The sequence below is a fragment of the Impatiens glandulifera genome, chromosome 1 (assembly GCF_907164915.1).
Source record: "Impatiens glandulifera chromosome 1, dImpGla2.1, whole genome shotgun sequence".
Lineage (NCBI taxonomy): Eukaryota > Viridiplantae > Streptophyta > Magnoliopsida > Ericales > Balsaminaceae > Impatiens > Impatiens glandulifera.
The window spans coordinates 78,838,597-78,910,685 of NC_061862.1; the positions used below are offsets into that span (position 1 = coordinate 78,838,597).

The 72,089-nt window shown below is 32.9% G+C and overlaps 6 protein-coding genes across 9 annotated transcripts in view; 3 read left to right on the plus strand and 3 right to left on the minus strand.

Moving 5' to 3' along the window:
• Positions 1–10,839: 10,839 nt before the first annotated feature.
• On the plus strand, positions 10,840–15,382 carry LOC124919031. Its single transcript, XM_047459146.1, has 5 exons — positions 10,840–11,887; positions 11,969–12,687; positions 12,763–12,852; positions 14,374–15,033; positions 15,109–15,382. Exons 1-5 carry the CDS (start codon positions 11,779–11,781, stop codon positions 15,247–15,249), a joined length of 1,719 nt encoding a protein of 572 aa, XP_047315102.1. The 5' UTR covers positions 10,840–11,778; the 3' UTR covers positions 15,250–15,382.
• A 9,295-nt stretch (positions 15,383–24,677) lies between these two features.
• On the plus strand, positions 24,678–36,719 carry LOC124933549 (WRKY transcription factor 72A-like). The gene is made up of 9 exons (XM_047473966.1): positions 24,678–24,947; positions 25,722–25,970; positions 26,512–26,593; positions 27,127–27,213; positions 34,971–35,071; positions 35,151–35,291; positions 35,356–35,691; positions 35,776–35,889; positions 35,975–36,719. Exons 1-9 carry the CDS (start codon positions 24,678–24,680, stop codon positions 36,650–36,652), a joined length of 2,058 nt encoding a protein of 685 aa, XP_047329922.1. The 3' UTR covers positions 36,653–36,719.
• An 18,157-nt stretch (positions 36,720–54,876) lies between these two features.
• Positions 54,877–58,064, plus strand: LOC124919032 (pinin). Of its 2 annotated transcripts, none has more exons than XM_047459148.1 (10): positions 54,877–55,036; positions 55,124–55,234; positions 55,330–55,395; positions 55,469–55,612; positions 55,694–55,807; positions 55,898–55,969; positions 56,299–56,382; positions 56,656–56,756; positions 57,047–57,128; positions 57,541–58,064. In XM_047459148.1, exons 1-10 carry the CDS (start codon positions 54,965–54,967, stop codon positions 57,946–57,948), a joined length of 1,254 nt encoding a protein of 417 aa, XP_047315104.1. In that variant the 5' UTR covers positions 54,877–54,964; the 3' UTR covers positions 57,949–58,064. The 2 variants fall into 2 exon arrangements, with proteins under 2 accessions (XP_047315104.1, XP_047315103.1); XM_047459147.1 differs by having other exon boundaries at positions 54,878–55,036; positions 57,047–57,131.
• Positions 58,065–64,489: 6,425 nt separating this feature from the next.
• On the minus strand, positions 64,490–67,578 carry LOC124921753 (pentatricopeptide repeat-containing protein At2g06000-like). 3 transcript variants are annotated; one of them, XM_047462453.1, is made up of 3 exons: positions 65,660–67,578; positions 64,936–65,044; positions 64,490–64,846 (listed from the first exon to the last, which is right to left on the minus strand). In XM_047462453.1, exon 1 carries the CDS (start codon positions 67,377–67,379, stop codon positions 65,748–65,750), a length of 1,632 nt encoding a protein of 543 aa, XP_047318409.1. In that variant the 5' UTR covers positions 67,380–67,578; the 3' UTR covers positions 64,490–64,846; positions 64,936–65,044; positions 65,660–65,747. The 3 variants fall into 3 exon arrangements, with proteins under 3 accessions (XP_047318409.1, XP_047318408.1, XP_047318407.1); XM_047462452.1 differs by having other exon boundaries at positions 64,490–64,869; XM_047462451.1 differs by having other exon boundaries at positions 64,490–65,044.
• A 2,900-nt stretch (positions 67,579–70,478) lies between these two features.
• On the minus strand, positions 70,479–71,301 carry LOC124933558 (tetraspanin-8-like). The gene is made up of 2 exons (XM_047473977.1): positions 70,828–71,301; positions 70,479–70,763 (listed from the first exon to the last, which is right to left on the minus strand). Exons 1-2 carry the CDS (start codon positions 71,299–71,301, stop codon positions 70,479–70,481), a joined length of 759 nt encoding a protein of 252 aa, XP_047329933.1.
• Positions 71,302–72,027: 726 nt separating this feature from the next.
• LOC124933568 (secreted RxLR effector protein 161-like) overlaps positions 72,028–72,089 on the minus strand; it is an 809-nt gene continuing 747 nt past the window's right edge. Inside the window, exon 2 of the mRNA XM_047473989.1 lies at positions 72,028–72,087. Coding sequence (XP_047329945.1) covers positions 72,028–72,087 — 60 coding nt within the window. The remainder of the gene's footprint in view (positions 72,088–72,089) is intronic.

A 72,089-nucleotide genomic window follows, 5' to 3' on the forward strand; every position in this document is an offset into this window, starting at 1 on the left:
ATCTCCAATTTTAAAACAAAGAACACCTATAATAAGGTTGAGAAATTCATCTAAATGGCAAGGAGATTATGTGATGGAAGTAGATCTTTCTGATGAAGATGAAGAAAATGTGAATCTAGCTCTCTAAAATCCTATTAATTTTGAAGAAGCAGTAACAAACTCAAATTGGATAGATGCAATGAAAATATAAATACAAGTTATAAAGAGGAATTTAACTTTGAATTTAGTTGAACTTCTTAAAAGAGCCAAACTTATTGGGGTGAAATGGGTATTCAAAAGGAAATTGAATGAGAAATGAGAGATTGAGAAACACGAGGCTAGACTTGTAGTGAAAGGGTATGCACAAAAGTATGGAGTAGACTACAATAAAGTGTTTGCACATGTGGCTAAATGGGACACTATCATGTTAGTTATAGTTGTTGTTGCACAAAAGAGTTGGACTGTTTTCTAACTAGATGTAAAAAATATTTTTTTACGTAGAAAGTTAGATGAAGAAGACTTTGTTGAACAACCAATGTTTATAAGTTGAATAAGGCTTTGTACGGTCTCAAACAAGATCAAAGGGCATGGTATAGTCGCATAGACACATACTTTGTCAAAGAAGCCTTTCAAAAATGTATATCAGAACCTACATTGTTTATCAAGGTTGTATCAAGATATAGGATGATCATTGTGATCTTATATGTTGATGACCTTGGTGTGACTTGGAACAATGAATGCTTGATTGAGGATTACAAGAAGTCTATGAAGCTAGAGTTTGAGATGACATACCATGGGAAAATGAAGTATTTTTTTAAAGTAGAAGTTCAATAAGGAAAAAAGGGAATTTTTATTAGTCAAAAAAATACGCCACTAAAATACTTGATAAGTTTGGGATGATGGACTGCAATGCTGTAAAGAATCCAATAGTTCCAAATATTAAACTTATCAAGGATGAAGAGGGAACTCCTGTGAATGCTACAAATTACAAGAGAATTGTAGGAAGTCTTAGATACTTGACTGTAACCAGACCTGATCTAATGTATGCAGTTAGCTTGATTAGTCGATACATGAAAAGACCTACAAAAATTCATTTAAATGCAACTACGAAGGTGATCAGATACATAAAGGGTACATTGGATCTTGGAATTATGTAGATAGAGGAAATGAAGGAAATTTGGTTGGCTTTACAAATAGTGATTATGCTGAAGATCTTGATAATAGAAGAAGCACTTCTGGATATGTTTTTATACTAGGAAAAGGGATTGTGGCTTGGGCATCTAAGAAGAAACCTATTGTAACACTATCTACTACATAAGCTGAGTTTGTAGTTGCAGCATTGTGTGCTTGCCAGACAGTGTGGATGAAAAGACTTCTTGACGGCCCTGGGTATGGCAACCCATTTATACCTCATCTTATATTATTAAATATATTTTTTTTTACTAATTTAGGGACTTCAAAAATTAGATTTGGATTGGCCCAAATTATCGGGACCGGCCCTACTTACAATGTACTTAGAATGAGTGAATTATTTTATTATGTGATAACTCATCTATACATCTACCATAAAACTTTCTACAAAAAATGCGGTGTTACATGGTAGGAGTAAGCACATTCATATTAGATACCATTTTATCTGCGAGCTGTCTAATGAAAGGGACATATTGTGCAACTCATGAATAGACTACAAATATAATGACAGTAAGCACATTCATATTAGATACTATTTTATCCGCGAGTCTAATGAAAGGGAGGTTGAGTTCACATATTGTGCAACTCATGAACAAACTACAAATATAATGACAATATAATGACGAAGTACTGAAGTTGGAGTCATTTGAAAAACTCAAGGCAAAACTTGGAATTTGCAGGATATAGAGTATAAACTGAAGTGAGGATATTCAATTTAGGAGAGAGTTTGTTGAAGAAGTCAAGTTTAGTATTAACAAAATAAAGAGATTATTTCTTAACCTAGCCAATTAGTTAGCAATTTATTTTTATTTTCTTAAAGTGCCTTATTTTTAGGCGTTTTATTAGTTTGACTTAGTTTTATCCTGCTTTTATGCTTTTAGTTGTTAAACTTAGTTTTAGGGTTCAAAGCTTATTTAAGTCAAAAACTCTTATCAATAAAATTGTACTTTTTGTTTTATTTCTGAACACTACACTCCATCTCTCCACCCACATGTTTTCCCATGCAAATAAAGATACTTAATATTGTTCTGTAATGGAAAATGAGTTTAATGATCTAATTTAAAATAAGACATGATTTCTTGTTTCTCGATCATCGCAAAATATCATGGATTGCAAATGAGTTTTCAAAATCAAACAAAAATTTGATGGTTTCATTGAACGTCACAAAACTCTTTTAGTTGTAAAGGACTTCATCAACAAACAAACAAAAAACATTGACTATCTTGAAACATTTAGCCCATTTGTGAAACATACTACCATCTGAATCATGATCTCACTTGTCGTCACTGATCAATGACATATTCATTAACTCTGTGTTAGTAATGCCTTATTACATGAAAACTCGTGTAAATGTTTTTATGTCTCAACATTGATTTCACCCATCCTAATTATCATAACCATGTGTGCATATTTCACAAAACACTTTATGGACTCAAGCAAATTCATTGTGAATGACATTGTTTTGCCGTTTCAGTCATCAACCCGTTATTTTTGTGTATTTCCGTCTGACCGATCCAACCGGTTGAACCAATGGTTGAACGAGAATTTTTTCTTTTTAAAAAAAAATAAATTTAAATATATTAGTACATAAATTTCGAACCATGTCCCACATTCTCTCTCTTATTAGTCGTGAAAAGCTCTGTCAATGAAAGAAATACCATAAACTTACCTCTACCAACAAATGTTCATCTTGAAGAACCCTAATCCTACAGTACCTTCTCATTCAATTGTAAATTGATCTGCTTGCTTCTCATAAACCAACACAGGATCAACTAGCACAAAAAATAATTGACCAAGCCGATCAACCGTCGTGAAGATATCCAAACACACAACAAATTATATGATCAATCACACATTTTACTTAAGGTTGTTTATTAACTCTCTCTATATATATACTTACACTTACAATCCCTAAACCCAAACGCATCACAAATTCACACTTATTCTCTTCTAAACTCAAATGCATCACATATTCACACTTATTTTCTTCTAAACTTATCGATGAGTTCCAGCTGAAGACAACCGTAGATCTAAAGGAAGAGACGGATCTAGATCTGAGGAGTTAAGGTGAGTTAACTGTTAAGGAAGAGATATGAATCATATGATAGTCCCATATTCGTCTATTTCTTCTTTCGAACTAGAGGAAAGAAATAGATCTGATAACTTCCGTATCAGGAAAAAAAGAAAATAATAATAGTTTATAATATAACCTTTCAAGCATGAAATAACCGGTTTGATTTTCCGATTGAATTGTCCGTCGGACTGGATTTTGACCGGTTTAAAAGGTAATCGTTTTGAAGACAAATTCTGGACCGATCAATAAACCGTTTTGCGGCTGTACCAGTTGGACCGCCGATCGGACCGCGTATTTTAAAGCTATGGTGAATGATATACTACCTTAAAATCCGCATTTTTTCCCATTGGTTTTCAAGAATCAAAAAACGATTCATCTTTAATCATGTACCATTTTCCACAAATTACATCATTATTTATTCTCTATGTGGATGGTATTATATTTTACTAGCAATTCCTACTCTCGCATCTCTCAACTTAACCACATTTCCCCTCTCAAAGATTTAGGTTCATTGCACTATTATCTTTGGATTGAAATTCATCGATCTACCTTTGATATTTTTCACTCTCAATCAAAATATATCCATGAAATTTATCTGAGTCAATGTTAGTGACTTAAAACTCTTAATACACCAATCTCTTATGGGTCATCTTTATCTCACCATGATGGCGACACTCTTCCTGAACAGTTTCTGTACCGCATCATTGTTGATGCTCTTCAATATTTGACGTGTTGGTTTCTTTGCCTAAAATATTATTTTTGGGTGATTGTCCCACATAGGAAGTGAGCAAGAAAAATGTATTGACCTAGCCCTATAAATAAAGGGCTTGGGTGTTAGTTTTCTCTTGAACTATTTTGAGTATCTGTAATCCGTGTTAACGATTATAGTGGAATATTTTTCAGTGGCTCTGCCCGTGGATTAGTCACACTTTTACTAGATACCACGTTAAATCGGGTGTCGCTTTCATTCTGTCTTTTACTATTATTATTATTATCATTGTTCTCGCATCCGTTATAACAAATTGGTATCAGAGCAGGGTTGTTCAGATCTGCTCAGGCAAGAACGATGATTGGAGGTAAAAATTTGAAAGCCGACAAGTTTATTGGGAGGAATAGTTTTAGTCTGTGGCAAATCAAGGTCCGGGCATTATTGAAACAACACGACCTATGGGCTCCCTTGATGAAGCCTGCACCTGTCCCACCACCTGCTGATATGGAGTCTTTGGAAGAAAAGACACACTCAATATTGCTCTTGGCTTTGGCAGACGATATCATTATTGAGGTGGCTCAGGAGGAAACCGCTGTTGGTTTGTGGTCTAAGCTGGAGACTTTATACATGAAGAAGAGCTTAACCAACAAGTTGCTTTTGAAGCAACGTCTATTCAATCTGCGTATGTAGGAAAGTACACCTCTTAGAGACCATCTAGATCAATTAAATGCAATATTATTAGATCTGCGTAATATTGATATTAAGATGGATGATGAGGATGCTGTCTTGATTCCAGGGGCGGAGTCAGGATTTGAAACCTATCCAGGCTAATTTTTTATTAAAAAAATCTGTCCGGGCTAATTTTGTTGCCAATACCTTTTAGCGACGGGAAATAATCAATAATGACGGTAGTGTACAGTCGTTATTGATTAAATACATATAGTCTGTTTGGGGCTACCCGGGCTACAGCCCGGGCGGGCTTGTATTTGGTTCCGCCCCTGCTTGATTTTGTTGGTTTCTTTACCAATATCATATGAAAACTTTAGGGAGTCTTTCATTAGTGGTAAAGATTCATTGGCTCTAGAAAAAGTTAAATCTGCCCTTCACAGTAGAGAATTGCGACATAGCTACAGTGACACTGTTTCGGATAATCAGACTGTTGGGCTAGTTGCAAACAACCATCAGGGATATGGTAAACCGGGGAAAAAGAAGTTCCCAAGAAACCAGTCAGTAGGGGTTCGAAACCAACAGATGTGTGCAATTACTGTAAGGAAAAGGGACATTGGAAGAATGAATGTCCAAAGAAGAGACAAAGCCAACATGAGAAGGCACTAGGTACTGTTGCAGTTGCTGAAGATGGTACAAACTCCGAAGAGGATATTGCCTTAGTTACTGATGGTCACACACATTACACTAATGTGTGGGTTCTGGATTCTGGAGCATCTTACCATATTTGTCCTAGGAGGGAATGGTTTTCAACCTATGAGCAGGTGGATGGTGAAAATATTTTTATGGCCAATAGCTCTACCTGCAAGGTGGTTGGGATGTGCTCGATCAATATTAGGACTCATGATGGAAAATTCCGTACACTAAACGAAGTTAGACATGTTCCACACATGACGAAGAATTTGATATCTCTAAGTATTTTGGACAAGAAGGGGTTTAGTTTCAAAGGTGAAAGTGGAGCCTTACATATTTACAAGGGTTCAGGTGTGATTCTGAAAGGTGTAAAGCAGGGCACTTTGTATTTTCTACAAGGTACTACGATATCTGATTCTACTATTGTTGCTTCCTCTGAGATTGACCAAGGAGACATGACGAAGTTGTGGCACATGAGGCTTGGGCATATGAGTGAGAGGAGATGCAAATTCTAGCTAAAGATGATCTTCTGTGTGGGCATAAGATAAAGGATCTTGGGTTTTGTGAACATTGTGTTTTTGAGAAACTACAACGCAGCAAGGTCCCCAAAGCGATTCATAGAACAAAAGGCACACTTGATTACATCCACTCTAATTGTTGGGGGCCGTCACGTGTAGAGTCTTTGGGGGGTCACAAGTATTTTTTGTCGTTGATTGATGATTATTCAAGGATGACCTGAATATTCATAATGAAGCATAAGAGTGATGCTTTCAAGAACTTCAAGTAGTGGAAGGCATTAGTGGAGAATCAAACTAGGAAGAAGGTCAAGAGGTTACGAACTGATAATGGTTTAGAATTCTGTTGGTCTGATTTTAATGAGTTTTACAAGACTAAGGGGATTGCCAGACATCATACGGTTAGGAATACACCTCAGCAGAATGGAGTAGTAGAACGTATGAATCAGACACTACTAGAGAGAGCTCAATGTATGCTCTCAAATGCTAGGTTAACAAGAATGTTTTGGGCTGAAGCAGTTAACACAACTATCTAATTAATCGTGGACCTCACACAGGTATAAATCTGAAAACTCCTTATGAACTGTGGTCTGGGAAGCTTGCTGATTACTCTATTTTGAGAACTTTTGGTTGCACGGTCTACTATCATGTCAATGAGGAGAAGTTGAAGCCAAGAGCAAATAAGGGAGTATTTGTAGGCTATGGGAATGGTGTGAAAGGATATAGGATCTGGTCCCCTTCTGAGAGGAGGGTTATTCTGAGTAGGAATGTTTTCTTTGATGAAAATTCCATGCTTAACCCAACTGTGAAATTCACCATTCTGGTAGATTGTAGTGTCGAGAAACAGGTGGAGCAGGAAAAGACTAAGGCTAGTTGTGAACTAGAGGAGAGTTTTTCTCAACCACTTTCAGCGGCATATTTTTTAGTTGCTCCATCATCATCTGTAGAACATCAAAATCTACCTCTTAATCGCCCTAGAAGAGCTAATTTTGGTGTACCTCCTATAATGTATGGTTATGAGTACATGGTTGCCTATGCTTTACAGGTTGCAGAGGAAGTGGATCCTCATGAGCCATCCACCTACAAGGAAGCTGTTACGGGCATTGAGTCTGTCCAATGGCTTGTTGCCATGGGAGATGAGATTGTGTCACTTCAAAAGAATCAGACTTGGGAATTAGCTAGAAGACCATCGAGGAGAAAGGTTGTCACTTGTAAATGGTTGTTCAAGAAGAAGGAAGGGTTGTCACAAGATGAAGGGGTCAAGTATAAAGCTAGGTTAGTTGTTAGAGGGTTCAGTCAAAAAGAGGGAGTGAACTATAATGAGATATTCTCAACAGTAGTCAGACATACTTCCATCAGGGTGCTACTTGCTATAGTTGCACATCAGGACCTGGAACTCGAACATCTAGACGTGAAGACAACTTTCTTACATGGAGAGTTGGAAGAAGAGATATACATGACTCAACCAGATGGTTTTCAAGAACCTGGAAAAGAGGAATATGTTTGCAAGTTTAAGAAGTCCTTATATGGACTAAAACAGTCTCCGAGACAGTGGTATAAGCGGTTCGATAGCTACATGTTTAAGATTGGCTATTCAAGGAGTCCGTATGACAATTGTGTCTACTACAACAAGCTCAAAGATGGTTCCTTAATCTATTTGGTATTGTATGTAGATGATATGTTGCTAGCTGCTAAGAAGAAGTCTGACATTCAAAAGTTGAAGGGACTACTCAATATAGAATTCGAAATGAAGGATTTAGGTGCTGCTAAGAAAATTCTTGGAATGGGAGATAGAAGTCATAAGAAGCTATTCTTGTCACAGAAGGGATATATTCAGAAAGTTCTATCGAGGTTTGGAATGGTTACTGCTAAGCCCATTAATACTCATAGTGCTTCAAATGCACATTTGTCTGTAGTATTTGCACCTAAATCATCTCAGGAAAAGGAATACATGTCACATGTTCCTTATGCTAGTGCAATGGGAAGCTTGATGTATGTTATGGTCTGCACTAGACCGAATCTTGCACATACTGTTAGTGTTGTTAGTAGGTTCATGGGAGACCCTGGTAAGGAACACTAGCAAGTAGTGAAGATGATTTTACGCTATCTTAGGGGTACATCTGATATTGGTCTCAGTTATGGTGGTGATAGTCAGTGTCTAGTATCTAGTTACTCAGTTTCTGACTATGCTGGAGATGTAGACAATAGAAGATCAATGACTGGTTATGTATTCACGCTTGGCGGTTCTATTGTGAGTTGGAAGGCTACTCTGCAGCCGACAGTAACTTCGTCTACTACAAAGGCAGAATATATGGCTTTGACAGAAGCTGCTAAGGAGGGAATCTGGTTGAAATGATTGGTTAGTGACTTGGGTCTACACCACGATCATGCTTTAGTGTACTGCGACAGTTTGAGTACAATATGCTTAACCAAGGATCAAGTTCACCATGAAAGAACAAAACACATTGATGTGAGGTACCATTTTTTGAGAAGTGAGAAGAGGATCAAGGTAAACAAAGTGGGGACTGCAGACAATCCAGCTGATATGTTTACCAAGCCGGTTCCGCAGAGCAAGTTTCAACACTGTTTGAATTTGCTCAATGTTAGAAGCTGTTGATTGCCCTTGAAAGGGCAAGGCCTGAGGCAGAGCAGGTCACATCTGGGCATTCAGTGTAGTGCATCTATTTTTGTTTATCTGGGCATTCAGCATAATGCATCTGGCATATCTGGTATTTAAAGTACATCTGGTGCATTTGGCTATCTGGGAAAATATTCAAGTCAATGTGAAGATTTGTTGGTTTATTTGCCTAGAATATTCTTTTTGGGTGATTGTCCCACATAGGAAGTGAGCAAGAAAAATGTATTGACCTGGCCCTATAAATAAAGGGCTTGGGTGTTAGTTTTCTTTTGAACTATTTTGAGTATCTGTAATCCGTGTTAACGATTATAGTGAAATATTTTTCAGTGGCTCTGCCCGTGGATTAGTCAGCACTTTTGCTGGATACCACGTTAAATCGAGTGTCGCTTTCATTCTGTCTTTTACTATTATTATTATTATCATTGTTCTCGCATCCGTTATAACATGACGTATGCTTGACCTAAACTAACATGTGTTGTCAATCGTGCCTACTTTTTCTAACTCTAACTAGGTTGGTTGTCCAAACAACTGTTGCTCCACAATTAATTACTGCATTTTTTTTTGTGACAATCTTATCGAATTCAAAAAAACAACAGGTTGTCGCTCGGTCTAGTACCAAGCTTTAGCTAATGACATTGTTGAACTCATTTAACTTTAATCTTTGTTACGTGAATTTTGTATATTTTCCACCTCAACCTTATACTCCATGGTGTGACAGCATTAGTGATGTGTTTCTCTCAACTAATCCAATTTTTCATACTCGTATGAAACATATAAAAAATGATTTTTTACTTCGTTTGTGAATGTTTTACTCATAAATCTTTCTTCATTTGATACACACCTACCGATGATCAAAATGCCGATATCCTTACTAAAAGACTTGCATCAATCGACATGTTTTTATTAAGTAATAAACTCAGTGTGTGCCTCCCTGTTTCGTTTGAGGGAAGATATTAAAGACTCTAAATTTAAACGTAAAGATCAACCCACTTGAGTTCCTTATTTTCATCTTATAGCCTTTAAGTTTCTAACATTTTAGTTACCCTTATCTTGGTATAAGTTCGTACTCTTCTAATTATAATAACATAAAAAAAAATCATAATATTCAACAACTTCTTTACTACTTATCTTTTATATATATATATATATATAATTAAAAAAATAAAATTCTAATAATTGGTTATATCTATCCTAAACATTGACCATTTTATTGTACAACTAATATTAACATCTCTTTTAAGTTTAGATGGCAATAATATTATATAAGAGAACAAATGTTTTGAAGTTCAATTTCACTAAAAATATTTTTACCGAAAATATTTTAAGTTACCTCAAATTGAGGTATGTATGACGACGACAAAATGTTGGGCTAACTTTATAAAAAATTAAAAAAAGACTAAATCTATTATTATGCATAAATAGTTACATTTTTGTCGTTTGTCACACGTTAAAATCACTCTAACAAATTTCTATATTTGGTATTTTTTTTTGACATTGTTGGTTCACAAACCCTGAGATTTGTTTGTAAAATAAGAATATTCTTCATTGGTCGTGATAATACCTCTGAACCCTAAACTTATTTGATTGATATTATTTCGCTTAGGATATTCTGTAAAAAAATTAGGATTTATAATTTTTTGTTAGGTCGTTACTTAGATTTAAAGGATACCTCTATTCATATACGCACCGTCACATTCTTCTCTTGGATACGAATAAGTCAATATCCTTTAACTTCTTCACTTAGATTTAAAGGATACCTCTATTCATATACGCACTGTCACATTCTTCTCTGGGATACGAATAAGTCAATATCCTTCAACTTCTTCACTTAGATTTAAAAGATACATCTATTCATATACGCACTATCACATTCTTCTCTTGGATACGAATAAGTCAATATCCTTCAACTTCTTCACTTTGGTTAGACATTCCATTATGCAAAGTTAAAATACAGTAAAAAAGAAAAAGATTTCCCTTCATCTCTCCGTTGCAAAGCATTCCAATCTCGTACAACTGAACTTATTGCGATCGTTATAATTTATACTTAGAATATTCTCGAGAAAATTAGGTTAACGATTTTTGTAAGAATTTTTCCATATAATTATTATCATCTCTTGTTTTGTCGTATACATATATTCTTCAATTTATTCACATTGGTAATGATCAATTTCATATTACAAAACTTAAATATCTTTTGAAGAAATCAAATAAATCTGATTAAAATATATAAAAAGATTATAAATGAATAATTCTCATGAAAAAGATAAATAAATTATTTAAAAATGAAATAAAATTAATTTAGGATTATTGTTAGACATTAGGTTATGAAAAGAAATAGAGTAAAAAACTTGCATCTTAAACAAGTAAAATTCATTCATTCTCTCTCTCTCTCTTCACGTTCGTTTTCTCACACACAAAATCCTCTTCTCTCCCCACGGCGCAATCAAGGCAGACTGCGTTTTTCCGGTGCTTCTCTTTCATCTATACTCTCTCTTTCTCTTTTCATCACTCTCTTCATAAAAACCCACCAAATATATAACCTTGAATCATCATCTATCATCATCTTTCGATTACGTAACAACGATTGATAGACAGACAGACATACAAACACTTGCTCTAGGAAACTTCGCCTATCGATACTGCTGTTCGCCATTGACGAACCTTGGCGGCGCTCCCCATACTTAGGGTTTGCCCATTTTCGGACAATTCAGGGTTACCCGGTTCTTTTACCCTCTATATCTCTCCAGATTGTTCCCTTTATGCACTAATTTCTCCACTGTCAAAAACTCTTAACTTGCTCCTTCTGGGTTCTCCTCTCTGGTTAGAAATTTCGTTTCTTTGTTTAATGGTCTCTTATTCTAGGGCTTTCCGCTGTTTTCTCCTTTCTTCTATCATCAGTTTGTAGCCTTCTTCTATTCCTTGCCTCTTCCTTATATAATAAGAAGGAGAATTCGGTACTGGCATGTTCAAACTGTTTATGAGGTAAGGGAATTCATTCTTTGTCATTCACCTATTATGCTAAACCTTATTGTAAGGGACCTGCAAGATTGGATGAGTTTTTGTTATTTCTAGTGTCCTGGAGTGTCTGTCTGGTAGTCAGTCATTGCTTATGGTTTGGAGTGCAAGTGCAGAGGCACATCAATAGAAATTGATTGTTTTCTGATGGCCTAGGAAGATTAACAGATTAACATTTGGAAGAACCCTAACTTTTGTTTGAGAAACAAGTAAATGATTGGCCAGTGATTCAATAGAGAGTCTTTTTGTGTATATCTTTTTTCTTTTTCACTTCATTATATAATGTTTAGTAGTAATTATGGAAAGAATTGAACCTACATTGATTCCCCAATGGCTGAAAGGCACTGGAAATGTAACTGGTGGAGCTACTGCTTTACATCAAACATTGTCATCCTCATTAATCTCTGGTAAAATCTTGTTCTTTTTTGATTTTCTGTCTTTTATATTGTTTTCATATGACTGACTTAATTGTGTTTTCATTATAATAGATGATCACACTACACCTAAACATGCAAGAAATAGGCAGGCAAATGTAAATGGACATGATATAGGCAGATCATATAACTCTGATAGAACTACATCTTCCTACTTTCGTCGTAGTTCCAGCAGTAACGGATCAGGTCGTCGTGCTCAAAGTAGTTTTGGGTGGGAAAGAGAAAAGTACGATTCCAAGGACAAGGACAAGTCAATTTTGGGTGATTTCAGGCGATTTGACTATTCTGATCCTTTTGATAACATACTACCAAACAGGGCTGAGAAGGATTTGAGACGTTCACAGTCGCTGATAACTGGGAAAGGAGGCGAATCATCGCCAAGAAAAGTGTCTACTGAATTCAACAATAATAAGAGTAACCATGGTAATAGTAATGGCCTGGTTTCTGTGAGCAGTTTGATTAACACAGTGCAAAAAACTGCATTTGAGCGAGACTTTCCATCACTAGGAGCTGATGAAAAGCAATTAGCTTCTGAGGTTAGAAGAGTTTCATCACCTGTATTGGCTACTGCCATCCAAACCTTGCCAACAATATTAGGTGGAGATGGTTGGACATCAGCACTAGCAGAGGTTCCTGTTATAGTTGGTAGTGGATCTGTTCAACAACCTATTACCTCAACTGCTGCTACTTCCATAACTTCAAGCACAATTGGTGTGCTTAACATGGCTGAGACTGTGGCTCACGGCCCTACTCGTGCCAATAATATACCACAGGTGTACAAGCTGTTCATCTTTCATTCAGAAACATGTTGCAATATCTATGGCTTATCATATTTTATTCTTTTGCAGTTACCTGTTGGAAATCAGAGAATGGAAGAGTTGGTTCTTAAGCAATCTAGGCAATTAATTCCTGTTATACCAGCTATGCCAAAAAATTCGGTAATTGCCATCTCTATTTTTATAACTGTTAGAAGCTATTATGCTAAAGATCTAGGTTAGTGCCATGATTAACTGTGCTTCTCTCTTTTGGTAAAAGAAGAAAATTTAGATTAGTCCTGAACCAAATTGTGAACAATATAGGTAAACTTGCTAATTTGCATATATATTTTTATACTATCAGTATAGTACTTGCTTAGGTAGCTTAGAAAGTATATGAATATTTGTATTTATCATTCTCAAGATACAGAATGGTTTCATGTTATTTTCATTGATTGGTTATTCCTACTTTCAAATTTAATTTTATAGCCTCAATATTACTTGTTAATTATGTTTCATCTATTATTATTTGAATGAGAACTTATGAAGTTCAAATCTAATTGTGTATCCTTTATTTCATTAAAGAAAACTGGAACCTTGTTTGATGTGAGTTATTTTTCCTAATAATCCAACAAGTAATCTGCCATCACATCATTCAAATTATCAATCAAAATACCCTCCATTTTTTATTCTTATATATCTATACCTTAATGTTTTTTTACTGAAATAACCCCAAACAACTTACTACATCATATCCACTTAGTTGTGAGACTATGTTAGCAGTAGAACATAAATCATATTTTTAGTTGAAATTGTTTATACATTGATGAATTATCAATAGATTGTATTGAAGCCTTTAACATTGCTTTTATTTGGTGGTGACAATTGCTTTACGCTTAACAAGTGTTCAGTTATGCAACTTGCTTTAAATGAAAAAAATGCTAAATCATTTTCTTAAGTATGAGCATTAGAGATTTAGAAGGAGAATATGGTCGACCATTAACCATTCTAATAGAGTAATTATTCAGAAGAATTATTTCCTTTTAATTTGCAGTTTGCACTAAATGTAACTGATCATTTTGCAAAAGACAACTTATAATATAGGTAGCATGTTGGTGCTGAAAAATGAGCAGTTGTGGACTCTTACACTCATACATGAAAAAACAGTAGCGTTCACTTTTAGAGATGATCACATTCCATGACTATTTTTTAACAAAGGAAGTTTAAGTTTTTGGTATTTTTGGACCTGAAAACATAGATTTTATAGGCATTAAGCATTAGAAGCAACTTCTGTATTTATTCTGCTATGATTTACCGATAATTGTCATGCATACATGTCTTGACTGATGCTAATCATATCTATAACTGCTGTTTAGACTAGCTGCATGTGTAGATGAACTCTAGAACTAGTATTGTACAATAAGACTTGCCTGTTGAATTGGACGGAACTTTATTTGGTATAAAATTTTGTCAACATTTTTTATCTGGGTAGTAATGTGAAGATGGTATTCAAGAGAAATCGTATTTTCTGTTTTACTTTTGGAATTTTGTGTCAAATTTCGGCGTACATATATTTGTAGGTTTTATTTTTTTATCATTATCTAGTTAAGTATGAGATTTATTTTATTTTTCTCACAAATTCTTGAATTTATTACAAATTTTGAAAAACAAACTTTGATTGGATCATACTCACTTCTGCTTTAGGTACTGAATGCTCCAGAGAAATCCAAATCCAAGACTTCACAACCTCAACAAAATCCATCTTCATTTGCTAACCTTTCCCCACGAGCCAATGCTGTAAAACCCGATCTTCATCGAACATCTATGGGCGGAAAGCAGCTCCATGTTCTCAAACCATCTCGAGAAAGAAACAATGGTTCTCCTCTTGCCACAAAGGACAATTCAACCCCCATCGACAGCAAAATTGCAGGAGTTAATGTTGTTCTCTCTTCTTCATCTGTTGCTCCTCCAGTCAATAGCAGGCCGGTCCCACCAATTTTGGAAAAGAGGCAAACTCAAGCTCAAGCTCGAAGCAGAAACGACTTCTTCAATCTCGTGAGGAAGAATTCTATGCCCAATCCATCTTCGATTGAAATTGGAACCAGTCCTACTGAAGCAGTAGTAGCCGATTCTCCTGTTGTTAAACAATCCGGGGAAATCGATTCTCCTCCATCGGATATGTCAGTTACAAAGCAATTGACGGACAAGGTTGATGATGATATGAACAATTATGGAAAGACCCTTTACTCTGAAGAAGAAGAGGCTGCGTTTCTGAGGTCTCTCGGTTGGGAAGAGAAGAATAATGGAGAAGATGAAGGACTTACTGAGGAAGAGATCAGTGCTTTCTATAAGCACGTTGATGAGGTAATAATTAAGCAAAAAACAAATCTGAAGAAAATGTAGTTAAGCAATTTTGATTGAATGGTTTTTGTTTTTCAGTATATTAAACAGAAGCCAACGTCGAAAACTTCGCAAAAGATACAGCCGAAGTTGTTTGGACCTCGGAATTCAAGTATCAGCAGCGACGATGGGACGACTTGCTCTGGATCGAGTTCTTCGGATTCGAAAGCTGATTCCTAATTTAATGATGGTGGGTTTTGTCATTCATAATGGTTTACTTTCATTTGGTTTTGAAGAATTGGGAGATAAAGAGGAAGCAGTAAAAAGATTTAAAAAGAAAATGAAAATATTTTACTAGTTAACTTTTTTTTTTTTAATCTGGCTGCGGTCTGAACTAAAATCGGAATAAGTACAGATGCTCATAGAAAGGAGAAAAAGAGGATGAAGAAAAATGGGATTTTGATTTAAGACCAATTTATCTATGGATTATATATATTATGCTCTTATGTTTTTTTTTAAGTAGCTTACCAAAAAGGAAAGTTAAATTAACAAAAAATTTAAATTTATACCTTTTATGTTTTTGTTAGTCTTCATGAATGAATGGTTAGGTATTGCAAAATTTGGTTCGAAATCATCGGTTTCGAAACGACAAATGATTGACCTAAAAACCGAATTTTCTTTATAATTTACAAGTACATAAATGTTTTATAAATTATTATTTTTTTATATAAATTTAGAATTTTGATTTATTGAATAATATTTTTAATCCATTTAAATTTGTTTTATGTGATTAATACAACTTTTTTTTTACCATTAAAAAAATTTAAGGTCTTGTGATTCAATATTTTGGAAACTTAGAAAAATGAGTGGTCCAATAACTTTTATTTAATTGAGACTCTAACTATTAATTTATAGTTGGGTCTTACCACTATTTATTTTATTTCCCTTCATAATATAAGAAATATTCCAAAAATTATTATACATTTAATAGGTTGTCACAAAATTAAGTAATTTTTGGCCCAAACATGGCAGTCCGGACAAGAATAGGATAATAAATACTAACTTTAGTATGTCTTCATTAATGAAAGTTCTATTCTCACTAAAACCGTTTCAAAAACCAAAACCGATGGTCATATAATTATTGTCATTCTAGTTCATTATAATTTTTATTTTAAAAAAAATTGGTTAAAATTCATATGTGAATCAATAATATTATGGATTTGTTTGAAAAAACCAAATAATATGTGAGAGTGGGAATATGTCAAATTGAAGGAGATTAAAGTCTAAATTAAGGACACCATTGTCGGGTCAACTCATTGATTAATTAACTTAGTAATTATTATTATAACAAAAACTAAGAATAATTCAATAATTTTATCATCACAATCATATCAATCAATTCTAAAATTCTACCCTTATGTCAACTATAATTTATCTTCACGTTATTAGTTAAATAGATTCTTTCAGTTTTATATTTAAATATCATAGTCAATTTTATTTTTAAATATATTTTTGTGTCTTTTAAAGAATTTTTTGTTGAGATATATGATATATTGTATTTTCATTAAATAACTAATATTTTTTAAGCAAAAAAAATATTTTGGTATAAAATAAACCAAAATATATAAGATATGAATGATATGTTGATATATAGATGAATTTTGATCAATTTATTTGATATCAACATATTTTATTTGTCTTTTAGATAATTTTAAAAAAAAAAGTTGGGTTGAAGGTCGACGACAAGCAAGGGTTCTGGCAGAGTCGAGCCCATTGGGTCAGGTCGGTCAGCAGGCTAGTCAACGATCAAGCCAAAAGCCCAGAAGCCAGACTAGGCCCGTGGCCTGGTTTTCGACCGACAAAAGCCTTGGCGTGTTCTTCAACTGATTTTCAAAAAAATATCCAACAGCCGCGTGGAAACTTCAACGATTTCTTAAAACGTGTTTTTCTCCCTCGTATAACTTCGAATTTAGCTCTGCAAAGTGTGGTAATACCGTACAGGTGTGTAGAATTCAAATTCTCCAACAATTTCAATTAAATATGAACATCAAATCCACTCACAAAGTCGAAAGCAATTGTGGTCACCTAAATTTTTTTTCCGACAATTCGAGCTTTATGCTTCAAATTTTCTACTCAAACTTTTATGGTAGTTTATAAATATTATTATCTAGATACCCTAAGAATAAAAAACAACCCAAACCCCTTGGAACCCCGAAAATCGATTTTAAAAGCAAGAGCATCGATTTGGTCTTTTGATACTCTAAATTAAGTTTTTCTTTGTAAAATTCATAGTGCTAGCTTCTAAGAATTTTACACTTAAAAATATAAAAAACAATATGATACAATTTGGTAAATTTCATAGTTAGATTCAAACCCACAAAGGGTTGGGTTTTCAGACCTAATTCGCCTCTCTCAGGTCCGATCTTGAATTTAAATTATGACGGCAAGTGAGCCAAGTTGTTCGTGAGCTGCTTCATCAAAGTCCGACTTGAGTTTAACTTTGACCAAATTTAAGTCGAGCGCGAGCCGACTCGTTTAATATATGAGTCGAGCTTTTTCGAGCCTGATAATAAATAATATTATTTTTTTAAAACTTAAAATTTAAAATAAATATTTTTCTATATAAATATTTCAAAATTTAATTTTATTCAAAATTTTGAGTCGAGCTTGAGCTCAAATTTATAAACTTGTTCGAACTCGAGATCGAGTCGAGCTCAAACTGTCTTAAGCTCGACTTGGCTCAACTCTAATCTAAATTCATAAACAAGTAAATCATAATTACCAAAATCAAACAACACTGTTAAAAACTAGTAGTAATTATCTAACAAGAATATCATACACAATGATGAATTTTAATATGACATAATATATAAATAATGAGTATTTAAGGACCAGTCAATCAAAAGCATGTCAAATTGTCAAATTAAGGAATATAATCGATATAGGCTTGTTTGGATTGTAATCACACTCTTGTTTTTCTTAAACAATCTCGGTTTGACTAAAATTTTGATTTAAAGATGGAATTCATGATATAATGATGGCAAAGTGTAAAAGAGAGAATGAGCTACCAAATCAATTTTGACAACAATTTAATCATTTTCTTTTATTTCATCCTATCACTAATCCTTGGACTTTATTATCATTAGGGTTACATTGAAAAATTCTCTCAGATTCAAAATCTCTTTATTCATTTATTAATTATATTATCTAATCTAATTTTATTTTTTAATCCAAATAATTTATTTATTTTTCAATATTCAAACATAAATATAGAGTTATTTAATTATCTTGTTTATAGTGAAATTTGTCGATTGCCCCAGTAGTTTTTACCTTCTAGGTTGAGAGGGTTTTCCACGTAAATTTGGTATTTTTTTGTTGTGTTCTTGATCTCTTATTTTTAGATTTGGATAATCTGTGTATTTACTCATCTCACATTGATTAATTACAGTATAAATTATTATTCGTTTCAAAATTCCCAACAAGTGGTATTAGAGCTATTAGGTTTATTTTTGAAGAGTGCTTTTGTAGGTTGAGATGGAAGGCAATATCACAATGATCAGGTTGACAAATAATAACTAGAAGATTTGGAAATCCAAAATGGAGAGACGTAAGATGATCGGGTTCAGCTGGTCCGCAGGGTTTGGTGGCGCAACCCCCTTCACCCCAACATGGTTCATTCCATATTCCTGATTTGATTCCTACTTAGTGGCATAATCTCATTCGCCTAGCTAGTAACGATGGTTCTTGCACTGATCGTTTGAGTGGTAAGTATTATTTATCTTGGATTATTGATTCAGGGGTTACCTTACATGCCACTAGGGTCCAAGACTGTTTAACTAATTACTTTGTGGGGTCCATTTCTCAGTTGATTGCTTTGTCCCATCTTTGACCTGTAACTTGATTTCTGTTACTCAGTTGATTGATGATTATTATGGTGATAGCTCATTCTCATTTGATTTATGTACTTTTCAGGACCGTAATACCAGGAAGGTGATTGGAGCAGGTGAACGAAGGGGGGGTCTCTACTATTGGTGCAGTGTTACGACGTCACTTTTTGTCTGCTCAACCGAGAGTCTTGGGATTTGGCACAGTAGGATGGGGCATCCTTCAGACAGTGTGCTGCAGCATTTACCTAGTGTTAGTGTTACTCGTCGTTCTCCTAGTGTTAGCCCTTGTGATATCTGTCATCAGGCCAAACCGTCTAGGAGTGTTGTTTATGACAGTGATTCATATGCTAGGAGTATCTTTGATTTAGTACACTGTGACCTTTGGGGTTCTTATGCTGTTCCCTCCTCTAATAGAGCACGTTATTTTCTTACTTTGGTTGATGATTTTAGTCGAGTTGTGTGGGTAGTTGTTAGGATCTAGGTCGCCGCTGGTGGACCGGGGGTTGGACCGGTTGGCGGTTCTCACTCGTAGGGTGGTGGTTAATCCGGTTAGAGATTAACACCGGGGTTTCAATACTACACAACCTGTCACAAACCCTTGAACTAGGTTCAAGCGCGGAAGAGGTTTGCTTTCAGGTTGAAGCGGTACACTTGTATGATAGGCGCGGTCGGTTTCGGATGATGAAGATTTGGAGATGGTGGGTCGGTTTCGGTAATCTGGATATTCGGTATGGTTAGTATAGATTCGGTTTGGAGCGGTATGGTTAAGTTAGTCGGTTATATAATGAAGCCTGCAGAAAGTAAATGACACAGCAGATTTTATGGATGTTCGGAGATAAAACTCCTACGTCACCCCTTCCTCTCGAAACCGCGAGAAGGATATTCACTAAGGAATACAAGTACAAGCCGATCGAGACTTATTTTCTGCTCGATAATACTCTTACAATTTACACCGAAATTGTAGAACACACTTTAACTTTCAACACTTAGGCTTTTTAGAATAGCACACTGTTATCACTTGTAGTAAATGCTCTTAGCTCTCGTTATCCCAATATCTGTCCCACATTTACTCTTCTGCAACTGCCTCCTTTTATAGGTGAAATATGCCAACGGTCATATTTCACTACCTTGAATTTGATTGGCTGATCAGAGGTGCAGTGATTCAGTGTCTCAGATCTGCGGTCGTCTCCTCAGACCTGGTATTCTGTCTCAGACCTGCCGGTCTGTTAGACAAACCTGCCGGGTTTGTCTTTTACTTGATGTAGGCACTGTCTGTTTGGACAGTTGTCTGTACTTTGAGGATTTCCTTTCTGGCTTATCCCGAAGTAGAAGGATCCGGTAGTATTGTTTTCTGCAGCCTACAGTCTTTCCTCAGACTTGCATGGATATGGAAGTATTCAGTCTGTTCCTTTGGTATCATTCTCAACAGATACCCAAATTGTCTTCTTGTACTGGTCGGCCGCTTGACTTGGCCGAATGTCTTTTGATAGTGAAGTAACCGGACTTCTTCCGGTTATTCTTGTCTTGTGGATAATCGGCTGTTTGATGGTTCTGGTTTTGAGCTTTGGCCGATCCTTCCTTTGTGCGGTCACGTTCCGAATACTCTTGATCGGTTTGGTAGCTTGACCGGTTCGGTTTCTTCAGTTGGTTCTCTTGTTCATCCGGTCCGGTTCCTTGTTCCTGCATGGGAAGTTTGTTTAAGTTAGGTTTATTCGAACCGGTCTGAATTTATCTAACAATTTCTCCCTTTTTGATTATTTTATTTAAAATTATCAAAATCATGTAAGTTTGCAACCGTAGGCCGGTTTTTTAAGAAGACTTAGAGAATTTTTCGAAAAATTTTGGGAGAGAAGTTTTGGAAGAGTTTTTATCTTTTATCTAACAGTAGTTCTTTTATTTATTAAAACTGAAGTTTTCACTGTCTTTATAAAGTTTGGTGTTATGGTCAAAAGACAATTTGGAGTTGATATTAGACATATAAGAACTGACAATGTAACAAAATTTAATTGTTTGAAATCTTATTTTTCTAAGGCTGATGTATTATTTCAAACTTCTTGTGTGCATACTCCTCAACAAAATGGTAGAGTATAGAGGAAACATCGACATATCTTGAATGTTGCACGGGCTGTCATGTTCCAGAGTTCTATTCCTATCGAGTATTGGGGGAATGTGTTCTTACTGAATGCTACTTGATAAATAGGACTCCTTCTCGTGTTTTGGGCTTTCATACTCTTTATAAGGTTTTATATGATACCGCTCTCACTCTGTCTAACATGCGTGTTTTTGGTTGCCTCTGTTATGCCTTTGATTTACACTCTCGTCGTGACTAGTTTGCTAGTCGTGGTCATAAGTGTGTGTTTTTGGGTTATCCACTTGATAAGAAGGAGTGTAGGTTATTGGATTGGGAAACTAAGGAGGTTTTTGTGTCTCGTGATGTTATTTTCTATGAAAATGAGTTTCCTTTTGCCCCTGTGGATTGTCCTATCTCTGATCCTCCCATTAGTATTGTGGATGAGGCACCAGACTAGGTTTTGGTAGGAGAGTTCATGGTGTCTGATGAGCTAGAGAGGACTTTGGGCGAAGAGGCTAGTGCGCAGGATTCGATGAAGGAGACTAATGCGCAGAGCTCTGCTGAGGAGCCTGGTTCGCCGGTTGTGCAGCAGGCGAGCGAGTCTAGCGTTGAACAGACGCAGTCGAGCGTCAAACAACCACATTTGGGCAGAGGTATGAGGACTCGGACTTCTTCTTCTTGGTTGACTAATTATATTACCCCCTTCGACATCATTCATCTGACTCCGACCCTTCCACAAGTACTCGGTATCCTCTTGCACATCATTTGAGTTATGATTTATTCTCTTTGAGACATTGGATTTTTTTGGATGCCATTTCTATAAGAGTTGAGCCTAAATCTTATAGACAGGCCTCTCATGATCTTGGATGGCGCGCAGCCATGTAGAGTGAGATACGAGCCTTGGAGGACAATGGAATGTGGAGTTTGGAGGATTTACCTCAAGGGAAGAAGGCATTGGGCAGTCGCTGGGTCTACAAGATCAAACACAATTCTGATGGGTTAATTGAGTGCTTGAAGGCACGTCTGATTGTCTTTGGCAACCATCAGCTTGAGGGGATTGACTACTCTGAGACCTTTGCTCCAGTTATCAAAATGAGTACTGTTCGGGCCTTCCTTGTAGTTGCTGCTATTCGGGGTTGGCACTTGCACCAGATGGATGTGCATAATGCCTTTCTCCATGGTGATCTGACAGAGGAAATATACATGTGCGCCTACCACCAGGTTTTGAGTTCGATCATACCAATAAAGTGTGTCGCTTGCGTAAGTCTCTCCATGGACTGAAACAGGTGCCTCGTTGTTGGTTTGCCAAACTGACAACTGCCTTGCTTTCTTATAGTTTTATTCAGTCTCGTTCGAATCATTCTCTATTTTCCTTTGTGAGCAGTGATGCTGGCTTACATGTCTTGATATATGTGAATGGCATGATAGTATTAGGGAGTGATTTGGGGATACTAGAGGCCTTCAAGCAATATTTATCATCATGTTTTCATATAAAGGACTTGGGGGATTTGAAGTACTTTCTGGGGGTTGAGGTTGCCAGGAGTGCTGAGGGAATTTCTTTGTGTCAACGGAAAAACGTTCTAGATATTATTTCCGAGTGTGGTTTTCTGGGTGCTAAGCCTGTTGGTTTTTCTATGGAGAAGAATCATAAGTTGGGGGAGTTAGTGAGTGCACAGATGGAGGATCCGGAGAGCTATCAACGGTTGGTGGGGAGATTGATATATTTGTCTTTCACAAGACTTGATATAGCTTACTCTGTACATATATTATCTCAGTTTATGCATGACCCATTACAGGATCACTATCAGGCAGCATTAGTGAGATATCTGATGAATGCCCTAGGACAAGGTATACTCTTGAGGAGTGATTGTAATATTCAGTTATCTGGATGGTGTGATTTGGACTAGGCATCCCGTCCCAAGTCTCGTAGATCGGTTACTAGGTGGTTGGTGTTTCTTAGCTCTTCTCTCGTGTCCTGGAAGTCTAAGAAATAGTCAAATGTGGCCTCATCTTCCGCTGAGGCTGAGTATCAATCTTTAGCAGCTTTGATTTGTGAGTTGAAGTGGCTACAAGGGGTCATGGTGTTCCTTGGAGTACCTCAATCGGGTATGCATGTGTACTCAGACAGCCAATCAGCTCTTCATATGGCTTAGAATCCATTGTTTCATGAGCGTAGCAAACACATTGAAGTGGATTTACATTTCTTACAGGATCATATCCAGGATGAGACTATTGTTGCTTCCCATGTTCCCACAACTTCTCAATTGGCTGGTATTCTCACTAAGCCTCTTGGGAAACAATTATTCAACCATTTTAGATCCAAGTTGGGCATTTGTGATTTGCATGCTCCAACTTGAGGAGGGGTGTTAGACTATGTTATATTAGTTGATATTCTATTATTATATTTGATTAAATGGGCTGGAGATACGGCCCATTAGGTTATAGAATGTTAGTGTATATATATACTCTACACAAACTCTATTTAGAATTATGAATGAAATTACATTTGAAAGATATCCTTTACTATAAAGACTTGTATGAGCCGGTTAAAGGAGATAGTGCGAAGCCAAAAGATATGGCTGACAGTGATTGAACAAAATTGAACCAGAAAGCAGTCGACACAATCAGACAGTGACTTAATGATAGAGTGTACCACCATGTAGCAAGTGAGAAGAGTGCACATGAGTTGTGGAAGAAGCTGGAGTCATTGTATGAGCAGAAAACAACAGGTAACAAAGCATTTCTGATTTAAAAGTTAGTAAATCTGAAATTCAGAGAAGGTGCAGGTGTTGCTGAGCATTTAAATGAGTCCTAGAGCTTGATTAATCAATTATCAATGATGAAGATGACATTAGAAGAATGAGCTACAAGCCCTATTGCTCTTGGGATCATTGTTCGACAATTGGGAGACATTGATTGTGACAATCAGTAATGCAACTCCGAATGGTGTTCTTACTATGAGTAAAGTTACTAGCAGTTTGTTAAATGAGGAGACAAGACTAAAGTCAACTAGTACAAATAGTGCACAGGCCCTAGTCATAGAGAACAGGGGAAGAGCTAAATACCGACAACAATCAAGAGGCCATAACAAGTCTAGAGGAAGATCAAAATCTAAGGGAAGACAGTGATATCATTGTGGTAAAGAAGGTCACATGAAGAAAAATTACAGATTCTGGAAAAGACTACAGAATGAAGACAAAAATCAGAAGAAAGATGATGAGATCAAAAATACCACAGCCATAGTAACTGCAGATGATGTAGTGATTCTTTCTTGTGAAAAAAGAATAATATCTGCATGTAGAAAGAAATCAAGGAATTTAGTGGATAATTCATACAAGTGTTTTCTATCATGCTACACCAAATAGAGAGTTCTTCACGACTTACAAGGCTTGAGATCTTGGTATAATGAAGATGGGTAATACTAGTCACTTGATCATTGTGGGTATTGGTGATATTTGTTTGCAGACAAACTAGGACATCAGTTAACACTGAAAGATGTGCGACATATTCCTAATTTGCGTCTAAACTTGATATCAGGTGATGCATCGGACAAAGATGGATTCAAGCACTACCTTTGTAGTGGAGAATGGAAGATCAACAAGGGATCAATAATTGTAGCAAAAGGGAAGTCGTGGCATTCCTTATACCGAACCCATGTGAAGATACTCAAAAATGGGCTGAATGCAGTACAAACTGAAAACTCTCTAAATATGTGGCATCAACGTCTCGGCCACATGAGTGAGAAATGGTTGCGAATTTTGGTGAGGAAGCTTCACATCCCCTCAACCAAAGACGAAGTTCTTGATCTATGCGACTACTGTCCATTTGGTAAGCAACACAACGTCTCTTTTAATCAAACATCAAAATGGAAACATAATGTGCTGTACTTGGTTTATTATGATGTGTGTGGTCCTTTTGAGGATGAGTCATTAGGTGGCAATCGATACTTTCTAACATTTATTGATGATGCATCTAGAAAGGTGTGGGTTTATTTAATGAGAACTAAAGACCATGTATTTAATTACTTTCAAGAGTTCCATGTCATGGTAGAAAGAGAGACAAACAATAAGCTAAAATGTCTTCGCTCTGATAACGGGGGAGAAGTATACCTTCAAGGAGTTTAAAGTATATTGTGTAAAATATAGAATTCTACATGAGAAAACAGTGTCTAGAACTCCATAAGACAATGGTGTGGCTGAGAGAATGAATCGCACCATTGTAGAAAAGGTGAGATGCATGTTGAAGATGACAAAGTTGTCAAAACAGTTTTGGGCAGAAGCAGTTCGCATAGCTTGTTATCTCATAAACAGGTCACCCTCTGTTCCTTTGAAGTTTGAAATACCAGAAAAAGTATGGTCTAAGAAGAATATTTCATACCCGCATCTAAAGGTGTTTGGATATTAAGCATATGTGCATATTTCAAAGGAGCAAAGATTCAAGTTAGATGATAAAACAATTCCATATATTTTCCTTGGATATGGAAATGAGGAATTTGGGTACAGATTATGGGACCCAGAAAAGAAAAGAATTGTTAGATGTAGAGATGTTGTGTTCTTTGAGGGTTAGAATGAGATAAATTTAGAAATCAACGAGAAGTTAGAGAGTGTTAATGAGTCCATAGAACTCATACCAATTCCTTCACAGTATAGTCAACCGTAACAGATGAAGATGAACATAATGAAGAAGTCACTGAGGAAACCTCTAACATGAATATTAGTAATGATGATTAGACTGTTTATGATGTTCTTGAGTAGGGGGAGCAACATCATCAAGAGGAGCCAGAAGAGCCCCCATTAAGAAGGTCTAAAAGAGAGTACCAACCTTCTAAAAGGTACCATTCTTCAGAGTATATCATATTGACAGAAGAAGGAGAGACAAAATGTTTTCAGGATGCACAAATTCATAAAGACAAAGCTAAGTGGAAGAATGCAATGAAAGATGAGATAAAGTTATTGCAAGAAATGGGCACATATGAGCTGGTGGAACTTCCTAAGGGCCGAAAGGCATTGAAAAACAAATGGGTGTTCAAACTAAAGAAAGATGAAAATGGAGAAATTATGAAGTAAAAAGCTCGACTTGTTGTAAAGGGGACATAAATAGGGAATCAACTTTGAGGAGATTTTCTCACTAGTGGTAAAGATGACTTCCACGCGTACAGTGTTAGGTCTAATAGCTAACTTAGACCTTGAGCAACTTGATGTAAAAACTGCATTTCTTCATTGTAACTTGGAAGAAGAGATCTACATGGTGCAACTAGAGGGATTTAAAGTGAAAGAAGATGAGAACATGGTTTGCAAATTGAAAAGGTGTCTATATGGTTTAAAACAAGCTCTGAGATAGTGGTACAAGAAATTTGACTCTTTTATGATGATTCATGGGTACCAAAGAACCAAGACAGATTCGCGTGTTTACTTTAAAAGATTTTCTAATGGAAAGTTTCTAATCCTTTTACTTTATGTCGATGATATGTTGATTGTAGGACATGGTGATTAGATAATAGTCATGACCTCGACCCGCCTACTCAGATCTTGTATGGATATGCAGGAAGGGGTGCTCCTAGGTGGTGATGGCACCAAGGACGTCGTAGGAATTCTCCCTACATCCGCTGACAAGGTTGGAGAAATCTGTTTAAGAAGGAGATGTCCAAGACATTTGACATGAAGGACATGGACCAAACACGTTAGATATTGGGAATGTAGATTACTCGTGACAGAAAGGCTAAGAGACTTTGGTTGTCACAAGAGAAGTACATTGAAACAATGCTTGACAGATTCAACATGCAAGGAGCAAAGGAAGTAAGTTGTCCACTTCCTAGACATTTTAAATTGAGCAAGGAAATGTGTCCATCAATAGAGAAAGAAAATGATGAAATGTCAAGTGTTCCATACTCCTCAACTGTATGGAGTTTAATGTATGCAATGGTTTGTACTAGGCCAGATATAGCGCATACAATCGGGGTGGTAAGTAGGTTCCTCTCTAATCTAGGAAAACAACATTGAAAAGAAGTGAAGTGGATTATTAGATATCTAAGGGGCATTTCCAATTTGTGTTTGAGTTTTGGAAATGGTGAAACTGTGTTAGAAGGTTGCACAGATGCTGATATGGTTGGAGATCTAGATCACAGAAAATCCACTTCGGGTTATGTGTTTACTTTTGCAGGGGGAGCCGTGTCATGGAAATCCAAGTTGCAAAAATGCATGGCTTTGTCAACAACAGAAGCAAATTACATTGCAGCAACTGAAGCTGGTAAGGAGTTATTATGGATGATTAGATTTCTCCTAGAGCTTAGTATGCAACAAAAAGATGCAATTATTTTCTGTGATAACCAAAGTGCAATAGATTTAAGCAAGAATGCTACATATCATTCCAGAACTAAGCATATTGATGTGAGGTTTCATTGGTTAAGAAATGTAATAGAAAACCAATAGATAAAGCTGAAGAAAATCCACACGGATAAGAACACGTCAGACATGTTTATAAAGATTGTTCCAAAAGACAAGCTCGAGTCCTATTGTAAGCTTGTTGGCATGAATACTAAGTGATGACTTGAAGATCGATGTGGCTCTCTCCGTAGGCTAGAGGGGGAGATTGTTAGGCCTTTAGGTCCAGCCCAATCAGGCATTTAATTAAACAAGCAAACCTTAGGAATGTTGCTCATTCTATCACTTTAGAGAGAGAACATTCTGCTAAGAAGAGAAGAAACAGATGAAGAAGAAGAGAATGAGGCAATAAAGATCTCCTTACATTTATCACTTTCAGGTTCCAATTTTTTGTTGTATATCTAGACTAGCTTGAGTCTAAATAAAATTGGTTTTCTCTGTTTGTATATCTCAACTTTTGGTTTAAAGTTGAGAAGAACATTTGTATCCGTTTCTTGTTTATAGTGAAATTTGCCGGTTGGCCCCGTGGTTTTACCCTCCAGGTTGAGACGGTTTTCCACATAAATCTGGTGTTATTTTGTTGTGTGCTTGATCTCCTATTTTTAAATTTGGATAACATGTGCATTTACTCATCTCACATCGATTAATTACAGTATAAAGGTATTATTCGTTTCAAAATTCTCAAAACATTAGATTCACGCATGAATATAAACACTATTTTTTCAATATCTCTTTAATAATTATTTATAACACACCATAATAACTTAAACGGCTAGGATATGAGTCGAAGAAGTTGAAGTAATAGTTTGATTTCACTAAGAGCACGTTTGAACATAAATTATAACAAAAAAAAGTATCGAAAAAAAAATATTTGTAACTAAATTTATCGTCAAAATATAGGTGAGACAAAAAAACATCAATAAAAGAGCCAAAAAAAAAAAGAAAAATCGCAAAGAGGAATCTGCCAATTTTATCCCCTTTGTAACTAAAGTTATATAATTTTACTTGTATACTTAAGTAGGTGAGAATTGACCCAATCATAGTTGATTTAATCCTGGTTGACACTATAACTCCATATCACTATTGAGTATTGACATTAATTTTGCTCATAATTTGTTTATGTAATGGTGGTTCAATGAAATAATAGTAATTAGCTTCAAATCGTGCTAAGATTGATTCAAGAAACAAGATTACATGTTCCCCCTAATTGGGCCAATTTGAAATATACAATTCCCCTAGTTTAATTAGTCAATTGGCATTAGTAAACTCTATACCTAACATATACCATTTTCTGATTAATTTACAGTATAGAAAACCAACTTATGCTAGAGGTTTCAAGTAGGTAAAATTAAACTTTTAACATTCTTAAAGATCATTCAATAAAATTGGTACCCTCTCAATTTGTGCGTGACATACAAGTCAAACTATGGTTCATATTTTTAAACTCACTATTTAACTTTCGGTAAATTTAGTAGATGTGACAGTTTTACGATTCTCATATATAGAATTTATTATTCTAGTTATAATCTTAGGATTTTATATGATTTAAAATAAAAATAAAAAATAAAAAATGAACTAAACAAATAATTATCCAAATAAATTAACTCACGTAACTATTATTTTTTTTTTGTTTATTATTAATATTATATAAAAATAATAATATATTTTTGATAAATTTTTGTAGTAAAAAAACAAGATCAAAGTATCTCTAAAAGATTCTATATATACCATTAAAGATAATATATATATATATATATATATATATATATATATATATATATATATATAATATTTGTATGTGAGAATTGAGAAGAATTAATTAGTGACAGACCTTCGTCAACTCTGTAAGCATGCGATATTAATTAATTATATATATATATATATTAATTATATAAATAAATAAAATCACATGATCCAAGATAGAAGAAGTAGCGACGTTTGCTCTCTGAGATCCACACTACACTCTCCAAAATATATATTATACAAATTAACCCAACATTCATTTCTTATATATTTTCTTTAATATTTTGTTATATTAAAATTTTCATTTCTTTTATGAATTGTTCTTTGAAAGATTTTTTGAAATGTATATATGGTTGTAATGGTATAAAAATAATTAACACGATTTTATAGCGTTCGTTACCTTCATTTCAATTTTGAACAAATTGTATAACACTTTTATTTAAATAGGGTTGATTGTTGATTTTATTTTATTTGTGAGAATAGAAAAGAAAAAATTATATGAATTTTAAATATAGAATCCATGATTGAAACATAAATAAATAAATAATTGAATTGTATTAAAATATCATTAATACATAATCAAAGCCTTGACAGAATTGTCTACTAAGTTTGTGATAGTGAGAGATCATGACTATTTTTTATTTTTTTTGCTAAGATAAGATAATAACTATTTATTATATATATGTATTGGGTTTGGTGTGAATTGTTCAGATTATATTTGAAAAAAAAGCTTGACATTTACTTAAATTATTAGTTAATTAACATTCATCCAAATAACTAGCTATTTTATATTTCATATCAATCAAGACAATTTATTTGTATTGGTTTATTTTTATTTTTACTTTTTTATTGATAATTTTTGTATCCCGTTTAATTTATTTTTAATGACTCAATTCATCAATTAAATCATTAAAATATTCTTATTTTTATTTTATAAATTTTAAATATAAAATAATATTATAATAATTTAACCAATTAAAAACTTTAACTTATTTTTTCTAAATATTCAATAAAAACCCAAATAACCCAACATCAAACCAGCTCTAAATAAACTAAGATCAAACAAGTTATTGTAATATTATTTTAAAAAATTATTTTTTGAAATTTATTTACTTGTCCATTCATACACCTAGTCCACATATAATATCATTTTATCTTTTGCATAATGTATAGTAAAACTTTCATTAAATAAACTCTTTCATTTTATACTATAACTTTCATTGAAATGTCTTGCTAGTTAACAAGTGACAAATTACAAATAAACAAACACACAAAAATAAATTGAGTCTAAATTAAAGGAAAATAGTTAATATTAATAAACCAATCTCCAATTTTTTTAATTCAAATTTCATTCAATTTTTCATAACTTTCTACATCGAAAACCTCTAACTTACTCTTTTTACGATTAATTAGCTAATTGTATCTCAATTAGACCGTTGTATTATTGAGTCATGTGACGACCATGACTATAAAATATTGTAAAATTAATACTAGTCAAATTGATATTGAAAAGTTTGGCAAATTGGACAAGTCTTCTATTTAATTCAGCTTCAAATTGTATTTTTAGGCAAAGAAAAGAATTGTAGAAGACAAATTAATGTTCTATTTCTAGCCAAATATAGAAAAATCAACCTAGGAAAATATGATATTTTTAATTAATGTATATATGTGATTTAAGTATAAAACTCCAAATATTTAAAGTTTGATTCCCCCTTTAAAATATTTCAAATTGAAGAGGAATTATTTGTAGGGTCAAGCTAATTTCCTAAAATTGAAACAAAAAAATTGGTTGAATCTCATTGGGAGATTGTTAATTTAATTAATTATTTTAAAATTTTATTCTAAAACATGACTTGGTTATATGATTAAAATATGTTAGAATAACAAACCAATAAATAAAATGAATACAGTTCCAGCTCATAAACACAATATATATACACTTCAATTATAATTTCAAATTGAACTTAATCTAGCCAAACATTTATAGCCTTAATAAAAAACAATAATAATAAATAATTAAAGAGTTAAAGTTGATGAACTAGCTAGTTGCTATATGCTAAATTAATATTGCTATTCTTATTACTTCCCCTTATATATGCAATATTTAATTAGCATTAAGATCTACAACTAATTGATTATTTAATGTCATCATTAATTAGGCAACATTAGGCACTATTGAAACACAATTACATATTAATTATATGTTCATTTGAAACTGAAGTTAAAATTGATTTTGAACAATTTTGTTTTTAATTAAATTTACAAATAAATGTATAATTAAAATAAGTTCCACAACAGTGCAAGTAAAATCGAAAAAATCGAACCAAACCAATGATAAACCGATCGAATTGAGTTTTGACCGGTTCGTAAATTCATGTACCAACCCTGATCGGTTCGATTGACAGTTTAAATAATAATAAAATTGACGATATAACCGACTGAGCATTTATGTTTAAAAACAACTATTTAACTGATCCTAATATATTAATTTGAGGGAGGGAATGAGGAGGGAATAATGTGGCACAATTTGAATAACCAAAAAAATAATAAAATTTCTCTCTTCTCTCTCCTCACATTTTTATCAATTTTCTGACACATCACTGGCTAATAATAAATGATTAATATATTAGGATCAGTTAAATAGTTGTTTTAGGGACTGATTTAAAAATATTTAATATATTATAATTTTATTTATATTTTTTTTACATTAATTTTTTCATTCTTTTATATATATATTTGTTAATTTTTTATTATTTATTTTATTATATATATATATATATATATATATATTTGTTTTTTAAAAACAATTTAGCACAATTTCATAAAAAAAACTCAAAAGTAGGAGAAATGGTCAAAATTAAGACCTACAATTTTAAAATTATGATTTTATTATGAGCTTCCTTTTTAACTATTCTTACTCTACTTTATAATCTCAATCTGCATTCCTCAAAACGCAATCCTCGAATCTCAACAATTTATTTTCATAGTCTCTTTTTTATTTCTTCCACTATTTTTCTATCACTTTTATCTTTTAATTTACCATTACTTTCATCCCATAATTCTTTACATTTTTCTTCCTCTAATTCTTCTTCATTTTCATTCTCTAATTCTTCTTCTCTTTTATCTGATTCTTCATCTCATCTTTAACTTCTCCTTCCTCTTAAATCTTTAACATTGTCATTCTCTGCTTCTCTATCCTTAGTTTCTTATAGATGCTTTCCAGTTATCAATTCTCTAGTTTCATTTTTTTGGCTTTCTTATTTTACTATTGAACTTTCAGTCTTTTCTTCTGCTTTTGAAATTTCAGGATTTTCTGTTATATATATTTGTTAATTCTTCTCTGATTAAATTGATCATAAATCAATCTTATAATCGATCGAACCGAACCAACATTTAGTCGCTAATTGACGGACGATGATTTTGAAAATCCGACAACAACATTTGGAATAATTTTTTCGGTGAAAAAACACCGCTTACCCCTTAATTTCATCTAACTAAATAATTAAAATAAATTGATACCTAGGGTGACTCATATGATTTGTTTATTATTAATTATTTTTACAGATGTACATTATTTTAAATTAAAAGCCAATATTTAAACCCAAATAATAGATGCTCTATAATATTATGTAGATCAAGAGTGAAATATAGTCTTATACTATAAGCTAAAGCTAGTAATGAATTTAATTTTGAGTTCAGACTAAAATTAATTAAAGGATAAGCTAGCTAGTAATTAGCTATTATTAAACTAGCATATTATAAGCTATAGTGCAAGCCTAATTTTCTGGTGAAGGTGTTATTAGGTTATATTTAAATACTTGTAAGGGGTAGATTTGGAATTCTAGATTAAATATAATCTTGGTTAATCTCAATTAATTAATCTTATTCCAAATAACTGACACAAGGAGTGATGAATATATATTAATAATTAAATATGGCTTCATTATTATTATTTTGAAAAGTGAAGGTCTTCTAGTTGACTATTTCAGATCTGATCCCAATACTTTCTTTTTCATTTGTTTTTGGGATTTTCTACAATCCATTAATATGTTACAAATTTATTTTATTTGAATTATTTTTGTTTCTTTAAATCAATAACAACATTAACACTATAAATAACAAAAAATTTCAATGAAATAGAGGTCATAACTTTGTAAAGATTGTGTTACTTTTCTTAATAAAAAAACCCTAATTTGAAAGTTATTTTCTGTCTTTGTGTGTTGTTTTTACAGTTTTTATTTATTTTTAACTAGTAGTGCATTATTTGATACTAATTCTTTTTTATAAATGCAATATTTGTATAAACTTAATGAATATTCTTTAAACAAATAAAGAAATGGCATTTCCAAAAAGACCGATCCTTTCTTCATGGGATGGTCAAGACAACTTGCCTAAGATTAATTTAATGATTATTTTATTAATATAATCATTCTGACCTAAAAACAGTATTTTAAGAAGACAAATTGAGGAAAATATGTAAAAAGAATTATCTACATATGATGTCAATAAAATAAATCTTTAAATATATGATTGTTGCAATTTAATATATATGTTTGTTGCAAATCAGGGCAAATGCATCCAACTTCAAGAACTAATTCAAAAGGTTGAAATCAACGAGAGTTGTTCAATAAAATAACACAAAATTTTGAACTAGGGTTTCTTCCATCATAATATTTGTACAAACTGGAAAAGACTAAAATACCCTTGATTGCATGAAATCCCTTCTTTTTCTTTTCATTTTCTCACATAGTGGTAAAAGTAAATCTAATAAAACTAACCAATATTTTTTTTTTCAAATCTTATATAATTATACCTAGAAAAACCAAACCATTACAAAAAGAGGCTTGTTTAGATTCAAATTATTCAAATAACTTAGATTATTTAAAATCTAATGATTGGGGTGGTTTTAAGGAGGTGGTGATTTTTTTTAGTAAAAAAACTTAAATGGAGAATATCTTAATATTTTGTTTAGTGAATTAAGTGATGTAATATATAAGATGAAAGTGAAATAATATTGGAGTAGATTGAGTTATTAAAATAACCTAAATCGAACAAAAACCCAAGATTGTCTAAAATTCTCACAACGATTCTATCTATCAACTCATCTACATACATATCAAATTTTATTTTATTTTAAATATGTTATTATTATTACACACCTTATTTTTTTACTCAAAAAAACCTGATTTTTTATATCCCAAATAAATATTTGAAAACAATTGAAAAACAATTAAAGTGAAAAAGGGTTTTCAACTAAGCTAAAATCAATATGAACTCTCTCATTTGTCCGTCTTAATCCTATTAAGATATGATTTAAATTGATGGATATCTCCAGTATTCTTGAGATCCTAAGTTGTCTTGAAATCCTAAGTTGAGTCTATCAAGCGGCACATCTAACTTAAATAAAACTTTTAGTGTGTTTACGAGTTATTTGCTTAACACCGGAGAAAATTAGTCGTACTCTGAAGAGTTGTGAAAATTAATAAGTGTCCTAAGAAAAAAAATACTTTAAAAAAAATAAAAAAGATACATTGAAAAGGAGATTGGAGGGTATTTATGTATTTTATTATTGTGATCGATCCTACCGAACTAAATAGACAAAGAAATTTGTATAATTATGGTTGAAATATTCTTGATTAAAATAAGACTAGCAAGTGTAAGAAAATAGAATGTGGTTGGTTTAACAAGGCAAAGCCTAAGTCAATGCTTAGATGCGTCCTTGTTTGTCTAATTCCATCTTCTTCTTCTTTCTTATACGTCTTCAAGACGAGGGATTTGACTTTTGTGCTACAATATCCAAACATAGTAGAGAGAGAAGGAACTAGTTGCAGAGAGTTTCATTTCATTGAAAGATCAACATCATCTCTATTCTCATGAAAGAAAACGAACAAGAACTTGTTATAAAAGCAGCATCAAATGGAAAAGAAAAGGAAGGAGATCAATCGCAAGAAGCTATACAAGAAAAATCAAGAACAGAAGAGGTAAATAGTTCATGAATCTTGATGATCATATTCATTCATACTATTGATTAATTAGTTAAGCAAATCAACCATTTTTTAGTTGTCCGAGCTACAAATGGAGATGAATAGGATGAAAGAGGAGAACAAGGCATTGAAACTGGCGATTGAACAATCAATGAATAATTTTTATGATTTGAAGATGAAGTTTGATTCCGTACAATGCCAGAATACCCAAAACAATGTAAGTTTTTACTTATTGAAATGGTTCTTTAAAAGATAATTGTTGACATCAGATGTTTTCGCAGGATCCTAGAATATTTTTTCCGGCAGCAGCGACTGACGAGCTGAAAACAAGTTCTAGGGTTGCGGTGTCGAATTCACCATCGAGGGAAGAAGAAGACGAGAAAGAAAATGATGAATTAGGATTGTCTTTGGGAATGATAACACATACACTTAGCCAACCGAGACGAGAAGAAGAAAGGTTAGAACATGATACTAATCATAACAATAATAATAAAGAAGAAAACAAGAGGTTTGTTTCAATTCAAAGGGGTGATCATTTGGCGGCTGCTGCGAATATTGTTGCTCCGCCCAATAGGAAAACTAGGGTTTCCGTAAGAGCAAGATGCGAGACGGCCACGGTAAGTTCAAACAATCTTCAAGACAAATCTCCGACTTGTTTTCACTCATTTTTAGTTTTGAACGACGTGTGTTTAATTATACAGATGAACGATGGATGTCAATGGAGAAAATACGGACAAAAAATTGCTAAAGGAAACCCTTGTCCTCGAGCCTATTATCGATGCACAGTGGCACCGGGATGTCCTGTTAGAAAACAAGTAATTAAACAAACTAGGATTTCATTCGCAAAGTTATTTATGACAATTTTTAATAACTTACTTATTTCGTCGTCAAATCTCCTAGGTTCAAAGGTGTTTGGAAGACATGTCAATACTAATAACCACATACGAGGGAACACATAACCACCCGCTTCCTGTCGGGGCAACTGCGATGGCATCAACAACGTCGGCATCAACACCGTATGTATTGTTGGACTCGAGCAATCCCATCTCTATCGATAGCATGCAAAACTTTTCACAATCCTCGTTTCCATATATGAATTCTCCCATGATAAGCAATCCAATGACCCCGTATCTAAACATGCGAAACATAAACCCTAGTGGAAATTTCGTTGAAGCCCAACAGTTTCATCCCAATGGAACAACTCATCAAGCATATCCTTGGGCACCCACAATAGTAAATGCTCAAAATAATGTTCGCGACAACTTTTTCAATAGTCATAAGGAGGTAAACGAGATAAATGCAAGTTGGAGAGGCGGAGAGGGTACTACGAGTGATAATAAGGCATTGGCCGAGAATGTAAGTGCAATTACGTCTGATCCAAATTTTAGGGTTGCTGTAGCGGCGGCTATTTCATCATTGATTAACAAACAAACCAATCAAAGTAGTCCCGAAAATATTCCTAGTGGCTCATCTTTAGTCCCTAAACAAGGAGACGAGGGTGGATCAGGGAGTGATACTAAGAATTGGGTTCTCGAATCTTGCCCTACGGGTGTACCACCCGTCAAACATTCGCAATGAATGTATAATTTCAAATGATTTTATAGCTACAATTTGTATTTAATATAGTTTGATGGATTATTAGAAACCAAAATGTTATTCTTCTTCTTTTAATTTGATTGTATGGGACTTTCCATGTGAGTCTTATTGTAAATCCAATTAACTACTTAAAGTATTGACACATGCTAGATCTACATTAAGTTAGATCAATATTTTATGGAAAATATGTAGTCATGAATATACATATATTTAATTAATGTATCTTGATGTAAAAGATCTAGGAATTGAATGAGCGTGAATCTTGCTCTTGATATGACATCCAAATTAAATTATTCATAATGAGAAAAATCAGCGAAAGCAATTCAATGAATCAACGTGACACGCCATGTGAGTAGGAGAGAGAAAATCTTAAAACTGTCTCAAAATGCTCATTTCGGGTCCTGAAACGCTCATTTCGGGTTCCAAAACGCACGTGGGTAGGAGAGAAAAAATTTAAAATGTCCCGAAACGGTCATTTTCAGGTTCCGAAACGGGCATTTCGGGACTAAAAAAAATTATTATTTTTTGTCCCGAAATGAGCATTTTCGGGACCCAAAATTAGCGTTTCGGGATCCAAAATGAGCATTTTCGAGACGTGGGAACAACCTGGCAGGCCACGTCGGATTCGTGAATTTGCTTTCAATAATTTTTTCGTTGAGTTTATCATTCCTCGACCCATTTGAAAATCATTTTTGGATCTGATTTTGATCAATAAAATATAGATAAATCTTTTTTTAAAAACACATATTTTGTCAAACATTTTTTTTTTGGGATTGAAAGACACGTATATTCATAAATTTGTTGATGTTTTTGTTGATGTTTTATCGTTGAAACCTGGATAGAGCTCCCAAAATATTTTGGGTCAGACAAGTTTTCTATAATCAAAATGTGAATATTCCAAGCCAATTGATCATTTCTCCCTAACGTTCTTCATTTATTTTATCAAATATATATTATATATCACTATGATCAATAAGACTTGAACCCAAAATGTTAAGAACGTCTATATTAGGACTACCAAGTACCCAATTACGAGTTATAGTCATTGCCGTGACAAATGTTGTTGCAATCGAATGATTGTCCAGAAATGTATGTTTTTCTTAAACTGCGCGGAAGGTTATTGTGTTCACTGTGTTCCAAAGAGATCGAGTCAATTGAACACATTATTTAACATGAGTTTATGATGTTTGGTAGTGAACCCATAATAATATTTTTTGGATTGGTGATAGATTGATTGTTCAAGTTGAATTTTCGTCTTTTAAAACTGTACTCACAATATGATTTGTTGTTGTTATATATGAAAGGAGAAACACTATTATTTTTAATAATCCTTATAACTTTATGTAAGCAACTATTAATTAATTTAGTTAAAATTAAGAATTTACTTAAAATGATTAGTCATTTTCTAATTTGTAAAATTGAGAATTTGTTTTAAATAATGAAAATTTACTTTAAAAGAATATTAATTATATAGTATTATTATTTATATAATTAAGTATAAAAATAATTTAATAAACTAATTAAATTAAAAAGAAGTCATAATTACAAAATCAATCCATTTATTTGAATAAGTATTTTTTTTTTAAATTATAACTAGTTAACTTGTAAGATTTGAAGAGTCTCTAGATTTTATTTGTCTTATTAATTAATGGTATAAGCAAGACGGATAAAATCTTGAGTTAACTCTTAAAATTTTACGATTTCACTTAAGATTAATTTTAAGTAAACTCTTAAATAAATAAACTCTTACGATTTTAAATTTACGATAATAAAATTTTACGATTTTATAAATATATAATTTCGATTTTACGATATTATACGATTTTACGTTTAAAAAATCAAATTTAGATTAAATTAAAAAAATAAAATTATTATTAATTCAAATAGATTAATTAATATAATTAATTTTGTAATTATATTTTTTTATAGTAATATTTACTTATTATTATTTTTTAATTAATTTTATATTTAAATATATAAAATTGGATAAATATAAAATACTTAATTATATATATATATATATATATATATATATATTATAATAATAATATATAACTATTATTTTTTCAAATTAAACTCTATACAGTATGAGTATACTGTATACTTCTCGCTTGCTATAACACTCACTTAGTAGACAACGAGTGGAGTGCATAAGCCGGTCAACGATTTTATAAATTCTCGATTTTGACATCCTTGGGTACAAGTTTGTTAGGATTGGGATCGACAAAGGAGAATGGGATCTCACAACTTGAACGCTTACACACACACCGTTTGATAATAACCCTGTTAGAGGTTGATTATCTCGTTTCTACTCTACACAAATCGTCACAAACTCTTGAACCGAGTTCAAGTGCGGAACTGTTTGTTTCGATTTGAAGCAATAAATAATCGGTTTAGAGAATGATCAGGAAGAAGAGACACAACACAAGGTTTATGGATGTTCGGAGTAGAAGTCCTACGTCACCCCTTCTTCTCAAACTTTGAGAAGGATATCCACTACAAGATTTGATTGAATACAACACTCGTATACAACCTAGTCAGACAACCAAGACTTACACACTACCTTTTTCCGAACTCCTAGCACACACTCTTTGTTGAGCATAAACATATTCTGTCAACTTACAATGCTAACAAACTCACACAAAATATGTAGTATTGTAATACAGTTTTGAGACTCTAACACACTTGAAGACTGATTAAACTTTTAGAACTTAAGAGAGTTGATCGGTTGTGATTTCTTAAGACCGGTGCAAGGATTGATCAATAACTCTATAGGCCACAAAAGTCGTATGTTCTGTCGATTGTCCTTTGTTCTCTTAAATAAGAAAATATCAACGGACATATTTTGCTTCTTCAACGGATATATTTTCTTCATGGGACATCTTTCTTTATTTTGATTGGTTGAGGTTCAGAGTAGTACATTGGATGAGATATTCTTTGATCTTGTCTGTACTTTGATCATAATAAGCCAAGAGGACATTAATTAGATTATAATTTCCTAGGAACGTGCATCATGAATAATTTGTCTTTTGGCACTTTTGACAGTCTGGACTGTGTTGGCAGACATTTGATTTATAAAATGCCGAAATGCATACTACCGGTTCCACTTTGGCATAAGAACTGACTTCGTAAAATACCGACTACGTTTTGGCAGAAAACCGATTTCGTAATGTACCGGCTACGCTTCTCAGAAAACCGATATGCATACTACCGGTTACGTTTCTTCAGAAAACCGAAATGCACAAATATCGGTTACGCTTCTTCATAAAATCGATATCTAGAAAACCGATTACGTTTCTTCATAAAAACGATATACACAAATACTGGTTATGCTTCTTCAGAAAACCGACATCTAAAATGTCGATTATTGAAATAACCGATCTTTTTAAATGCTGAAGTAGACAACCGAGCCGATTTAAGAAAATACCGATTAGCTTTCCTTCCGGTTTTCTTTAATCTGCACAATATTAACTTAGTTAAGTTCTTATTTAATAGTTAATTAATACTAATAATTAATTACCTATTTTTAGGTAACAAAGTTTATCCAATCCAAATATTGATAATTATTTTTAATGAAAGTTGGAACAAATCATTGACCCACTTATAAATTCAGATTTTTGGCTTGACCCATGTATAAAACATAGCAAAGTGATAATGCAATTGAAGCCCAATATTGTTTTTGTTTATATTTTAAAATAAACTAAATTATTTTAAAATTATTTGTTTAAAATAACATTAGTGTTGTTATCATTCACTAGTCAATAGAATATACAGAAATGAAGTATTCTCAAATAATTTTTAAAAAAAAATACCTCCTAAACCACAATCCACGAAAATACCAATCACTATAAAACCAACATTAATAAGTGATATTGTTCTCATTCTTTTTTAACTTTTGTGTTTCCATCCACGTGAGGGAAACAATAAAGTTTTATCAAATTATTTTTAAGACTAAAACCACTAAATAAGAGAATGTGCAGAAATGAAGTATCATCCATCGTAATATTTAATCCTTTAATACTTAGCACTTCTCAAATTCAAAATTACAAATGAAGTGATATAATTGTCTAATAATAGAAAAAATAATATAAACTATAAAGTATTTTCATTCATAATAATTGAATCTTGATATATTTCTCAAGTCCAAAATAACAATCACAAAATCTCAATATTATTGAAAAATAACAACAATAAAGCAATTTTGCCTCATAATTTTCAAACTATTTTTATTAAGTGTAACAAATATAAGCTTAAATGATATTTTTTTTTAAAAAAAGTAAACCAAATAAAATGAAGCAATATACACACAAAAAATGAAAGTATTCTAACCATAATATTTTAATCATTTGATAATAACACTTTCTCAAATCCAAAATCACAAGTTAAGTGATATTGTATCAAAATAGGTCAAGAGAATAGGTAGAATTAGAAATGAAGTATTCTCAAATATAATAATTTGATATTTAACATATTTTTCAAGTCTAAAATCACAAGCCAAAATATTTCGATATTATAGAGTCAACATTAGTTAAGTAATATCATTTCATATTTTTCAAAATGGTCTTTGAGTTTGTAATCGCATCGAATAACAAAATAGGCTTATGTGATATTTTCAAAATAGTAGACCAACTAGTAAAGAAAATATGTAGAAATAAAGTATTCTCAAATATAATGTTTTTATTATTTCAAATAAAATATAATTGTACGTCTCAAATCACAAGGCATCAAAATTACAAGCCACCAAAATCAAAATCACTATAAAAATCAACTTTAATAAATTGTTCATGTTCTTTTTGAACTTTTGTGTTTTTATCTACGCGGGACAACAATATAGTCTTATCATATTACTTCAAGACTTAAGCAACTAAGTAAGAGATTTATGCATAAATGAATGAAGTATTCTCAACCGTTGTGATTAAATAATTTAATATTTACTACTTCTCAAATTTAAAATCATAAGTTAAATGATATTGCCCCATAATAGGCTAAATGTTTAGTTAGATATTCTAATAATTATCAAACATAATTATCCATAGTTTCTCTTTATGTCTTCTTAGATATATTATATATATTTAACAATTTATGTAAGATTGAATTTTTGTTAGAAAGAATGAATATAACTGAAGTTTCAGTCATCTAAGCAGATTGATTAGTTATTAAGTTTTTCTCTTCTTCAAGAATTTACTATTATATTATGAACCTAGTGTTTTAACACTTAATTCAAACAAATTGTAACTAAGTACAAACACAAATAAATGAACTTACCAAATGAGGAATCAATTTTTTTTTTAAGCAAGAATTGGTTCACAGGGTCCATGTACAATTTCATTGCAAAATCCTACTACACACAACAAAAATAGTCTATGGTTTTGATTTAATATACAATAACGCTTGTAACATTAAAAATAAAAGATCATTCGATAAAAAAAATATACCGAAATTTTTATTTTTAGAATTAATTTGTTAACAGAATCCATAATCTTTCGGTTGATAAATTAGGAATGGTTCAACCCAGAATATCCAGAGACATAAATGTACACCTAGAAATGGAAAAAAAAAGAAGAAAAAAGTAAATTAAAACCCCCACTTTTAATTGAGTAAAATAATAAACATAACCTTGAGCATTACTCTAGGTATATAAATAACAAAATCAATAGAACTCTTAAATCACGATTTCTAATGTTAATAAACACATTAATTTGATTTTTAAAAACATTAAATGACTAGATAAGTAAAACTCTTATCACGGTTTTTTTAATGTTAAAATATTCTCCCTTTGGGTCTTTTTCTTTTTCTTCTTGTTCTTCTCTTTACCATAGACTATCTCGTTCTCTACCTTCTTTTCTATTCAACCGTTACTTACCGATGTAGAGTTTGATTCAACTGTTACTTACTGATGTAGAGTTTGATAGAGATCGTGATCTAACAAGTCACGACTTTAGGTATTAGAGTCTTCGATTCCTTGACAGGACTTCCATTTATTACAAGGAAGAAATCCCATCGGTTTTGAAGGAGGAAAAAGATAAGCGACGGTTGTTTTCGAATTCAACATCATGGACCGATCATATTATGCAAACCTAGTCCGGCTAAGAACAGAAATAAGCGCCGCCACCGGAAATAGAGGATCTCTGTTACTAAGAGATTTAACACGACAACCTTTGTTGTAAATAAAAGCGACTGATGTTCTCGTAAGTTGTTGCTTTGATACCGTCCCTATGAATTCCCCTTTCCTTCTTCTCGTATGTGCAGAATGTGCTTCAATATCGTCGTCGTTTGATCACGATCGGACAAGCAAGATCTGACATCCACATATTGTAATCGTCGAACATGGGTAACGGTGTCGGTACGTACGATGAAATCGTCGTGATCGATTTTGAAGGAGGAAAAAGATAAGTGGCGACTTTCTTCGAATTCAACGTTATTGACCGATCATATTATGCAAACCTAGTTCGGTTGAGAACAGAAATGAACGTCACCGCCGGAAACAAAGTATCTCTGTTTCTGAGAGATTTGACACGACAGCCTTTGGTGTAATTAAAAGCGACCGATGTTTTCGTAAGTCGTTGCTTCGATACCGTCCCTATGAATTCCTCTTTCCTTCTTCTCGTATGTACATAATGTGCTTCAATATCGTCATCGTCCGATCGCGATCGGACAAGCAAGATCCAACATCCACATATTGTAATCGCTGAACATTGGTAACGGTGTCGGTGCGTACGATGAAATCGTCGTGATCGGTTTTGAAGGAGGAAAAAGATAAGTGGCGACTTTCTTCGAATTCAATGTTATCGACTGATCATATTATGCAAACCTAGTTCGGTTGAGAACAGAAATGGACGTCGCTGTCGGAAACAAAGTATCTCTATTTCTGAGAGATTTGACACGACAACCTTTGGTGTAATTAAAACCAACCGATGTTCTAGTAAGTCATTTCTTCGATACTGTCCCTATGAATTCTTCTTTCCTTCTTCTCGTATGTGCAGAATGTGCTTCAATATCGCCGTCGTCCGATCGCCATTAGACAAGCGAGATTCGACATCCACATATTGTAATCGCCGAACATGGGTAACGGTGCCGGTACATACGATGGAATTGTCGTGATCGGTTTTGAAGGAGAAAAAAATAAGCGGCGGTTGTCTTCGAATTCAACGTCATCAACCGATCATATTATGTAAACCTAGTCCGTTTGAGAACATAAATAAACACCGTCACCGGAAATAGAGGATCTCTGTTTTTGAGAGATTTGACACGACAACCTTTTGTGTAATTAAAAGCGACTGATGTTCAAGTTGCTTCGATATCGTCCATATGAATTCCTATTTCTTTCTTCTCGTGTGTGCAGAATGTGCTTCTATATCGTCGTCATCCTATCGCAATCGGACAAGCAAGATCTGACATCCACATATTGTAATCACCGAACATGGGTAACAATGTCGGTACGTACGATGAAATCGTCGTGATCGGTTTTGAAGGAGGAAAAAGATAAGCGATGGTTGTTTTCGAATTCAACGTCAACGATTGATCATATTATGCAAACTTAGTCCGATTGAGAACAGAAATGAACGTTGCCGCCGGAAATAGAGGATTTCTATTTCTAAGAGATTTGACACGACAACCTTTGGTGTAATTAAAAGCGACTGATGTTCTCATAAGTCGTTGCTTCGATAACGTCCCTATGAATTTCTCTTTCCTTCTTCTCGTATGTGCAGAATGTGCTTCAATATCGTCGTCGTCCGATCGTGACTGGACAAGCAAGATCCGACATCCACATATTGTAATCGCCGAACATGGGTAACGGTGTTGGTACATACGATAAAATCGTCGTGATCGGTTTTGAAGGATGAAAAAAATAAGCGGCGATTGTATTCAAATTCAACGTCATCGACCAATCATATTATGATAACCTAATCCAGTTGAGAATAGAAATGATTGTATTTAATACCATATTATGCGAACCTAATTTTAATATCAACTGCCTCTCCTATGATAAGTTATTCATTTTAAGTTCCTAATTAATAGTGATTTATTTTAAAGTATATTTTATTTATTGATAATTTATAATTTATAACAAATTAGGTAAGATTAAATTTTTATTAGAAAGAATGAATATAACCGAAGTTTCAGTCATTTAAGCAAATTGATTAGTTATTAAGTTTTTCCCCTCTTCAAGAATTTACTATTATATTATGAACCTAGTATTTTAACACTTAATTCAAACAAATTGTAACTAAGTACAATGACCGTTATCCTTATTGTGAGGTTATCTGTGATCTAAATGGTTACAATTGTTATAGTAACATTACAGAACACAAATAAATGAACTTATCAAATGAGGAATCAAATTTTTTTAAGCAAGAATTGGTTCACAGCAGGTCCATGTACAATTTCATCGCAAAAGCCTACTACACACAACAAAAATAGTATATGGTTTTGATTTAATATACAATAACGCTTCTAACATTAAAATAAAAGATCATTCAATAAAAAATATACCGAATTTTTTATTTTTAGAATTAATTTGTTAACAGAATCCATAATCTTTCGGTTGATAAATTATGAATGGTTAAACCCAAAATATCCATAGACATAAATGTACACCTAGAGAAATGGAAAAAAGGAGAAAAAAATAAATTAAAATCCCCACTTTTAATTGAGTAAAATAATAAACATAACCTTGAGCATTACTCTAGGTATATAAATAACAAAATTAATAGAACTCTTAAATCACGACTTTTAATGTTAATAAACACATTATTTTGAATTTTAAAAAACATTAAATGACTAGATTAGTAAAACTCTTATCACGGTTTTTTTAATGTTAAAACATTCTCCCTTTGGGTCTTTTCTTCTTGTTCTTTTCTTTACCATAGACTATCTCGTTCTCTACCTTCTTTTCTATTCAATCGTTACTTACCGATGTAGAGTTTGATTCAACTGTTACTTACCGACGTAGAGTTTGATTGAGATCGTGATCTTACAAGTCACGACTTTAGATATTAGAGTCTTCGATTCCTTGACACGACTTCCATTTATTACAAGGAAGAAATCCCAAACCACCGATTAAAACATTTAGAGATTGGACGAGCGAAATAAACAACCTTGAAATCATCCCTGCCTAACAAATTAGAAGTAACGGTTGAAATTCAAATTGGCATACATCAAGAAATCTAACTCAATGTGTATATGCAATGCAATCACAATTTGTAGTAAATCTGGAATCAAAAATTTTGAATCAACGACCCATAAGAATAGAAAGCCGATTATCTTTTTCCATAACCCATCTTTGTTAAACAACAAATTCCTTACCCATATCGAGATTTTTAATCAAAAAGAATACCGCCGCCGGAAATAGAGGATCTCTATTTCGGAGAGAATTGACACGACATTAAAAGTGACTGATATTCTCGTAAGTCGTTGTTTCGATACTGTCCCTATGAATTTCTCTTTCTCTTTTCTCGTATGTGCAGAATGTGCTTCAATATTGTCGTCGTCCGATTGCGATCAGACAAGCAAGATCTGACATCCACATATTATAATCGCCGAACATGGGTAACAGTGCTGGTACGTATGATGAAATCGTCGTGATCGGTTTTGAAGGAGGAAAATGATAAGCGGCGACTGTCTTCGAATTCAACGCCATCGACCGATCATATTATGCAAACCTAGTCCGATTGAGAACAGAAATGAATGTCGCCGTTGGAAACAAAGGATCTCTATTTCTAAGAGATTTAACACGACAACTTTTGGTGTAATTAAAAGCGATTGATGTTCTCATAAGCCTTTGTTTCGATAATATCCCTATGAATTACTCTTTCCTTGATCTAATATGTGCAGAATGTGCTTCAATATCTTCGTCGTCCGATCGGACAAGTAAGATCCAACTTCCACATATTGTAATCACCGAACATGGGTAACGATGCAAGTACGTATAATGAAATCGTCGTGATCGGTTTTGAAAGAGGAAAAATATAAGCGGCGACTGTCTTCAAATTCAACGTTATTGACCGATCATATTATGCAAACCTAGTCCGGATGAGAACAGAAATGAATGCTGCCGCCGAAAATATAGGATCTTTGTTTCTAAGAGATTTGACACGACAACCTTTGGTGTAATTAAAAGCGACCGATGTTTTCGTAAGTCGTTGCTTCGATACCATCCTTATGAATTCCTCTTTCCTTTTTCTCGTATGTGCAGAATGTGCTTCAATATCGCTATCGTCCGATCGCGATCGGACAAACAAGATTCAACATCCACATATAGTAATCGCCGAATATGGGTAAAGGTGCTAGTACGTACGATAAAATCGTCGTGATCGGTTTTGAAGGAGAGAAATGATAAGTAAGTCTGTCATCGAATTCAACGTCATCATCCGATCATATTATGAAAACATAGTTCGGCTAAGAACAGATATGAACGCCACCGCCAAAAATAGAGGATCTATGCTTCTGAGAGATTTGACACGATAACCTTTGGTGTAATAAAAAGCGACTGATGTTCTCGTAAGTTGTTGCTTTGATACTGTATGTATGAATTCCTCTTTCCTTCTTCTCTTATGTGCAGAATGTGCTTTAATATCGCTGTCGTCCGATCGCCATCGGACAAGCAAGAACATCCACATATTGTAATCGTTGAACATGGGTAACAGTGTCAGTACGTATGATGGAATTGTCGTGATCGGTTTTGAAGGAGGAAAAAGATAAGTTGCGATTGTCTTCGAATTCAACATCATAGATCAATCATATTATCCAAACCTAGTCCGACTGAGAACAGAAATGAGCGTTGCCACAGGAAACAGAGGATCTCTATTTCTTAGAGATTTGACACGACAACCTTTCGTGTAATTAAAAGCGATCGATGTTCCCGTAAACCGTTTCTTCGATACTGTCTTTACGAATTCCTCTTTCCTTCTTCTCGTATGTGCAGAATGTGCTTCAATATCGTCGTCGTCCGATCGCGATCGGACAAGTAAGATCCGACATCCACATAGTGTAATCGCCGAACACGGGTAACGGTGTCGGTACGTACGATGAAATCGTCGAGATCGATTTTGAAGGAAGAAAAAGATAAGTGGCGACTCTCTTCGAATCAACGTTATCGACCGATCATATTATGCAAACCAAGTCCGGCTAAGAACAGAAATGAACGTCGCAGCCGGAAATAGAGGATCTCTATTACTGAGAGATTTGACACCACAACCTTTAGTGTAATTAAAAGCGACCGATGTTCTCGTAAGCCGTTGCTTTGATACCGTCCCTATGAATTCCTCTTTCCTCTTTCTCGTCTTTGTAGAATGTGATTCAATGTCACCGTCGTCTGATCGTGACCGGACAAGCAAGATCCGACATCCACATATTGTAATCTCCAAACACGGGTAACAGTATAGGTACGTACGATGAAATCGTCGTTATCGGTTTTGAAGGAGGAAAAAGATAAGCAGTGGCTGTCTCCGAATTCAACGTCATGGACCGATCATATTATGCAAACCTAGTTCAGCTGAGAACATAAATGAACGCCACTACCGGAAATAGAGGATCTCTGTTTCTAAGAGATTTGACACGACAACCTTTGGTGTAATTAAAAACGATCGATGTTCTCGTAAGTCGTTGCTTCGATACCATCCCTATGAATTCCTCTTTCCTTCTTCTCGTATGTGCAGAATGTGCTTCAATATCGTCGTCGTCTGATCACGATCAGACAAGCAAGATCCGACGTCCACATACTGTAATCGCCGAACATGGTAACGGTGCTAGTACGTACGATGAAATTGTCGTGATTGGTTTTAAAGGAGAAAAAAGATAAGCAACGACTGTCTTCGAATTCAACGTCATCAACCGATCATATTATGCAAACATAGTCCGGCTAAGAACAAAAATAAACGTCGCCGCTGGAAATATAGGATCTCTATTTCTAAGAGATTTGACACGACAACCTTTGGTGTAATTAAAAGCGATCGATGTTCTCATAAGCCGTTGCTTCGATATCGTCCCTATGAATTCCTCTTTCCTTCTTCTCGTATGTGCAGAATGTGATTCAATATCGTCGTCATCTGATCACGATCGGACAAGCAAAATCCGACATCCACATATTGTAATCGCGGAACATGGATAACGGTGCTGGTACGTACGATGAAATCGTCGTGATCGGTTTTAAAGGAGGAAAAAAATAAGCGGCGATTGTCTTCGAATTCAACGTCATCGACCGATCATATTATACAAACCTATTCCGGTTGAGAACAGAAATGAACACCGCCGCCGGAAATATAGGGTCTTCGTTTCTAAGAGATTTGACACGACAACCTTTGGTGTAATTAAAAGCGACTAATGTTCTCATAAGTCGTTGCTTCGATATCGCCCTATCAATTCCTCTTTCCTTCTTCTCGTATGTGCAGAATGTGCTTCAATATCGCCGTCGTCCGATCGCCATCGGACAAGCGAGATTCGACATCCACATATTATAATCGCCGAACATGGGTAACGGTGCCGGTACATACGATGGAATTGTCGTTATCGGTTTTGAAGGAGGAAAAAGATAAGCGGCGGTTGTGTTCGAATTCAACGTCATCGACCGATCATATTATGCAAACCTAGTCCGTTTGGGAACAGAAATGAACACCGCCGCCGAAAACAGAGGATCTCTGTTTTTGAGAGATTTGACACGACAACCTTTTGTGTAATTAAAAGCGACTAATGTTCTCGTAAGCTATTGCTTCGATACTTTCCTAATGAATTCCTCTTTCCTTCTTCTCGTATGTGCAGAATGTGCTTCAATATCGTCGTCATCCGATCGCGATCGGACAAGCAAGATCCGACATCCACATATTGTAATCACCGAACATGGCTAACAGTGTCGGTATGTACGATGAAATCGTCGTGATCGGTTTTGAAGGAGGAAAAAGATAAGCGGCGGTTGTTTTCGAATTCAACGTCATCGGCCGATCATATTATGCAAACCTAGTCCGATTGAGAATAGAAATGAACGTCTCCGCCGGAAACAGAGGATCTCTGTTTATGAGAGATTTGACACGATGACCTTTGGTGTAATTAAAAGCGATTAATGTTCTCGTAAGTCGTTGCTTCGATATCGTCCCTCTGAATTCCTCTTTCCTTCTTCTCGTATGTGCCGAATGTGCTTCAATATCGTCGTCGTCTGATCGTGACCGGACAAGCAAGATCCGACATCCACATATTGTAATCGTCGAACATGGGTAACAGTGTTGGTACGTACGATGGAATCGTCGTGATCGGTTTTGAAGGAGGAAAAAATAAGCGGCGGTTGTCTTCGAATTCAACGTCATCGACCGATCATATTATGCTAACCTAGTCCAGCTGAGAACAGAAATGATTGTATTTAATACCATATGATGCAAACCTAATTTTAATATCAACCGCCTCTCCTATGATAACTTATTCATTTTAAGTCCCTAATTAATAGTGATCTATTTTAAAGTATATTTTATTTATTGATAATTTATAATTTTTATTAATAATTTATTATTATTGAATGAAGAAAGAATTGGCATAATTATTCTTGATTATGAAGATCCCTACGATTAGGGGTGGGTCGATAATGTATACCTTAATGTTTTATTCATACCTTATACATTACAGAAAATTTTGGTATACAAAAAAATTATATATTTACCTTACCTTTATTTCGGTATATCTTAATTTTAGTTTACAAAAAATTCATATATTTATCTTACCTTGAATTCGGTATACCTTAATTTCGGTACGGTATACGTGTTATACATTTGATACCTAAAAAATATATTAAATTAAATAAAGTAATCTCATCGGTAAGGTAGAAATTGTATATATTGAATAATATTTTAGTATAATTATATTTTGATATTATTAAAAAAAATATATTTCTATAATTAAATTAATATCATATCTATTTAATTATTTCCTTATAAGTATTATATATATATATATATATATATATTATATTTTAATTTATAAATACTATTTCGGTATATCTCGATATACATAAATTTTACAAATCTCTTACCTTTACCGTATTAATAATTTCGGTATCGGTAGCATATCTTACCTTTTTTCGGTATACCTTAAAAATCAATATTTTCGATATATTGTGGTACGGTATTTTCGATATACCTATAATTTCGATAATTTTTCCCACTCCTACCTGCGATGCAAACAGATAAAAATATAAATAAAATAAATTTAATAAAGTAATAATAATAATAATAATAATAATATGAATTCAATGTTTAAATTTTTAATAAATCACTAATAATATATTTAAATAAAAAATATAACGCTCTCATTCCACGTTTTATTCACTTCGGTAAAATAATTTATCTTCTCACATATTTTTTCCAAATGAATCTCATCTCGTGATCTTACACTTTTACTTTGGATAATACCCTAGGCAAACCACATTCAATTCACACTTGGTTAAAGGTTGTACTTATTTTGTTAGGTTGCAAGTTCGAAACATACATATAACATTTTTAATTATATTTTAAACCGTTTTAGGTTTCTAGGCGGGTCAACCCACATTTCGACCCAAGTATCCATTTACTATCACATATATATTCAAATTAACAACAACTATCGACCCGATAATCTTGACACTTTAAAAATTAAGCATCATTATATATATATATATTAGTTAGTTAAAAAGTTGAACTAATATTTTTAAAATGTTCTGCATTCATCTAATTTGGTGTTGAATTTAAAATATAAAGTGTTATTAGCCTAGTTAGTTAAATGGTTGTACTTGTCTTATTAGGTTGAAAGTTTGAAACATACATATAGATTTTTTAATTTTATTTTAAACCGTTTTTAGTTTATGGGCGGGTCAACTGACAATCCGACCCAAGTATTCATTTACTCTCACATATATATATCAAAATTAACCACATATATCGACCCAGCAATCCGGACACTTTAAAAATTAAACTTCATTATATATATATATATATATATATATATATATATATATATATATATATTAGTTAGTTAAAAAGTTAAACTTATATTATTAAAATATCTCGCGTTCATCTAATTTGAGGTTGAATTTAAAATGTAAAGTTTTATTAGCCTAGTTGGTTAAAGGGTTGTCCTTGTTTTGTTAGGTTGTGAGTTTGAAACATACATATATCATTTTTAATTTTATTTTAAACCATTTTAAGTTTATGGGCGGGTCAACCCACAATTCGACCCAAATATCCATTTACTCTCACATATATATCCCAATTAACCACGACTCTCGACCTACAATCTGGAAATTTTAAAAATTAAACATTATCATATATATATATATATATATATATATATATATAGATAGATTAGTTAGTTGAAAATTTGAACTTATATTGTTAAAATAAACCGCGTTCATCTATTTTGGTGTTGAATTTAAATTATGAAGTGTTATTATTCTAATTGGTTAAAGGGTTATACTTGTTTTGTTAGGTTGCGAGTTCAAAATATACATATATTATTTTTAATTTTATTTTAAACCGTTTTAAGTTTATAGACGGGTCAACCCACAATCCGACCCAAGTATCCATTTACTCTCACATATATATCCAAATTAACCACAACTCTCGACCCGGCAATCCGGACACTTTAAAAATTAAGTATCATTATATATATATATATATTATTAATTTTATTTTAAACCGTTTTAAGTTTATAGGTGGGTCAACCCACAATCCGACTTAAGTATTCATTTACTCTCACATATATATCCAAATTAACCACAGATCTCGACACGACAGTCCGGACACTTTAAAAATTAAGCATCATCATATATATATATATATTAGATAGTTAAAAAGTTAAACTTATATTGTTAAAATGTCCCGCGTTAATCTAATTTGGTGTTGAATTTAAAATTTAATTGTTATTAACTTAGTTGGTTAAAGGGTTGTACTTATTTTGTTAGGTTGCGAGTTCGAAAAATGCATATAGTATTTTTAATTTTATTTTAAACCGTTTTAAGTTTATGGGCGGGTCGACCCGGCAATCCGAACATTTTAAAAATTAAGCATCATTATATATATATATATTGTTTAGTTAAAAAGTTGAACTTATATTGTTGAAATGTCCCGCGTTCATCTAATTTGGTATTGAATTTAAAATGTGAAGTGTTATTAGCCTAGTTGGTTAAAGTGTTGTACTTATTTTGTTAGTTTGTGAGTTCGAAACATACATATAACATTTTTAATTTTATTTTAAACTATTATAAGTTTATGGGCGGGTCAATTCACAATCCGACCCAAGTATCCATTTACTTTCATAACTATATCCAAATTAACCACAGCTCTCGACACGGCAATTTGAACACTTTAAAAATGAAGCATCATTATATATATATTAATTAGTTAGTTAAAAATTTGAACTTAAATTTAAAATGTAAAGTGTTATTAGCCTAGTTGGTTAAATGATTGTACTTGTTTTGTTAGGTTGCCCGACAATCCATATATTTTAAAAATTAAGCATCATTATATATATATATATTATTAATTAAGCATCATTATATATATTAATAGTTAGTTAAAAAGTTGAACTTGAATTTAAAATGTAAAGTGGTATTAGCTTAGTTGGTTAAAGAGTTGTATTTGTTTTATTAGGTTGCGAGTTCGAAACATCTCAACTGGGGCCGTACACTTTAAAAATTAAGTATCATTATATATATATATATATATTAATTAGTCTGCATTGATCTAATTTGGTGTTTAATTTAAAATTTATAGTGTTATTAGTCTAGTTGGTTAAAATGTTGTACTTGTTTTGTTAAGTTGCGAGTTCGAAACATACATATAGCATTTTTATTTTAAATCATTTTAAGTTTATGGGCGGGTCAACTCACAATCTAACTCAAGTATTCATTTACTCTCACATATATATATCCAAATTAACCATAGTTCTCGACTCTGTAATACCGGACAATTTAAAAATTAAGCATCATTATATATATAAATTAGTTAGTTTAAAAGTTGAACTTATATTGTTAAAATATCTCGCGTTCATCTAATTTGGTGTTGAATTTAAAATTTAAAGTGTTATTAGTTTAGTTGGTTAAAGGATTGTACTTATTTTGTTAGATTGCGAGTTCGAAACATACATATAGCGTTTTTAATTTTATTTTAAAACGTTTTAAGTTTATGGGCGGTCAATTCACAATCCGACTTAAGTATCCATTTACTCTCACATATATATCCAAATTAACCACAGTTTTCGACCCGGAAATTCGGACATTTTAAAAATTAAACATCATTCATTATATATGTATAGATATCTCATTGGCATGAGTTTTGATGTATACTTGTTGTAGTGCTATCCTTTTCTTTTTTTTTGTGGTTAATATGTTCCATTTTTTCTTCAATTTAACTCTCTTTATTTTATTTGTATTTGTTTTAAGGGACCATCAAACAATTTTAGTGTGTTGAGTTTTTATTGATCCAATATTATTGTTGGTGTCCTCATTTTTTTCTTTTAAATATTTTCTTAGAATTTTATACCCATTTTTTCATGTGTTAATATTGTGAAATGATTTGTAGAGACTCATAATTCACCGGATAGAATATATTAACTCAATTTCATAATCATGTATTCGAATTTTTACATTCAAATCATTAAAAAAAATTACATTATTTAAAGATTTCTAATTTGGTGACAAGGTCCCATCCAATATATTGGAAAGGTTATATTTCATATTTTTTGAAGATTTTGTTGGAGTTCTCCTATAAGATTTATTTGTCCGATATTTTTGTTTTGAATTGACTGTTAATTGAGTTTGATTGAATTAACTACTAGACAGGTCGATATTACTATGAATTTTATATGTTTAATTTTTCATAATTGATTTTCTAACTTTTTCGTCGATTTGAATTTATTTGTTTTGAGCATTGTGTGATCGTTGCTACTTACAATTGTTAGGGTTTATTAAATTAATTAGGATTTATTAAATTAACTACTCGCATATCTCGTTTCACTATGAATTTAATATGTTTCATTTTTCATACGTGATTTTTTCTAATATTTTCGTCGTACCCGTTATCACAAGGCTGGGAAATCATTGTCGATGTGTAAACTAGCTAGCGTAAACAATCTTCACTAAAGTAACATATTATGAGTTTTGTTTTTCCAACTATTTTGCATCTTATGAACAAATAATAGAAACATTTATTTAATTTAGGGTTAAAAACTATCACCCAACATAAATTCAGGGATTCAAATTATATTTATAACCTAAAATTAACCATTAGGGTTTTCTGGAGAAGAAGAAAGTAGGCAGCTCATACAAACCCTCCCAAAAAAATGTCGATTGCAGAGAAGACAGAGGAAGAGCTTCGCAAAGAACTCGACGAGCTCAATCGCCAACAATGGGAGGTAAATCTCTTCCTTCTCCATCAATTATCTTCACCTGTATCCTCTTTATACATCTACGCATTGTTTTTCTCTTTTCAAATGATGCAGATTACTGAACGTCTTCGCGATCCGAGAGGTATTCGTCGCGGCGGTTTATCTGGAACTGGTCCTCGGAACTTTTCCGCTAACGGCGCTCGTCAGCGTGGTCTCGTTAGACCTGTAAGTCGTTCTACTTAATCTCATTTCAAGAAATCTGCACAATTTCGTAGACTTCGAAGTATTTATTGATTGTTACGTATACTGATTGGTATCAGGCTGAAAGAAATGACTCTCAAGATCTACCTCCGGCGAAAAAACGTCTGAGTTCTGCTATAGTAAAGGTGAATAGCTACTCATTTATCTGTTTACTTCTTTTGTTCGTTCTTTGAGTTTTATTTATGTTCTTGGAGAAAGGCTGAAGAAGGAGAGATCAGTGAGGATGCAGCTGATGAGAAATCTAAGGAATCAATTGTCGAAGTTAACGAGGTTTCCTCTAGGATTGAGAAAAAAACATTCTCTACTTCATGGAGAGATGACAATCCAAGAGCTTCTAAGATGGTAAACAGATAATTCCATGATTTTGTTGCTGGTTTTCAATCTGTGATTTTAATTGAAATGATTATTTTCTATGGAAACTAGGGTTTTGATATTCCTCCAACAGAACATGTCCCAAGGGTATTGCCAAAGGATGAGGATCCACGGCTGGTTAATAGAAATAGAAGAATGCTTGGGCAGCTTTTGGGTACCTTGGAGGTAAATTCAGATGGTCTTTCGTTAGTACCTTTAAATCCATGTAAACTATTCTTATACCATCTCCTGATACATGTGTGCTACTTGTTCCAGAAATTCAAGAAGGAAGATGAGAAACTTTCAGGAAGTGAGGCATACATGAGGCGAACGAATTCTTTACAGAGGGTGAGTGTTTAACTGTCTGCATTCGAGTTTTTTTATTTTCTTCTGTTAAGATGCTCATTTGCTCATAACAATCAATTTGTTTAGTTGAGATTGATTTTCATAATAGAATGATTTCAGAGATTGTAGTCTCAAGTTTGATTCCCACTAAAAGCACTTTGATTGAAGTGGGGGAATTTGGTGGGATGTTGTTCTACCCTCCTTAAGTGAATAAACTTTGCTAATAATAATAATAATTAAACTTATAAAACTTTCATGATCCTTGCTTGACTGGTCTTCATTTGGGATTTCACATTTTCTTAACGTGTGATTATATCTTTGACCTTGTTTAGGCTGAGCAGCGGGCACGTGAAGAAAGTGAAAAGCTAAGGCACCAAGAGCGTGAACAAATAGCAGAAAAACGAAAAAGGGATCTGGTATGTCTTTTGTTTATTAAGGCCTTGTTTGATGAAGTGTTATTTGGATAAAATCTTCACAACTACATATCTCGTCATCGTTCAAATCATCAACCAAAATACTGAAATACCCTTACATTAAATACGAAAGATATTTTAGTCATTTAACCCAAATAATCCATTTATCATGAAACTAGTTTTTCTCAAAAGAATGAGATTATTGTAAAACAAAAAAATACTGGATGAAAGCTTTAGATGAGATGAAAAACTAATTTGATTCCTTTTTGTTATCAGACTCTTCGTGCAAGGGTGGCTGCTAAGGCCGAAGAGAAGAGATTGGAATTGCTGTTTCTTCGGTGGTGTGATCATCATAGAAAGCTTGGGAACTTTTTAAGGTCAGAAATTCAATTTTGGAAAGGAGAGATGATGTGAAAGGATTAATCTAGTAAAGTTATCTAACTTAATGTGTTACTCTTGTGCAGGTTATTTCTTATTTTGGTCCCAAAGTGTCCATATTCACAATTTTATTGACACAAAGATAAGTTTCTTTCATTTGCACATAGCTAGAGCAACCAGATGTACCTAGCCTAGAAAGTGCCTGCATTGCATGGATAAGTCAATCAAGAGAGTTCTTTCCAAGACTTTGGTTGTTGATTTTTTTTTCATGATTGTGTTCTCTCCGCAGGACCCAAGCTGAACCACCACTATATTACTCATTCACCAAACCATTGGAGGAAGATGCAGACAAACTTGAGAAGCAAAAAGAAGAAGTAAGTTTTCATGCCTGAAAATACTATTCAAACAGCCAGCATTGCACATTTACCCCATTTGGGAACACTTAAAATTTCTGTATTTGGATCTATATTCAAAGACAAATTCATATAGGGCCATTGTTAGAGACCATATATATATTTAGTTCTTAGGTTAGCTAAATAATAATAGCTTGTGAAAATTGCAATTCAATATAATTCAAATCTCGTGTTTGCAAACAAAACAAGAATCGTAACTCCATTGAGTGAACAATGGAAGAAAATTTGTAGGATTGAACTCATTTGAATTCAAGTGTTTGATAAACAAATAGTGTCCACAATTGGATAAAATGATAAAAATGCCGATATTAATATTTGGGTAGATATTGAGGTAATTGACAAAAATACCCTTGATTGTTGAATGTGACAGTTATTTGAAGCATGGAAGGCAAAGAGAAGGGAGGATCTAAGTGAATACGAGAAGAAAATAGGGGATGAGTATCTTGCCAACATTGAGAATAATAATGGTGTTAGAAAAGGTGGGAAAGTGTCAGCAATGAACAATGGTGGTGATTTGAGCTTGCAAGAGAGTATTATGGACCAAGAATTGGAAACCCACAGGCTTGAACATGGCCCCAAGACCAGAAAACTACCGGACCAGAACCAAGATGAGGAAGACGAAGATGTGGATGTCGGAGATGATGACATCATGGATGATGACCTTCTCGGGGCTGAAGAAACTGCAGCCCCCAAATTGGAACCGGCAGCAGCAGCAGGTAATGGTAGTAGTCCAGTATTGTTATTGGCTGAAGAAGAGGAAGAGATTAAAGTGGTTTAATTAGAGTTGAGATGTTTTTGTTGGATTCTTGTTATTAGTACTATTATTATTACTGTTGATGATCTCAATGTGTGGTTTTTTTTGGTTGTTATTTCATTATTATTTGTTCGACTTTATACTCTTTTATTTTTTGATATATCTTTTCTCTTCATTTAAAACATGATATGAATTTCATGTTTTATATTAAGCCTAATTTATTAATGTAAAATTTATTTACTTTGTCCAATTGTTATTGAGATTTGAACTTGTTTTTTTTTCATCAAATGTTGTTTGAATTTTGAATTGTGTAATGGACAAAATGCTGTCATATTATTTATCGTATAATGCTGATAAAATTGCGTAATGGATACAAATACAGGTATCGAATACGATACAGATACGGAGATATAGAAAATTTTGAAAATAGAAAATTATCGGATACGGATACGGAGATATAGAAAATTTTGAAAATATATGATACGATACATTTAGGATATGCAAATTATATATATATATATAATATTTAAATAAATAAAAATAAAAACTCATATTTATTTTTCATAATATCCATTACATTAGATATTTACGAAAGGTAGAAAGTAAGAAAATGGATTACGGTTACGGCGGATATTAATTAAGTCAAATATTGAAGTCCTTCATTTTTTATTATTATTTTTTTTTATACTTAACTTTTTATTTTTTTTAAATCTTTTTATCAAAAACGTATCTAAGCCGTATCCAAATCGTATCAGATTGGTCAACCCTACGAAAGTCAACGATACGTGTTTTGCCGTATCTGATACACGTACTACCATATCGTATTCGATACTCCAAATTTTATTTTTTTAAAGTATTCGTACAACACAGGAAGGAACTCTTGAGTTTACTTAGAATATTAAAATCAAAAATTTTATTTGGTTATATTTTATTTTAAAATAATATTAGTTATATAGTATAATTATTTATCTACATAATTAATTAAGAAAATAAATGACATTAAAAAACAATATTAATAACTTATTTTTAAATTTATAAATATAAATTCTCATTATTTATATAAAATTTAATTAATTTATAAACTCTTATTTATATATAAAAACACAATCTTCTCAAATTACTTAGTGCTCCCATCACAGGAAATTTGAGCAAATGACCCTAATAATAGGTCAAATTGCGTTTGGTGAGAGGGGATAATTTAAATAGCGCTGGTGACCCCCATTTTTTTAATGACATTTATACCCTTGCGTAACGCAACTCCAATTGCGTGACGCACCCAAAACCCTATAAAGTCATAATTTTTTTTCATTTTTGATTCATTTTATCTCTCATCCAGGTCTTTTTCGCCGTGAACCCTAATGGTGGCGGAGAAGACTTTCTCTTCTTTTTCATCGCCGAAGAACCAATCGAAGAGGCACCGTCGACCATTCCACTATATTCAATGGACTAGAGCTGCGAAGAACTTTCAACGGCGAACTGCGGCTCCAACGACGAACGACGACGGCCGAAGCAAAAATTTTCACTATATTTGTTTATATTTTGTGTTTATTTCGTTTACATATGATTGTTTGTGTTGATTTCCTTTACAGAACGTCATTGATTCGCCCTGATTCGTTGAATGTAGGTTGGTTGGTTGGATGCGTCACGTAGGATGCGTCACGTAGGATGGGTCAAGTAGGATGCATCAAGTAGGATGCGTCAAGTAGAATGCGTCTCATCTGGTTAGCACATTCTCTGCCTAACGCTTCTTCTATTTTCCTTGTTTCATCGTAGACGTAAGAAATAGATACCAATTTATTTAGGTTTCCGGAGGAAGGATCACTAAAATCAGTTATTATAGATAGTTATTGATTTATATCTAGGGTTTGAACATAGTGCCGATTTTCCAGCAAGCACACTCCCGTGGACGTGTAGTATCATATAGCTGTGGAATCTCTATCTATGGTTTGGAACCTATTGCGCCCCTTTTTTTTGTAACCATTGTTGTATCATTTCGAAAGTTATTTTGGCATGTTATTGTACCCTAAATAACTCATCTTATGTTTTATGATCTGTTGTATCTTTTCAGTTATGTTCTGGACCTTCCTTTTGTTACCTTTTTGAGCATTATGCAGGACTTTTGATTTTTTTTTGTAATTGATTGTTTACATGAAAGTGTTAAGACTTTAGAGTTTTGAGAAGGGAGGTGCACAAACTATTTTGGATCTTCATATATTAAGCAGTAGTTCTTAAAATAAGCTAGCTGACATTTAGGACTATATAGATTGTGAATCAGTTTTATTGGACTTATAGGCAAACTATAGATGAGTCTGATATTAAGAGAAATATGCGGAAATTTATTATTAGTCTTAGCTTTGAAAGTCATTGCTAGTCGACTTCATGCTGTTTTATTTTGAGATCTTCTGGTGGTGTAAAATGGCAGGTGTATTGGAATATACACTTACCTCTCATATGTAGATATACAGTGTATTGAAAGAATAATAATAATATGCTTATTGTTATCAAACTTGATGCTTTCATGTTCATACATATAAATCTTCCAATCCTTCATAAAACAACTAGACAAACAGGCACTTAAAAAGAGTGCACATGCTACATTGTAATGTACTTTCTTTGCTTATCCTATCTTGAAAATTTTATAGAATTTGAAAGTAGCTTATTTGTTCTTACAGGGGGACCAATAACTGGAGAAATCGATCCACGGGAAATGCATGGAACTCCTTAGCATTGTCTCCAAAAAGTGATGGTGGCAGTGGATTTTCAAGTGATGTTGGTGCTCGGCCATCATCTGGTGGTAGTGGTACTTGACCATCAACTGCAGCTAGCGATAGAGGGCATGAACCTGTTCCAAGTTCATGGGGTTCAAATTCTAGGCCATCATCAGCCTCTAGAGCATTTTCATCAAACCAATCAGCATTGACATCATTACGTCCTCACCGTGTAGAAATAAGGCCTGGAAGTAGCTCACAACTGTCAAGGTTTGCTGAGACTTTAACTGACAATTCAGTTGCTTTAGCTCCACCTGGTATATCAGATAAATTGGTATGATGATGTAGCACGCTTCCAACAATCATGCATACATGTTACTTGATCATTGTATTACCATTACAACTTACCTTAAAATATTTATTTCCCTAGGGTGGATCATCATCTACAAATGATGCGTTCAATTTGAGCTCCGGAGACTTCCCAACTCTTGGTTCACAGAAAGATAGTGGAAAAAATACAGATTACAGAGGTATGGTGCTGGACTGGAAAATCAGAGTTTGCATGTTAGCTGTTCTGTTGTTTTGACTTTACAAAGACATGATTTTTTGTTCTCACTAGACTTATTGACTACAACTTTTGTACTTCTATGTTTTATCAATCTTTTTTATTTACACTTTCATCAGGGTCAGGAATAGTAATGTTAGGATATCTTATGTTTTTACACAAATAGGAAAATGCATTTTCTCTTGCAATTGCAATCTGATGCATTATGGCAATTATTACAACTTCAAGTATGCTAATTACCATACCTGAAGAATGATAAAATATAGTCATGCAAGTACAAAACTTCATGAATTAACTTCATACTTATGACTCTTTCGTTTGCCTCTTTTCTCTTAGAATTCATAGCCTGGGGTTGGAGATAACCAAACTAGAGATAGAAATCCTTTACTTAGTCATTTTCAACTTCTATAATCTTCCTTTTTTCATATGATTAATTAATTACTCTGAATTGGATGGGCAAATATGCATACATAGTTAGTTGGTTCCTCATTAAGATCCAAATCTTCTTTGTTTTGCTTGTTTGCAATTGCAATAGAAATGCCCCCATTTTTCTTAAACCTTGGTTTATCAATTGACATTAACAATTGTTAGTCCTTGAAATGGAATAAAAAAAATCACTTTATTATAGTATGGACTTGAGTGTGTAATGAGCTCTAAAATAGGTTTGTATGTAGAATTCTATTTAGAAATGAAAAGTCTTCATTAGAGTTGTTTAGAACACTACTACTTCTAATGGATTTCATTTTGTTATTTGCCCTTTTTAAAACCCTTATCTCTTTTTCATATCAGATTGATGTTGGTGCACACATCTATCTATTGGAGGATATTTTAATGATTGAAATGCAAATGGTCATTTAAATGAATAATGTTTCTTACTTAATAATTGTGCAGACGAATGATGTTTAGGGGTCCAGCAGCACAGGAAAGACAAGAAGGCAGCAACGGTACCACCTCGAAAGCCCAGAAAGATACAAGAGATGATGATAACTGAGAAGTTCCTGAAAACCTTCCCTAGACATTGTTGTTATGTATTATGTATGTAAGAACGTATGTATGAGCCCTAAAAGGCTTTCCATTTTATCCATGTAATTTTGGCTTTGACTTTGGCTTGTAGATGAATTATGGAAAGAGTGATTAGAGTTTTATTAGAGATTAGTATGCCAAATTAATTCAAGCAATGTTGTTGTTTTTCAAATGCTGATTATTATTAATAAAAAGTTTTTTAGTTATATATCAACCTATAGTTAAAAAATTAAACAATCTTTACTTGCAAAAGAAAATTAATTCAACTAAAAGAAAGACTAATAAATAAAAAAGTGTTATATTTTGTTATCTATCAGGAAGAAACTAGCAATTCAGATTGATTAACAAAGCCAAAAGATGATGTCTTCTTGCTTCCGCCTTGACCGTACTTTTCATTCCATTTCCGAAGCTCGTTCATGTTGGATGCCTCATCATTCGTAAACACAAGCCAAGAGAATTTTTGCCATGTTGTCTTCCTGCTTCCGCCATGGACTGTTTTAACTAAGAGAATTTTGAGTATCTTGACACTTTCACCAAACCACTGCAAACATCATTTGTAAACACAAGTGTTCACTAGTTGTTTTCTTCCTATTAAGAGAAATTCATAGAAACAAAATAAAAATTAAATTCAACAGTTAGTTACCTCTGATAATAAAGTTGAGGCAGTTATGTTGATAAAACTTGTGTCTGCTTCAGTTGCAAGTGCCTTAGCAATAAGGGTTTTCCCAATTTCAGGAGGTCCAAAAAGTAATATCCCCTTACAAGGCTAAAACAAACAAACAAACAAAAGTATATTCTTTTTTTCTTTTCTAAATGGGAGTATTATGATGAAGAGTCTCTATGATGAAATAGACTAATGAAACAGTACTACTAGTAGTAATTCAATCATTCTCCTTCTACTAAACGATTTAAGAGGCACCTACGTGACGATGCACCCGGATTCCGCCGCAACGGTGGTTTTTACCTAATCAATCCCTAATCCCTAAACCCTAACAAAAAAATGTGTTCAAAGAAAGAAATAAAGGAATGAGAAAGCATACCAGTAACAACGAACATGGTTGTTTAGTTGGGATTCCGACGTCTTTGTCGGGGATTGTCGCCTTTTTAGAGAGAATGAGGAGAAGGGGAAATGAAGAGAGAGAAGAAGGAAGAAAGAAAATGAAAAGAAATGGGAAGATCTGAAAATTTTCTAATTATATAGCAAGGGCATTGTGGACTTTTCACAATACACTTGGGTGCGTCACGCAACTAGAGGATGTGTGACGCAATAGAGGCATTTTCGTCAGAAAAAAAAAGAGTCACCAGCGCTATTTAAATTATGCCCCCACACCATACGCATTTAGGCCTATTATTAGGGTCATTTCTTCAAATTTCCCCCATCACAACATACAATCAATTTTATTGGAATAAACGTGTATAATTGTTAATTTGTAAATTGATCGGTCCATAAATTTGAAACGGTTAAATTTAAAAAATAAGATTAAAAACAATATATATAAATCTTAAATTTTCTACCTAACAATATAAATAAGAACACTCTAAACAAGTAATACTTTATATTTTAAAATCAACATAAAGTTTGATAAACGTGTAAAATTAAATTTATAAATATTAAATTTCCTAAATCATTATGTCCTTGCCACCACATCGCACAACACGTTTTGTTAGAGTAAATAAGTCGGGTTGTTAATTTGCAAATTATCCGTGCATAAAATTTGAAACGGTTAAATTTAAATAATAGTACTAAAAATAAAATAAAATTTTAAACTATATTTATCATACAAATATTATTATAATTTTAAATGATATAATACTTTAAAAAAATTATATATTATTTTCATATTAATATTGTATTCTGAAATATAAATAATTTAATATAACAATTGATTCATAATATTTTTTAGTTAGTTGAAATTTTCAGTAAATGTTAATAGTTTTAGAACTTTTTTTTAAATATGATAATTAAAACAACTATTTGTATAACATGATATATAAAAGACACAATTATATAATATATAAGATTATTATATAAAAAAATTTATATAATATATAAAATTATTTTATATTTATGCACCCAACCAATTATATATTAATTTATCAAGTTTATAAGTTTTATAAAATTTGACACACTTAAAAGTTCTTTTAAAATTGTAATATCTTAAAAGTAAACTCATGTTAACTTAACTGAATTTATCTGCATGAACTTTGTAGGCATTTTGTTATCAAGTTTTAAAAATATATAAAATATAACTGTTTATAGATTCAAAGAGACAATGAAAAAAAAAACTTCATCCTCTTCTTCAGGTGAAAGGGACACTATTGTCTTTACAACAAAATGTACATCCATCATCCCTTTTGTATATCCAAAAAATGCACACTATCAAAATTGAAGGAACCCAACAACTACAACAGATAGGGAGTCATCTTGAAGGTACCAACTAGCTACACCTTTAATCCAAAATTCTTAGCTGGTTTCTCAGCCAAACCAGCAAACAAACCCTAATCCAAATTTCAAACTCCTTCAAGAGTCACTTTTGGCTTTTCCATGTTCATATAGCTAGGTTTCCGCTAAAGCTTGAGTACTAATGATCTCTTGTTACTAATGAAGGTTGAGTAATAGTGTCAACTTAAGACTTGTAGTCAATCCACCTAAATATAACAAAAAAATCTATAAATTGGAATGGGAAATTATTCCAACTTGTATAGATGTCATACCAGTGGGAAATTATTTGAATATCGAATCAATCTTCCTGAAACACCCCTCGTTGGACAAACCAGATAATGCTTTGATCGTGGCCCAACTTCGTCAAGTATAGATCATGCCCTGTATCATAATAAATGAGTTAAAACTTCAATCCACATTATATACAATCAAGTGTGATGTATCAAAATAATATTTCTTTAATTTTGCCTATTTTTACAAGAAACTTGAGCTTCATTATTTTTACTTCACAAGGAACTTATTGAATTTGCATATTATCAATGATATGCCACAAATTATCAACCATAGCTGTTAAAAGGCCCTATAGTATAATACAAATGAAATGTTGATTTAAAACATTAAGGGCTTGTTTGATGTAGTTTATTGGGATGTAAACCACCATCCTATCAACTATCACTCTTCAATCTAATCATTCAAATCATAAATCAATACTACAATACCCCTCATTCTTATTTTCCTCTTTTAAGAAAATGTATTATACATTGATAAAATAATACAAATAAACTGTTTTTGAAAAGTTAAATCAAAGAAGATTGTTACCTATAATCCTTTTTCTTTCTAAATTTCAAAAGATCAAACAAACTCTAGAACATAAAATAAAAAACCTAACCAAACTTGCATCAGGAAACATGCAATTGCAATTAAGAAAATAATCATTATTTCCGTCGTGTTGATTCTTGCAAAATAATAAATAAATAAATTTTCTAAGAAGAATACCTCTCTGCTGCTAGAGGCTGAGGGGAAAGAATTCAATCGGCTAGCAGATCATGAAGGACATCACTGACAAATCAAGAAACCGTTTTGATTATGCAGCAACTGGTATATTGATGTTTGTCTTCATTGAAACAACTTCGGAAGTTGTTTCCATTATTCTGAATGCTTCATTAGGTTTTCCAGCTTTCAGAAGCAAAGTGATCAAACTATTCACAGTAATTCTATCGGGGTTACAACCAATTGCCAACATTTTGTTAAAAATGTCAATTGCTTCCAACATTCTCCCTTTAACACAATGACCAATAATAAGAATAGTGAATGTTAACTTATCAGCTCGGCATCTATTCTCTTCCATCTCCGATACAATCTCATTCGCCTCGTCTACATTCCCAGCCTTACAATATCCATCAATTACAGGATTATAAATGAAAGCCCGTGCAACAATATCCTTTCTCAAATTTAACTCTCTTAATAAATCACGAGCCTCGCTTAATCTATTCTCCCTGCACAAAGCATTGATAATTATCGAAAAAGTATACCCGTTTGGATACAAGTTTCTTGCTTTCATTTCATCAAAAAGCTTCACTCCACAATCTATCTCCCCAGATCGACAGTGCCCGTCGATTAAAGATGTCAAGGTTACGACATCTGGGAAACAGCCAAGAAAAAGCATCTTCTCGTAGATTTGCATGGAAGATGACATTTCACCTTTCTTGCTGAACCCGTTGATGAGAATGTTGAATGTTATCAAACTAGGTTTAACTCCAGAACTAATCATCTCTTCAAAGATACTAAAAGAAACATCCGTTTTTCCTAACCTGCAATAACCTGATATTAACGATGTATAACTGACAGCATCAGGGGAAATTCCATTTTGCGACTGCATTTGTCTCAACAATGCGTGAGCTCTATCTACACGATTTATCCTACAAAATCCGTTTATGAGAATGTTGTATGTTCTATCATCTGGCCAACAACTAAATTTCCCCATATCATTGAAGAACTGAAAAGCTTTCTCGACATCTCCTATTGTACATAGACCTTGAATCACTATATTGAAAGAGCAAACATCGGGATAATAGTACTCTGAGTTCAATATCTGCTCAATGAAAAACTGGACAGCTTCATCTACATGGTTTTTCTTCACCAGTGCATTCAGCAGATTATTATATACTACAGGTCTAATTACTGTATCAACCGATTGTGATTTGATAAGCAAGTCCTTAGCAATGTCAAACTTACCAGCATTCACAAATGATGATATTAACAACCCTAAAGTCCAATTATTGGGTGAATACCCATCTTGTCTCATGTATTCAAAAATTACTTGAGCGGAATCAAGTTGAGATAATTGGCAAAGAGACTTTATAAGTAAATGATAAGTCATTAACGAATGAACAAGATTCAACTCCTGCTTGGTGAATTCAAGGAACTTAAAAGCTAATTGGGGGCTCTTGTAATAATCGTTCAAGCGATCGATAACCTCAAAAGCAATCGAAGAAGTCAAATTTCTTCTTAAATAATTGAAATGAGGACTATCGATTGACTTGGTCAGATAGCGATAACAGATAGTGCAAATCACCTTAACAAACCAAACATCGGTGTGGACGTGGAAGAAGGAAATGTCAGAGACAACCTTAGGCTCCGTCGGCGATAAGTGATGAATGGAATCTGGATATCGGAAATATCTTCTTATCCAGTGATTGGAGATCAACAATCGCATTATTTCCGATCTCCACCGGTCGTTTTCGACCTAAACCTCTGGAGCTCATGGAAGTTCATAAGCTCATAGCTTAGATTACTGATTAAGAGAGAGAGAGAGATGAAGATGGCCTTGAATCTTGATCAGGGTTTTACCGGCCGGCAACTGAAGATGATGATCGATTGAAACAATTGCTGCTAGGGTTTAGTCTGAAATCTGAAAGAATGCAACTTTTCCAAAGGAATCAATGATGGGCTTTGAACTTATAGTATTATGTTCAATTCAACCTTCAAAGTTTATTTTAGTTCAAACTTCTCTTTTTTTTTTTTTTTTTTTTATTCGACTTCGACCTGGTTTGTTACATGTGCATGAGAAAAAAAAAATCATGTCTAAAAATAATAATAATAAATTTAAAAAATGGTCATGTTTGAGAAAATGACTATATTTTGGAAATTTTTGTCCCGAACATTGTCATGTTCGAGTTCAGGACATTTTTGTCCCTAACATTGTCATGTTCAAAAAAAAACTTGAATATAATCATATTCGAGACAAAAATGTTCAAGTAAATTTGAACATGATGTTTAAACATTTTTGTCTCGAATATGGGTCATTATTTTTTTATTTATTGATTATTTTAATATATATATTTTTAATTTTTTATAGGACACGTCATATTCGTGTCTTTGCTTTCGTTACTATATTTGTTACTCATATAAAAAATTAACAAAACTAGAAAAATAACCCTATTTAGATTAAATTCCATTCAACTTATTTATTTGAAATATTATAATGTCTCACGTTCGATTTTCATGTACCACTTCAAAACAGAAATAAGAAATCCTTAGGATGAATGTTAAAAAATATATTTATTTGATCTAATTTGATAATTACATTATAAACCCACAATAACACACTAATATATTTCATTATCTAATTGTTAACACCATAAGTCATAGTTAGGTGACAACATCACACAACAAAAATCAAAATGTTGAATTTGAGAATCAAAATCAAAGTTATAAGATACATATGGGTAGTGTTTCCAATTTTGGAATTATGTTTTTTTTTTACTTTTAATTATTCTTAAAATTTTATGAATTATTTAGGAATGTGAGCTAGTTCCGATATGGTTGTACATTGAAATATATGATTAACCCATTGAAGAACCAATTTCATTTTATTTGTCCATTCGATCTAATAGTTTTTGTTAATTGACTAAATTATTGCTTAAAAAAACAAATAACCACAATTACAAATTGTAGTTCAATGATTAAAATCGTAATTATTTAAATAATTGCTTATGTATCAATTAAAAGCTGTAATCAAATTATTATATATTTATTTTAAATATGACCAATTGTATGATTAGCAAATCATACTATTAACGGTTTTATAAATTGTCGGATATTTAGTATGATCAATTTGATTCTATTTATACCAATTCATTTTGATTTAGACTTTTTACTAAACTTATAAACTCTACTAACCCATGTGGAATCAACTCTTATGGCATTTAGCATTTGTTCAAAGGTGAGCTAATTAACATTGCTTTTAATTTTCTATTTAATACCACTCATATATATTTTTTTTTAATTGAGTAGAATCACATCCCCACAGTCATAACACCGTTTCAATTCAAAGCGCTTCTCGATAAAATCGAATCTGTGATATTTTAGTCTCTTAAGCCGACTTTTACTCTCAAACTACCTTAGTGAATTAACAAGTACAACCACTAAACCAACTAGCATGTATTTCATGCATTTGCACGAGTAATGATATAAAAACTGTGAAAAAATATTGCGGTAAAAATGTGATAGCATTTTTAATTTTATTTTTAACTATTTTAAGTTTATGGGCGGGTCAACTCACAATCTGACCCAAATATCCATTTACTCTCACATATATCTCCAAATTAACCACAGTTCTCGACCCGACAATCCGGATACTTTGAAAATTAAACATCATTATATATATATATATATATATAGATTAGTTAGTTAAAAAATTGAACTTATATTGTTAAAACGTCCTGCGTTCATCAAATTTGGTGTTGAATTTAAAATATAAAGTCTTAATAGCCTAGTTAGTTAAAACGTTGTATATGTTTTGTTAGGTTGCAAGTTCGAAACATACCTGTAACATTTTTAATTTTATTTTTAACCATTTTAAGTTTATGGGCGGGTCAACCCACAATCCGACCAAATATCAATTTACTCTCATATATATATATTCAAATTAACCACACTCTCGACCTGACAATTCAGACACTTTGAAAATTAAACATAATTATATATATAAATATATTAATGGAAATCCATATAGTCAAGAATTCAATGTATATAAACCGTTGATAAAGAAAAAAAAAATGAGATATATTCAGTTGAGGAGTTCATCGTTTAAAAAAATTACGAGCTTAAATGGATTAATAATTTTAAATTAGTACGTGATAGTAATTAGGATTAAATTAATATATGTTTGTTTATTTTTCTTTTGACTTAGTTATGGTCGTGATTATTTTTGGTACAATCATTCTTATGAATTCTTATTAAAATCATATTTTAATTTATTTTAAATTGTAAAATTTTATTTATTGACTTTATTAAAATTTGGTTATCATTGTCAAATTTTATTTTATTTGTTGATTATAATTAAGCTTATATTGTTTGTGTAATATTGCGATGTTTATTTTCATACATGCGTGCAACACATGAAAATTCATCTAGTTTCTTAAAAAAAAATTATATTGTTTTAGGCCATTGAAAGAGAGAAAATGAATATGGAATTTTAATAAACTTGTGAAAAACATTCCCTAAGTTAATAATTACTTCATACCATTTACAGAATGCAACCAATCTCTCCTTCTACACCAAATTAAAAAGATTAATATTATTTGGCAAAATAGTACTCAAAATGGTGCGGTCTCTTATTTATTTATTTTTTCTTATAGGCATTGTATTCTAAAGAGAAAAATAAATTGTGTAATTGTGAAATTATGAACTTGATAATTCGAATAGTATTTTTTAGCTATCAATTAGCAAATTTAAAAGAAAGAAACACAAAATTAGAAGTAGTAGTAGTTTGTATGTTACTAAAAAACATTTGTTTATCCTTGATCGTTGATCATGACTTTAAAGTTGTTGATCCTTCATTTCTGGTCACACGCGAAATAGGCATAGGTTGATGGACGTTATGAAAGACCACTATATTGCCGGCAACAATAAAGACAAGAAGTATAAAATTTGTGATTGTCGCCCTCCTCCAATTCGGTCTTATGCTATTCGTCCAAGCAATTTTACAAGACTCGCAACCATAACACAACATTTTTTCGTCGCTACTCCACTTACTGCAATCAGGATTTGTAGAAGTTGAATTTGAACAATCATTTGTCGGCATGCAACAGTGGTACTACAAAATGAATTAATTCAAAAAACAGAATCATGATTAAATATTATTGAATCTATAATAATACCTGTATAGAGGATAAGTTAGCATTGGTTCCATTATGGTTACGATCACAAATCTTGGTTTGTTGAAGGAAAATAGTAATCTTGTTCCAATTTTTGTTTACCCTCCTCTTAAGCCAACTCTGGTGATTTTCAACCATATAGCCCTTGCCGGGGACTTTCACTCCGGGGCTCTTGGTAGTGACCACAAGAGCGATGACGGTTAAACCATACATGAGGAGGATGAGTATAAACAAGGCACGTCCGTAGTAGAGGAGGATCCAATGGATACCGATGAAGGCTCCATATATCCCGAGAATAGAGAGTGCCATGAGGAAAGAAGACATGATTATTAAGGGTATGTCGAAGATATGATCGCAGTGGGTGGTGGCTTGTTGGTTCAGCCATATTGCGTTTAAGACGACACCAATGGACATGATTGAAGCGAATATGCTGGATAACACGGCAATGCCATTGTTGTTGGGTCCAGGGTCCCCCATCTTTGATTCTTCAAGAACAGCTTTCTTGAAACTCTAAACAATTCAAGGGTGGAATTATAGTTGTTTTTTCAACTGCCATAAACCCTAATATTATTATTATTATTTAGGTACACGCAAGGATGGTCATTTAGCTAGTTTGTAGGTAGTTATATTGTTATTATTGAAAGATTTCATGTCAATAAAAATAAATAAATTGTCATCTTGTAAAATAAAATAAAATAAAATAAAAAAATATATATAATTAAGAAAGTTATTGTTATATCGGAGGTGAGAACAATGATAATAATAATAGTAAAAGACAGAATGAAAGCGACACCCAATTTAACGTGGTATCCAGCAAAAGTGCTGACTAATCCACGGGCAGAGCCACTGAAAAATATTTCACTATAATCGTTAACACGAATTACAGATACTCAAAATAGTTCAAGAGAAAACTAACACCAAACTTTTTATTTATAGGGCCAGGTCAAGACATTTTTCTTGCTCACTTCCTATGTGGGACAAACACCCAAAAAGAATATTCTAGGCAAAGAAACCCAACAAATCTCCACCTTGACTTGAATATTTTTCCAAATAGCCAGATGTACCGGATGTACTTTAAATACCAGATGTGTCAGATACTTACACTGAATGCCCAGATAAACAAAACAGATGCATTACACTGAATGCCCAGATAAACAAAACAGATGCATTACACTGAATGCTCAGATAAACAAAACAGATGCATTACACTGAATTCCCCTGCTCTGCCTCAGGCCTTGCCCCTTCAAGGGCAATCAACAGCTTCT

Bases quoted from the DNA above. Each gene is read 5' to 3' on its own strand.
- LOC124919031 (XM_047459146.1), top strand. From the start codon at position 11,779: ATGGAAAGAATTGAACCTACATTGATTCCCCAATGGCTGAAAGGCACT. The intron at 11,888-11,968 runs GTAAAATCTTGT...TCATTATAATAG, and splicing joins GTCATCCTCATTAATCTCTG to ATGATCACACTACACCTAAA. The intron at 15,034-15,108 runs GTAATAATTAAG...TTTGTTTTTCAG, and splicing joins TCTATAAGCACGTTGATGAG to TATATTAAACAGAAGCCAAC.
- LOC124933549 (XM_047473966.1), top strand. From the start codon at position 24,678: ATGTGGCATCAACGTCTCGGCCACATGAGTGAGAAATGGTTGCGAATT. The intron at 24,948-25,721 runs GTGTGGGTTTAT...GTTCTTGAGTAG, and splicing joins TTGATGATGCATCTAGAAAG to GGGGAGCAACATCATCAAGA. The intron at 27,214-34,970 runs GTAAGGAGTTAT...TTCTCATGAAAG, and splicing joins CATTGCAGCAACTGAAGCTG to AAAACGAACAAGAACTTGTT.
- LOC124919032 (XM_047459147.1), top strand. From the start codon at position 54,965: ATGTCGATTGCAGAGAAGACAGAGGAAGAGCTTCGCAAAGAACTCGAC. The intron at 55,396-55,468 runs GTGAATAGCTAC...TCTTGGAGAAAG, and splicing joins TGAGTTCTGCTATAGTAAAG to GCTGAAGAAGGAGAGATCAG. The intron at 56,757-57,046 runs GTCAGAAATTCA...TTCTCTCCGCAG, and splicing joins AAGCTTGGGAACTTTTTAAG to GACCCAAGCTGAACCACCAC.
- LOC124921753 (XM_047462453.1), bottom strand. From the start codon at position 67,379: ATGCGATTGTTGATCTCCAATCACTGGATAAGAAGATATTTCCGATAT.
- LOC124933558 (XM_047473977.1), bottom strand. From the start codon at position 71,301: ATGGGGGACCCTGGACCCAACAACAATGGCATTGCCGTGTTATCCAGC. The intron at 70,764-70,827 runs GTATTATTATAG...TTCATTTTGTAG, and splicing joins CTAACTTATCCTCTATACAG to TACCACTGTTGCATGCCGAC.